Genomic DNA, 72,089 nt, shown 5'->3' on the forward strand with positions numbered 1-72,089 from the left:
TTCTTTAGTATTGCAATAGAACATCATTTTTTTTTTCTCAAACACCTCTTGCATTGAAGGTGTGTCTTAAAACTTTAGATTTGCTTTTCTGTGTCCCACTTTATCTTGCCATCTATCATTAATTATGTGCAAACATTTAACACTGTAAAGGAACTTCTATTTTGGCATTAAATATTGAGTTCCATCATAATGTTCATCTTTAATAAAGAAAGTGAGGGAAGAGAGACCAGAACAGGGCACTGGCTATGTAAGCTGAGGGAGGGAAGGGGCTGGTGTTTGAGGGTTTACATTTGATGTTTACAAGGAGCCATTGCTAGGGGTTATGTTAATGCTGTGTGTGTATATCTATTTCATGCTATATGTTCATCTCTGCTTTAAACATATAATTATAACTTCTTCCCCCACACTCTCTCTTGTTTACTCCCTTGGGGATGATGTGGGAGGATGTACTGCCTTCACTGAGAATTCATGTTCTGTGTGAGCCTACTGTGACCTAAGAGGAATTGTGTGTATCATAATGAATTGGCAGGAGTGCCAACTGATGTAGTCTTTGAATGGAAAACATCAGAGCCAAAGTCCTTTGTTTTGGAGGAGGAAACTCCAGTGGTCTTTCAGCTGGAACTACCTGGTGCTATAGTGGCAGTGTGAGGGGGGGACTGAGTTCATTTCCTGTCCACAGAAAATGGGCTTTTCATTACCCATGAGATTCACTCATTCATTCCATTAATGCTTATTCACTAGCTTCCATGCTGGGGGTTAAGGTAGCTAGTGTGTATCACCTGGCTGTGGAAAAGTGGACACTTTCTGTAAAGTGAGAAGCAATATGTTGAGTACTGGTATTACTGATATAGTTTTTAAAACTAGTCTTTTGCTGGTGTCTTTTCATATGATCTGTGTCAATTATGACAGATCTTTTCAGTGACCTTATATCTCTAACTCTTTAAGGAACCCTCTATTGGGAAAATGTTTAACTTGGAATATGCTTTAGGTTTGGTGTATGTTCTGGGTTAACCTGTGACACCCCACCCCCCTTCAAGGGATATGTTAGAGTCCTAACCCCCAGTACCTCAGAAGGGAACATTATTTCAGTATAGAATCTTTATAGTTAAAATGAGAGTGTGCCTGCTTCACCATCACATGTGCTAAAATTAGAACAATACAGTTAAAATGAGGGCATTAGCATGAGTCCTAATTCAATATGAGTGATCTCCTTATTACAAAGGGAAATTTGGACACTCTGTTAGTCTGCTTGGGCTACCATAATAAAATACAAGAAACTGAGTAGCTTAAAAAACTGAAATTTATCTTCCCACAATTCTATAGTCTAGAAGTTCAAGATCAAGGTGCCATCAGGGTTGGTATCTGATGAGACCTCATCTACTGGCTTGTACATGGCCATCCTCTTACTGTGTCCTCAATACAACTTTTCTTCAATACACTTGCCGAGAAAAATAGAGAGCTCTCTTACTCTTCTTATAAGGACACCATCCTCTCGGATTAAGACTCCACTCTTAAAACCCCATTTAACCTTAATTATCTACTTATAGGCTTTTTCTCCAAATACAGTTACACTGTCAAAGCTTTAACCTACAGATTTGTAGGAGGCACAATTCAGTCCACAATAGACACACACAAAAGAAGATAATGTAAAGAGATGGAGAGTGAATATAGGGAAGAACCAACCCACTTGACACCTCAGTTTCAGATTTCTAGCCTCCAGGACTGTGAGACAATACATTTTTATTGTTTAAGGCAGCCCTAACAGACTAATCCTGCATGCCCTTCATGATCTCATCTCATAAAGTAGAAGTGATCTATGTTAGCCTCATGGTCATTACACTAAGATACTTGAGGCCTACTCAAAGGAGTAGAAGAAAAGTAAATTAAGCCTAAGTCTTCTGAAACAAATTTTGAAGGCTTTTATCAGACTGATATCTGATACATCATTCTCTTTTAGGCAAATACATTCAGGCTTTGCTCTTCCTCTGAATAGCTATCCACCTCTCAGGCATTTTGGAGAAATCACCCTGAGGGTAAAAGGAAACTGTGGAAGCCTAGATTGAGAAGCCAGGTAAGCATCAACAAAGCCAAGATGAATACTTTTGAGGGTACAAGACAGTGACATAGGAAGGAAGGCTCTAAATTCATGCCCTCCATAGACATATCAAATATATACCTGTTTAGAGAGCAATCCCTCTTGAAGAAGAACTAAGGTATGACTGAAAAGCTTCTGCACAACAAATATAGACCACATAGAGAATGGTAGGAGCAACATGGTAATCTCTGACACAGAACTGCAGTGGGCATGGATGGCACAGAGACCATGAACATATTTGTCTGCCCTGGGACACACACAGAAAAAAACAAACAAACAACAACCATGGTTTAAAAGGGCAGCTAGAATACAACTCCACCATACGGCAGATGACATCTGGGAACTCTTTCCAGGTTGGAGGGGTTGGTAAATCCCACAGTTTACATTTCACCACCACCTTGATAGCGTAGAAGAGGTAGGCCTACTGCTTCAGTGAGCCCTGGATTCCTAGCCCACACCAGACCTAGCCACTCCACTGTGGTGCACACAGGGACACCCCTGGTCAGCACTCATTATCGCTCCAACTGTCTCCCAAAGGTGACACAGGTGTAAAGCACTCTGGGACACTCTAGGCCCATCCCACTTTGGCTCCTGGTGACTTGCAAGGGCATACCAGTACAGAATAATCTGGAACNAAGTTACCAAGCACACATACAAGTCTACAGCTATACACAGGACCATTCCTTCAAGTTTTGGAGAAGTAGCTGCTCTGCCTAATTCATAGAGACAAACACAGAAGTCAAAATGAGGGGAGACAGAGAAATATGCTCCAAATAAAAGAAGATAAAACCTCAGGGGGGGAATGAAATGGAGATAAGCAATTTACTAGAAAAATTTTCAAAGTAATAGTCATAAAGATAGTCACCAGACTATAGAAAAGAGTGGATGAGCTCTGCAATGGAAAGAGAGAGCACAAAGAGGGAAAATATGAAAAAGAACCAGAGTTGGATACAATAACTGAAATGAAAAGAACCTGAGATGGTATCAGCAGATTAGAAGATGCAAAAGAATGGATCAGCAATCTGAAAGACAGGGCAACCATGCTGAACAGCAAAAAGAAAAAAAAGAATTTTAAAAACTGAAGGCAGATTAGGAGATCTATTTTCTGGTTTTATTTACTTTTGAGGCAGAGAGGGAGGGAGACACAGAATCTGAAACAGGCTCCAGGCTCTAAGCTGTCAGCACAGAGCCCGACGTGGGGCTTGAACTCCCCAACTGTGAGATCATGACCTGAGCCAAAGTTGGATGCTTAACCAACTGAGCTACCCAGGCTCCCCAGGTTAAGAGATCTATTGAACATCAAGCAAGCAAACATTTGCATTATAGGAGTCCCATAAAGAGAAAACAGTGGTAAATGGGCAGAAGGAATAATAAGTGAAACTGCATAAGAAAGTAGACATTCAAGTTAAGGAAGCAAAGAGAAAGAACCCAAAGGAGAGTTACACTATGGCACATAATGATTAAAGTTTCAGATATTAAAGATTTAGAAAGAATTTTAAAAGCAACAAGAGAAAAAACAACTAGTTACATACAAGGGGAAACCCCATAAGGCTTTCAGCTGATTTTCCAGTGGAAACTAGCAGGCTGAAAGGGAGTGGCATGATAAATTCAAAGTGCTGAAAGGAAAAAGTTTGCAACCAAGAATACTCTACCCATAGAGGTTATTATTCAGAATTAAGAGAAAGATAAAAAGTTTTGCAGACAAACAAAAGTTAAAGGAGTTCATCACCTCTAATCCAGCATTATCAGAAATGTTAAAGGGACTTCAGGTGGAAAAGAAAAGGCCTTAAGTCAAAGAAAATTATGAAAGAAAAAATTTCCTGAGTAAAAGCAAATGTACAGTAAAGGTAGTAATCACCTACAAAGCTAGTATGAAGATTAAATGACAAAAGCAGTAAAATCAATTATTTGTAAGTCAGGGTATTCCAATAAAAAAAGAGGTAAAACATGAAAACATATATATAGAACATAAAGAGAAGGAGTGGGGCGCCTGGGTGGCTCAGTTGGTGAAGCGTCCCGACTTCGAGAGGTCATGTTCTCATGGTGGTGGGTTCGAGCCCCGAGTCAGGCTCTGTGCTGACAGCTAGCTCAGAGCCTGGAGCCTGTTTCAGATTCTGTATCTCCTTCTCTCTCTGACACTCCCCTGCTCACACTCTCTCTCTCAGAAATAAATAAAAAACATTAAAAAAGGGAAGGAGTAAAAATGAAGTTCTTTTAGAAAGTGACCAAGAACTTCATATAGACCACTAAATACTTAGAAGTTATATGTGAACCTTATGCTAACCAAGAACCAATGTACAAAAAATAGCCAATCATAACACTAAAGAAAGTCATCAATCATAATGAAAGGGAGCAGGATAATGAGGAGCAAAGAACTACAAAAACAATCAGAAAACAATGAACAAAATGGCAAAAACATTTATCAGTAACTACTTTAAATATAAATGGTCTAAGTGCTCCGATCAAAAAACATAGGGTGACGGACTGGATAAAAACACAAGACCCATTTATATGCTGCCTACAAGAGACTTACTTCAGACCTAAAGACACATAGAGACAGAAAGTGAAGGAATGGAATAAGATAATCCATGTAAATGGAAATAAAAAAAATAGAGTAGCAATACTACATCAGACACAATAGTCTTTAAAACAGTGACTATAACAAGAGACAAAGAAAGGACTTCTGTAATGATAGAGGAATCAATTTAGCAAGAGGATGTATAATTTTAAATATCTATACACCCAACATTGGAACACCTAAATGCGTAACAGAAATATTAACAAACTTAAGGGGAGGAATTGACAGTATTACAATAATAGTAGGTGACTTTAGCCAGACACAAAATCACTGAGGAAGTAGTGTCTTTGAATGATGCATTAGACCAGATGGACTTAACAAATCTATATAGAATATTCCATTCTAAAAGAGAATACACTTTTTTAAAAGTACACATGGAACACTCCAGGATAGCTCACATTAGGCCACAAAATAAATTTAAGAAAACAGCATGAAACTAAAAACCAGCTACAAGAAAGAAAAAAACTGGAAAGAACACAAACACATGGAGGCTAAACAATGAATGGATCCATGAAAAAATCAAAGAGGAAATTTAAAAATACATGGAGACAAATGAAAATTTGTCAGTTTCAAATCAAAATCTTTGTGATGCAGCAAAAGCAGTTCTAAAAGGGAACTTTATAGCAATAAATACCTACCTCTAAAAGCAAAAATATCAATCTCAACTTGCACCTAAACTAAGTAGGAAAAAAAAAAAGAATAAAAAAAGCCTAAAGTTAGTAGAAGGAAAGGCATACTAAAGGTTGGAATGGAAATAAACAAAACTGATAAATCTCTAGCCAGACTCATCAAGAAAAAAAAGAACCCAAATAAAAAAATGAAAGAGGATAGTAACAGTGGACATCACAGAAATACAAAGAATTATAATGGACTAGTATGAAAAAAATATATGCCAACAAATTGGTCAACCTAGAAGAAATGGATAAATTCTTAGAAACATATAATCTTCCAAAACTGAATCAGAAGAAATAAATATTACTATGAACAAAATCGAAGCAGTAATCAACTTTCAACAAACAAAAGTCCGAGAGCTGATGTTTTCCCCTGTGAACACTACAAAACAGTTAACAAAATAATTAATAGGTATTCTCCTTAAACTATTCCAGAAAATAGAAGAGGAAAGGAAGCTTCCAAATACATTCTGAGACCAGCAGTACCCTGGAATCAAAACCAAAGCCACTGTATAAAAACCTACAAGCCAATATCCTCGATGAACATACACATAAAAGCCCTTAAAAATATATTGGCAAAGCACATTCAGCAATCTGTTAAAAGGATCGTTCACTATAATCAAGTGGGATTTATTCTGGAGCTGAAAGAACCGTGTTAATCAAAAGAAAATGAAATCATTATTTTGAAAAAATACATGTGTCCCTGTCTTTTTTGCAGCATTATTTTTCAATAGCCAACTTCTAGAAGCAACCTAAGTGTCCAGTGATTGATGAATGGAGAAAGAAGATGAGGCATACATGTACAACAGAATATTAATCTGCCATAATAAAGAATGAGATCTTGTCATTTGTGACAACAAGGAAGTTAGGAAAGATAAATATTGTATGATTTCACTTACATATGGAATCTAAGCAAACAAACAATATCAGAAACAGACCCAAAAATACATCGAACAAACTGGTGGTTGCCAGAGTGGCGGAAACGGAGATAGAGGCTGGCAGCCGTGGGATTAAAACATCATGGGAATGAAAGTTCCAACATGGGGAGTATAGCCAATGGTATAGGAGCAGTGTGTGGTGACAGATGGAAGGTACATTTGTAATGAGCATAACATAATATATGCCATTGTTGAATCAGAGTGTTGTACACTTGAAAATAATTTAACACTGTGTGTCAACTATACTTTAATAAAAACAAAACAAAACAAGGTGGAGAAGAAAGGATGGTCCAAATAATGAGGCCGCATGAGCAGAGTAGGATTTCAAGATAAGGTTGACTTAGAATGTTAGTGAAGATAAACAACCTTTGGATGGAGAAATGAATGAATCCTGAAAAGTAGTGAATTACCTAAATGAGTAGGGAGAGGAAAATATTTTATCTGTAGAAAGTTTTCAGAGAGCATAGCGATCTGATGGTGAGGAATGGGAAAATCAGAGATCAGCAAGTGAAACACCTACTGAATATCCCCAATAAATATTATTTACCTCTTTCAAGAGCCAAAATTCCTAGCTGCCCATGAAGCTAAATTACACAAAGTATCTGCTTTTGCACACTTTTTGGTTAAGAGACAACTTCTTAAATACTAAATCATGGAGCCAGAATTCAGTGGTGTGACAGCATAGGAATAACAGAAACTGACATAACATCACATGGGTTCAAAGATGTTAAGAAAAAAGAAAATAACTTTTAGTCATCTTACTACAACTCATTTTTTTGAAAATAGTAATCCTTAGAGGTCTTTTAGAGGTCTCCCAATTCCATTTTTTCTATGTCTAGTAGAAAATATGTCATTTTTTTTTTTTTAACATTTTGCCAAAGATCCAGATGTCTACATCTGACTGTGTTGTTGGACAGCAGATTTTTAGCCTTCTATTTCAACATGTTATATTTTCAAAATTCTAAGTAGCCTTTTTTTTTTTTTTTTTAGCGGTGGTTGTTGCATTAGGACATAATGGAAGTTGTTTGCTTTTGTTAAAGTAAGAGAGAGAAAAAATGGAGTGAAATGAACCGTGTTGTTTTTAATGCTAGTTTTTCTTATGAAGATTGTTACTGATGATATGGCAGAAAACATATTGTGGTATTAACAAGGTCACTCAGTCACAAAATTCTATTAATGTGGAAAATGACAGAACCAAGCTGTGTGGTGACAAATAAGGCAAATTCTCACCTTGTATTTTTAAGATTCCTTGATCAAATTCACATAGGTAGCAGGGAAGCTGAGAACAAATTCAGGAAATGTGCATGACTCTAAAGAAAAAAACAACATAATTCATATATCTTCAGTACTATTTCCTAATTTTACTTGCTTTTTACTTTTTCCAAAAATAATCATAGCAAACTAAATCAAGAAATATTTTCTAATTTATATTTATATAAAAGATTCATCTATAGAAATAAAAAGGAACATGCTGAGTAGAAAATCTCAAAATAAACATATACATTCATAATATCCCTGACATGTTTACTTTTTTTAGAACTAAAAGCACCAAATAGTCATTTGCATTTTGAAAGATAGCAAACACATTTCAGATTTAGTTGTCAATTTAATGAAGCCTCAAATATTGATTTTAGCAAAACAGTAAAATAGGAAATAAAAACAAAAAGGATCATTATAATGGTACCCCAGAGGGAATAACTATGGTCACTTCAGTCAATGATAAACTGATTTTAGTGGTATGGACTAGACAAATAAAAATAACGATTGCCTTGACTTAGCTTAAGCTGAAAAAGAAATTTTTCAGGTTTATGACTTCATAAATTGTTCTGAATGTTTAACATCCCATGAAAAAGAAGCAAATAATGAAGATACTTCATTCAAGAATACAAAACCAGTATACTCAGGCAAAGGCTTGTAATTCAGATTTAGCATCTTATCTGTGTTTGCATTGCGGACGAGCCTCCTTTGACTATGCTCAGAGCACCTCCATGCACACATTACCAACAATTTTACTTTAGGTTTTAAACACCTAGCAGTCTGTCTGACTTAATGATGTTGTAGCTAACTGAAACGTGTGTATACTAGATTATTTATTTTAATGCTTCATGATCGTTTGCTGATTACAGATACATTCCACACATTTTGAGAATAAATTAGTTTTGCACAAAGTGGTAGCTTAACTGCTTGGATCCATCAAATATTTTACCTTTTCATTGGAAAACATAAAAAGTCCACTTTAGATGGTTATTAACTATGAGCTGACATAAAACAGGATCATGAAAAACTTGAGTTTTACATCATTTCCCAGTCAGTTATAAGCATGCTATGGTAGCATTGTCTTGAAATCTCAGAAGGCTTCAATCCTGTCTTTAAATTGAACTGGGAATTTCTCAATAAATACAGCATCATGACAGACTCTATGGAGGTAAATCTGTATCAACCATGTTCTCTTTCTATATTCAAATAGTATTTATGGAATGGGAAAGAGATGGTGTTAGAGCTTTTGTTATTTTACTTATGTCACAGCCTCAGTTACTTAATTACCCACTCTGATTTTTCATGTAAAATGTGTGGTATATCTTAATAGAACTCCTGTTATTGATCCTATCTGGAATATTCTTATCATGATAATAAACTTACTTGAGGTCTAACCTTCCCTATAGATAGAGGGGGAAGTGAACTTAACTGATGTATGGTATTTCCAACTTCCAGGGCCAGTAATGACTTACTCTATTTCCCTAGACCATTTATATTTACCCTTATTATAGACACCCCTCTCTTATTTTTTCCCCACTAAGGTACATACCCTTTAGTTCCAGCCTACTGTGTAAGACCTTCAACATCAAGAATTTCAAATGCACAGTTCTTTTCCACAAAGCAGCATATACTACATACTCTTTTAATAAAATATTTCAGTTATTCTTAAATTTTAGCTTTAGTTATTGAGAGGTCCCAAACTAAATTTATCTCTCATATTTATAAATATATGAATTCATTTCCCTTTAAAATTCTAATCAGTTTTTTCCCTTGGATTTGTATGATTTTTTTCTTGAAGTGACATTTTAACCTATTAAAAACATATGGTATCTCTTTTTGAATCAAAAGCTAGATGCCTAAAGTAGAAGATTAATACAGGCTTGTCAATGGGTCATTTAAAAAGTTGTTACAGAAGTTGGTTCCTGTTTGCAATAAGTTCAATCTACCAGAAGAAGCTAGATATATATAAAAAGTTCAGATTAAGAAATAAAAGCAAATGATTGTACTAAATGGATTCAGCCTAAGAAGAGAAGAGTGGTTTCACTGGGACGTGTAAAATGGGTCACGAAGGAATATGGAATTTGCCTAGGTGAATTTTGGGGAAAATAGTTTATGAGAGAGAGTTAATATAAATCAAGGGAAAGAGAAAAGATTTTACTTAAAGTTTAATGAGTTAGAACCATCCCCAAAGAACTGAGGATATTGGGATTGGTTGAAATAGATATTATTTAAATTAAAAAATATTGTCAAGTGATTTATGAATTACTAGATAGAAAAAAATGTAAAATCTATGAATAAACTTAAGGACTTTTTTTTTTTGAGAGGAACAATACTATAGATAAACCCCTTAGAAAGAACGGAGGGGGGAAATTTTTTAAAAATTCTAGAGTAAGGAAGTGGATACAAAAGAATTTATTTCAATGAAATACCATCTGCTCAACAAAAAATAAAATTATAAAGTTGCAGTAATTAAATGGATATAAATTAGCACAGGAATAAACATATGACTAATGAAACTGGGGAAAATAGCCATTAGGAAGTCTGTATATCATATAAATTTAATACATGATAAAGATAGCAAATCAAATTAATTGAAACAATTATTCAATAAAACTGGTCAAGCAATTGGTGGATCAATGAAAAAATATAGTTAGATATTTTTTCTCATACCATATATGATGTAGGAAAATGAGTGCAGTTAAAAAAATAAAAACTTATATTAGATTTAGAGGGAACATACTTCAACATAATAAAGGACAAATATGAAGAAATCATACATGACATTCTCAGGGGTAAAAACCTGAAAACTTTTCCTCAAAGATCAGAAACAAGACAAAATGTCCACTCTCACCACTTTTATTCAACACAGTACTAGAAGTTCTAACCATACAAATCATACAATAAACAAGACATCCACATGGTTAAAAAAGAAAACTGTTACTATTTACAGATGACATATAGAGAGAACTCTAAAAATTCTACCAAAAAACTTAGAAGAAAAGAATTTTGGAAAATTGCAGGATATAAAATGAAAATATAGAAATTTGTTGCATTTCTATACAGTAATAACAAAGTAGAGGAAAGAGAAATGGAGAAAACAGTCCCATATACAACTGCACCAAAAAGAATATAATACCTAAGAATAATTTTCACCAGGAAGATGAAAGACCCACACACTGAAAACTGTAACTCACTGATGAAAGAAACTGAAGGTGGCACAAATGGAAACATATACCCTGCTCATGAAGTGGAAGAGTAAATATTGTTAAAAATGTCCCTATTTCCTGAAGCAATCTACAGATTCAATGCAGTCCCTATTAAAATACAATCATGTTTTACAGAACTAGAAAAAAAGAATCCTAAAATTTATATGAAACCACCAAAGACTGGAATAACCAAAGCAATCTTGAGAAAGAACAAAGCTGGATGTATCAAGATCTTATATTTCAAGATATACTACAAAGCTACATTAATCAAAACAGTTATCTGACAGAAAAGTAGACACATCGATCAATGGAACAGGATAGGAAGCCCAGAAGTAAACTGATGCTTATAGGGTCAGTTAATCTATGACAAAGGACACAAGAATATACAATGAGGAAAAGACAGTCTCTTCAGCAAGTGGTGCTGGGAAAGTGGACACCTACATGCAAAAGACTGAAACTGGAACACTTTCTTACACCTTACACAAAAGTAAACTCAAAATGGATTAAATATCTAAATGTAAGGCCTGAAACCATAAAAATCCTTGAAGAGAGCACAGGCTTTAATGTCTCTGATATCAGCCATATCAACATTTTTCTAGTTATGTCTCCTGAGGCAAGGTAAATAAAATGAAACAGTTGGGACTACATCAAAATAAAGAGCTTCTACACAGTGAAGAAACAATCAACAAAACTAAAAAACAGCCTACTGAATGGGAGAAGATATTTGCAGATGACACATCAAATAATGGGTTAATATCCAAAATACATAAAGAACTGATACAACTCAACACCCCCAAAACAATCCAATTAAAAATATGAATAGACATTTCTCTAAAGAAGGCATCCAGATGGCCAACAAACACAGGAAAAGCTCAAGGTCATTCATCAACAAGAAAATATAAACCAAAACTAAGATAACACCTCACACCACTGAGAATGGCTAAAGTCAACAACACAATAAACAAGTGTTGGAAGGGGTGCCTGAGTGGCTCAGTCGATTAAGCCTCCAACTTCAGCTCTGGTCATGATCTCACTGTTTGTGGGTTCAAGCTCCGCCTCAGGCTCTGTGCTGACAGCTAGCTCAGAGCCTGGACCCTGTTTTCGGATTCTGTGTCTTCCTCTCTGTCTCTCTCTCTCTCTCTGTCTCTCTCTCTCAAAAATAAATGTTAAAAAAATTAAATAAAAAAGAAACAAGTGTTGGTAAGGTTGTGAAGAAAAAGGAACCATCTTGTGCTGTTAGTAGGAATGCAAACTGGTGCAGCCACTGTGGAAAAGAGAATGGAGTTGCCTCAAAAAGTTAAAAATAGAACTACCCTATGGTCTAGTAATTGCATAATTGGGTATTTACCCAAAGAATACAAAAATATTAATTCAAAGGATACATGCACCCCAATGTTTATTGAAGCATTACTTATAATTGCCAAATTATGGAAGCAGCCCAAGTGTCCATTAATAGATGAATGGATAAATAAGCTGTGGTATGTATATACAATGGAATATTTTTATTCAGCCATAAAAAAGAATGAAATATTGCCATTTGCAACAATATGGATGGCGCTAAAGAGTTTCATACTAAGTGAAGTAAGTCAAAGACAGACAAATAGCATATGATTTCACTCATATGTAGAATTTAAGAAATGAAACAAATGAACAATATACAAAAAGAGAGAGAGACAGAGAGACCAACCAAGAAACAGACTCTTAACTATAGAGAACTGATGATTACCAGAGGGGATATACGGGTGATGGGTAAAATAGGTGAATGGAATCAGAGTACACTTCTCATGATAAGCACTGAGTAATGTATAGACTTGTTGACTCGCTATATTGTACGCCTCAAACTAATATAACATGGCATGTTAACTATGCTGGAATTAAAATAAAAAACTTATGAAAAAAATAACTATATGGCCATCAACATGGAATACACACATACATACATACATTTGTTTTTGGATGAATAAGTGTATATATGAGTTGAGGGATATAACTGTGTACATGTGTACAAATATATCCCTAAGAGCTTTTATTTAAAACCAAATGAAAATGATTTTAATATAAATACAAGAAGAAGTTTGAAAGGATACTGGATGGGTCATCAATTGTCTAGAAAGCTTGGGCAATAAAAGATCAGGAATCAACACTTAGAAGGACAAATTGTGATGCTACAGAAGCCTTCTTCACTGAGACTCTTGCCTCTGGAAATGCTCTCACTGCTGGAAAGTATTCACCTCTGTCTTCGCTTCTTTGTATCATGGCTGATTGGCCAAGTCTGTATACAAAGGGAGTTACCAAGAGAGTAAGTGATAACAGCTATTTGATTGTGACTTCTGTAGTAGGAGGCAACACTGACTCTCACAATGACTTATCTCTCAAAAACAGACATACCATGGATTTGCAGATTTGCATGTGAGTGTCCTACAGGGATGTGTAGTCTAGGAGATAAAGCTAGCCTACATGAAATATCTGAAGAGTAAGACAGTATGTACTAAATTTTATAATTACTGCTAGACTTGCTTTTTTTGCTGGAAACCCTTGGAAAAGAGAGATTTAAATGATTAGAATGGCTGAGATGACTTCATAGAAAAGATTGATAAATATTATTACACATTGCATGTATCACTGTATAAACACATGTGGGCAAGACTATTTATATTAATAATTACGAATATATCTTCATTCTACAGAGGGCACACTTAGTGAGTTGCTTAGTACACCGAATGTAGCTCATGTCATGGAAGGACTCAATGTTTTGAGAACACTGTTCTCAAAAAATCCACTGGTTTTATGATAAGATCCTGAGCTCATTTAACTCCAGTTGTCTCATAAGTAAAACTTTTCATGAAGTATATGTACCGAAATAGGGTGTAAAATATAAGTGTATACGTCTTGATAAAATTTCACAAATTGAACAGATCAGGAAACCTAACATTTCCATATCCTAGAAGCCCCAGTTGTGCTGCTCCTGATCACAGCGTTTGCACAGTTAACCGATATCTTGACATCTCTCACTACAGTGATTTGTTTTTGAACTTCACATAAATGGAACCATACAGAATATTTAATTCTGTTCTAGCTTCTTACAGTCAGAATTGTATTCATGATATTTATCTAGGCTACATGAAACAGTGCTTATTTTCCCTCAGCACTATGTAGCATTCCATTTTAGGAATATATCACCATTTATTTATCCATTCTATTCAGTTCATTTTCCAGGTTTCCAAATTTTGGCTCTTTCAGTATTGCTGCTGTGGACATTCTTTGTGTGAAAATATGCATGTTTATCTTTAAAGTAAACATTTAGAGGTGAAATTCCCAGGTCATAGTGTGCATTTAACAGATACTAACAAATGATTTTCAAAAATGTTTGCTCAAATTTACACTTCCTTCGGCTGTGCATGAGGTTTCTGTTTTTCCAAGTCTTCTCCAGGGCTTGATATTAAGCAGTTTAGTTTCTCACTATGGTATTAACTGGGATTTACTAGGATCATTAATGAGTTAAACCACCTTTTCAGATGTTGATAACACATTTTATATTCTTTACTTTTTGTGTGTATGAAATTGGCTGTTCAACTCTTTTGGCCATTTTATTATTTGATTGTCAGTTGTATTGCTTTATATTGCTCTCTATATTCTGGATGGATATTTTTTCTGTTATTCGGACTAGGAATATTTTCTACTTTCTAGTCACCTTCTCCCTCCCTTAACTGTTTTTTGATTAATAAAGTTTTCAGTTTTGTTAAGGCCAGTTTATCAATCTTTCCCTTTATGGTTGATGCTTTTTGTATGTGTGTTCTACTTTAAAACATGGATATCCACGTGACCAAGCATCAACTATTGATAAAATCCTACAGCTATTGACAAAATCATAATCTCACCTATGTACTACAGTTCAGTACAGGATTTGTTTCACAAACCTAGGTATTGTATTCTTTATGGGTCTCTTTTTAACCTCTCTGTTCTGTTCTGTCGTCAGTTTGTGTAAGCTTGCCAATATAGGAAACTACTAGCCTCTGCAGATGGCAATGAACGATAAAGACTGAACTTTCAGGCAAAGATAAAATCTGGTGTGCTTCCAGAGAATATGGTCTAAAGATAATGCCAAAGGGTTGGTTGTGAAGTCACTATCTCACCTTTCCCTCTAATCAAGTGCTAAAGATCTCAGATTTATACACTCTATTCATTCTCATTGAGTCTCACAGTTCAAGCCCAGGTGAACTCTTGCTTAGGTTATTTCACTGCTTTGCACTTTTCCTCCCTGCCTTCCCTCCTTAACCAGGATAATCATTCCTGTCTTAGTCCTTCCAAATGCTTCCTTTCCTAAAAAGTGTGGCCCAGCTTCTGAAGATGAGAAGCAGGGCCACTGCCCCCATCGTTATTTTACCACATTTCCCTCTTGGATTTACGTTACAGCAGAGTCAATAGCAATTGGCTCAACCTTCAGGTTTAGTAACATGAACTCGTGCCTTTACCCTTGCATTTCTTCTGTGAAGAATTTTCCACTCATCCCCTGACAAGCTTTTACTCATTCCTAAAGCCCCAGCTCAAATTATAAATTCTATATGAAGCTATTTCTCATTCCTCCTGACAGAAATTAATCATTTACTTCTATTTACTTGGTACAAACTGATATTATTTTTCTGGTATCATATCCATCTTCATATCCCAAATACCTGGGAATGATTAGATACTTAATAAATATTGGTTGAATTGAATCAAGTTGATGAATTTCAATCTTCCCCTAACATTACTCACCCCCTTCCACACATACATACAAAACCAAACGGATTGGAGCTAAAAATTAAACATTAAAGCTTAGACATAGTACAAGATAAAATAGTATATTAAACTTCAGAATTTAGAAAGTCTACTTTTAGAATACTTACTATGAAAGTTTTTTAGCAAAGCTTTTTAAAGGGAGCACACTGAACCTTCACATACCCATCACCCAGATACAATTATCAAGATCTTGTAACATTGTTTTCATCTTTTTTATTTTTTAGAAAAAAAAAATTTTAACTTCTATTTATTTTTTGAGAGACAGAGATAGAAGGTGAGTGGGGGAGGGGCAGAGAGAGAGAAACACACACACACACACACACACACAGAATCTGAAAATCTGAAGCAGGCTCCAGGCTCTGAGCTGTCAGCACAGAGTCCTATGCGGGGTTCGAAGTCACTAACTGCAAGATCATGACCTGAGCCACCCAGGTGCCTCTCATCTATCTCTTTTTCACATTTTTTTTCCTTTGCTGAAGAGTCTTAAAGCAAATTCAGTGATGGCGGGTTATTTCACTGATAAGTATACAACTATGTATTTTTTAAAATAGACTCATGTTCTTAGAAAACTATATTGTCATTATCATAGGTGCCAAAATAATTTTTTTAATGTCACCTAATATCCAGTCTGTAACCAAATTTCCATGATTATTATCTCAAAAATGCCTTATTATAGTTGGTTTGTTTAGTCAAGAAATAAGTTCTCTTCAGATTCATTCACTTGTGGCCCACTTTTCTTCCTCCCCCCCCCCCCATGCTAATGCAAGTTTTGCAAAAACAGCATTAGTAGTCCTAAAGGATATGCCACATTCTGGATTTGCTTATTCACTTCTTTTCAGTGTCATTTAATTAATTTCTATTTATTTCATATAAATGAAGTCAGCCTTGGATCTTAATTAGAGTTAGGGTTAAGATTTTTATTTTGTTTCTTTGTTGTGAAAAAGCACTTTATAGGTAATGTTGTGTGTTATGTTGAATAACATTTCAGGACCATAATGATTGCTTGCTTTGTCATTAGCGACACTAAGACTAATCAGTGTGTGCAGGTTCTGGCAATTTGATCTTCACTCTGAAATATCTCATAACCTTTCATCTACTGTTTTCATTAATTTATGATCATTAACTAAGTCCATTATTTATTTCATTTGGACTTACAAAACAAAGATTTCCTATTTTGTCATTCCTTCTACATCTCTAGCTGGAATCCTGCAGCTCAGGACAACTTTCCCCTTTCAATTAGAGAGATTTGGTTATCTTGAAATATGCTGAACACAGGAAAGCCGAGATAATTAGTGTCCTTCTTTTATAATGGCCAGTTTTCAGAGTTGTTGCCTTACTTACTTACTTACGTATGTACTTACTTACAATGAAGTTCAGTTAGACACAGTTTCCCTTTTCTCTTTTGAACTCTAGATTTTTATATAATCAATGTTTTAATCAGTTTTAGTCTTCAGATTATTGGTGTTCAAATTGCTTTTTCTCTACTAGCCAAAGGGAGGCTTTGAGTTTATCTCCTGTTTTTTGTTTGTTTGCATTTGCACATTCTTCTTGAAACTTTCTTGCCTTCTGGCTCAACATATATCAGCATAATCCTGTATGTATTTCCAGCTCTAGACCTGGGAACAGCTATTCCTCCAGGGAGCCCTTGGCATACAGTTATTCACTGCTAATGGGTTGTCACTGATTCCAGTGGACCAAGTGGACTTTTTCAGTGGACCAAGCTTGAAAATACAGTTTTCAAACAAGACACAATAACTGAGATTCCATACTGATATTTCTAATTCATATGTAACATTACAGTATTTTTACTAGATTTCTTTGATTTTTATCCTTATATCTATTTTTTTTTTATACTTAAGCTTTCGGCTCCTCACAGCAGACTATGATTTCTAACTTGGAGTTTTCTACACTCTACATAAAATAGATTTTAAGATTACAATATCAGGGGCACCTCGGTGGCATAGTAGTTTAAGCATACAACTTTGGTCATGATAGTCATGATCTTGCAGTTCGTGGGTTCAATCCCCATACTGGGCTCTCTGCTGATAGCTCAGAGCCTGGAGCCTGCTTCAGATTCTGTGTCTCCCTCTCTCTCTGCCCCTCCCCTGCTCATACTCTTTCTCTCAAAAATGAATAAACATGAAAAAATTTTAAAAAATTGCAATATCATTATAACAATTATACTGCATAATTAAATTTAATATATAAATACTACTAATAATGTAAAAATGAAATAAGAATATATAGTATAAATACTGTGTTCTAATGTCAATTGAAATAATTTTCATCTCTGTGTCTGTATACTGCAATTTACAGAACTCCAAACTCTCAATCAGGAATGAAGAAAAAATTGAGGCATTCTTGACAGAGACTCAGGAAATTAACTTCCTATTCAGTCTATATTAAGGAAATTCTTGAATATTACCCCTTGTAACATAAATTAAGTTAAAATAAACCAAAAGAAACCAAAAAAAAGGTATAGGAACCAGGAAATTGTGCATTAACTTTAAGAGCACAAAGTGGAGGCTTCGCCAAATGGCAAGCAGCTGGAATCCTAGCAACCATGGCAGAGAAAGGATCACCAAGGTCTTAGGGAGATGGCTGAAACAAAAATATATGTTCCATGAACAGTTCCAAGAAAATGCTTGAGATATTGAAATAATTTGAAGATATAAAGGACTATATGGAAGAAATTGAGAAAGGCACTTAGGAAAACTAAGAGCTCTGCGAGAAAGAAAATATGATTATAAAACTTACATTGGTTCTGCAGTAAGCCTCCCATACTCATACTGATTTGATGTTGTTTAATGATTTTTAAGTTCTAGCATCTATGCATGGATGAAGCAAGGAGATTTAATTATGGTTATGAAGATGAGTATAAATATTAGCAGCATTGACTATAGAAAAGTATATATAGCAGAATTTAGAAGGTGAATACGGGGAGACTGGCAAAGGAAAACAGGTATATTAATATCCTTATTCTACAAATATTGAAATCAAGACATACTGCCTATGAATTAAATATTTTAGTGTATTTAAACACACAAAGAACAAAGTCATAAAAAACTGAAGCAAAATTAATTTTAATTTTTATAATTTAATTTTATTATTAAATTTATATGCTCATTGTTNATGGCAGAATTATCACTTTGATTAATGCATCTCACTATATGACAATGGAGATTATCTCCCAGGATGCAAATTTAAGTTTAAATTATCAAAAGTAGTGAAACAGGGGCAGCTGGGTGTCTCAGTCAGTTCATCGTCTGACCTTGGCTCTGAGCATGATCTCGGAGTTGACTGGCTCTGTGCTGACCTGCTTCAGATTTTGTGTCTTCCCCTTTCTCTGCCCCTCCCCTACTTGTACTCCTCCTACTCTCTCTAAAAAATAAACAAACATTTAAAAATTTTTTAAAATGTAGTGAAACAGTAATGGTCAATATGGAGGCTGGAAAACTGAAACATCACCTATCAGTAATTAGTGTGACTATAGAAAGAAATAATATAAATGAAATAGAATCTGTATTAAAAAAAATGAAAAAGGTCCATGCCTGATAGAACTGTGAGTCCAAAGAAAATGGCTTACTCATAATGAGAAACAAATTTTACAGAAACCAATACTTAGATTGAGATAAAACAACACAGAACAGAGATGTGAAATTAAAAAAAAAAAAAGATTACAACAAACACACCCAATCAAGCTTTTTAGGTTGACTAACAGAGATAAAGAAATTGGGCTGTCCTAGGACTTCCCTTTCCTAACATTTGGTGAATATATATGAATATCTGCATAGGGTTGAACAAACAAAAATAGTGATTCAAGAATTTGAGATGGAAACCAGTTGTTTTTCTCCTATGAAGAAAACAAAAAATATTCTCAGGTGTTCAAGGATTCAGAAAGTACCAAGCAATCAAATCTACATTTTCAAACAAACCCTTAGAGGAAAGATAGAGAGCATGATGTGAACATTAAAAGCAAGGATTTGGAACCATTATCTCCTGGTTCAAATGTTGATTCATTTCAGTTCCTGGTTACACGAGGCTGATCTTATTTCTAGAACTCTTAGCTGTCTGCCAGAAGCAAATAGAATTCCTCTCTACAAAATAATCACAGAATACTAAGCCATAATTTGTCTCTATTTTATACGAAACATTAAACACAAACTGAGGAAGAGCCAGGATGAAACATGAAAACACATTTACACACACAAATTAAAATTTCTGAGAAGACTGTAATAGAGGTCTTAGTGAAGAAGTCTAACACATATGTAGCTAGAATCCCAGAAAGAGGGCACAGGAAGAATGGGAAGACCAATAGTTGAATAAATACCAGCTGTTTATTTTGCTTAAATTACAAAAGACATCAAGTCACAGAGTCAAGAAGCCTTACAAATACCAAGCAAGATAAACAGCAGGAAAAGAACTCAGACTGAGCAGAGTAAAATTGCCAAAAGCCAAAGTGGAAGGGAACAGCATAAGGAGGTAAGAAAAAAACCAAGATACATAAAAAGAAGAAATAATAAGCCTATCAGGTAAGGTCTCAAAGGAATGGTGGAAGGCAGATTGTATCCTCAAAGTGGTTGATAGAAAATAGCTCCCAACCTAGAAGTCTGTGCCCAACAAATATACTCTATAAAATGATGGTGAAGAGACCTATTTTCAGACACTAAAAATTTGAAATGAACCACCAGCACATCTATAACGAAGAAAAGTACTTCAGACAGAAGATAAATAATCTCTGGTGGAAATTTAAAGGTGCAAGAATGAATGCAAAGCATTAGAAGGTAAATTTAGATTACTATAAAAGAACAGTAATTATGTAAAATAACAATAATCCTGTTTTTGAAAATTTAAAATGTAGAGAGAATTAAAAATCTATAAGCCATTACTGTTATTGAAATAAAGCTTGTCCTTAGTTCCTGAGTCGGTCTTATTTTTTCTTTACATTTATACCCAATGTACAACTTGTTGGTACCTCCCCTTCCTGGTGAGAACTGCACTCTAATTTTTCCCTCCCAGGAATCTTAATTCTGTTGAAATTCTCTTTGGCTCAGCCTCTCAGCCACATCTTCTAGATCAGTAGGTTCCCAGAAGATAAAAGTGGTTTCAAATGCTGCAAGCGTTCACTCCCTTGGTTACTTATCCCAATTCTTCATTTTACTTTCTAAAATCCGGTCCAGCTTTTCTAGGTGTTTCTATAGGTAATTTGGTCTAAATTATGTAGTCTGCTATTCCCAGAAGTGCTATATACATTTGAAAATAATTATCCTCTTTATTATTAAAATTTGTCTTTTCCAAATCACTAGCATATGAAGTAAATATCAAATACAATCACCAAGAGATACCAAACTAGAGGAATAGGGCAACATAAGAATACAACATAAAGCAAAACAGTTGAGGTAGCAAAATAAAAAGGCTATCTGATAGAACGACCAATATAAACTGCAAAGTTTTGAAGAATAAAGGTGAGCAGATGAAAAAAATAAATCCATCTAAATACTATTTATAGGAAATATACATGAAGTATAATTCAAGAAGTTTATAAGAAAAAAATGATGAAATATAAAGCACACTCATGTACTTAGAAGACAGAAGAATTTGAGGGGTGCCAGGTGGCTCAGTAGGTTAAGCATCTGACTTCAGCATAGGTCATGATCTCACCGTTCCTGAATTCAAAACCCACATCAGGCTCTATGCTGACAATGCAGGGTCTGGAGCCTGTTTTGGATTCTGTGTTGTCCTCTTTCTCTCTCTGCCCCTCCCTGGCTTGTACTCTGTCTCTCAAAAATAAACAGCTGTTAAAAATAAATAAATACATAAATACATAAATAAAAGATAGGAGAATTTGAAATATTTTTCCTTTTTAAAAAATATTTTTGGGGCAGCTATGTGGCTCAGTTAAATATCCAACTACAGCTCAGGTCATGATTTCATGGCCAGTGAGTTTGAGCCCCGCGAGAGCATCTGTGCTGTCAGTGCAGGGTCTGGAGCCTGCTTTGGATTCTGAGTCTCCCTCTCTCTCTCTACCCCTCCCCTGCTGGCATTCTCTCCCTTTAACAAACATTAAAAAATTTTTTAAACTATTTTTTCTTAAAATATATGATTAAAGCATTAAGTCAATTAAAAATCTGCATGAATGGTTAAACTGTCAAATCACAGAACTATGCTGAAATATTTAGGAAAAACATAAAGTAAGTAGTAGATTTTAACATGCTTTCCTGTTTTTAACAAAAAGAAAAGAGTAGACCAACAGAACACATTCTTTTGAATGTGAATCAGGGGGTGTAGAACCTCAGAGTGTATCAGCATCACTTGCGGACCTCTGAATGTATAGATGCTGGCCGCACCCCTGTAGATTTTGTTGTGATTGGTTTTAGGTAGGGCCCAGTCACTGTTGGTTCATATAAAACCTCCCAGGAGATTGCAATGAGAAGTCAGGATTAAGAGCTGATAATGTAGAGAATCTGAGTATTATTTTAATAAGGTTAATATCAAAATATGAAATTCTATATCCTGTAGAGGACACCTCTGTAAAGAATACCCACAAAGTATTTATAAAAATTTCTCATAAAGTCACAAAGAATCTTCAGTAAAATCCATAATGTAAAAATCATGTAGTGTATACTGTTAAATAATTTTAACATAAATAATATGTTAAACATTGAAAATACAATAAAAAATATGCTTTTGCTTTAACAACTTTTCACTCAAAGCAAAAATTGAAACTTTTATTTGACACAATGTTTAGAAAACAGATTGAATTATAATCATTAATCATAATATTGATTAATGCTTATAATTATGAGCATATATAAATTATATGGCTAACATTGATCTCTCATAGAGAAAAATAAATACTGAGTTATTTTATTATTAAATAAGAGAGAGAATGGAGAGGAAAGAAAGCATCTGGATTTTGATTTATTCACTCTGTTTAGTGGAGAGATGCACCCAGAGGGGGAAAAAAGGCAAGTGGTTTGGTTAATCTCTTAAACTAGACCTTTGGGTAAACAGACTAATATTTGCTAGGAGAAAGAACCTTATCTATAGAATTCCCCTTAGGAGAATGCCACCAGCTAAAGTATTACTCAGAGTAAATAAAGACAAAATCTGTGGAGATATTATGCATGGCTCACTGGAAAAAATGGCTTATAAGCTAATACAATTCTCTGAGATTCTCAGAGATTTTGCCTAATTTAAATGCTCCTCCTGAGACATCATCTATTTTTAGGACTAGAAAGTGTATGTTTGATATGACAAGAAAGTGTCTAAGAAATTGCCCTTAATATCTTAGACCTTTGTCTACTTTGTCTGAATCTTTTGGAGTCCTATATCCTTAAAATTGCTAGTAAAGCTTGATCCTGAGCAATATCTTTGATCTGGCACATCAGATATGTCAATTCAATTATTTGTATTAGCTCATAAAATAAATGAAGAGAAAATAAATGAACTAATACTATCTCCCAAATAATAGAAATGTAGTAAGTTTAAGGAAAGTAATGTTGAAAATTTTTAAAATTTGTGAATAAGAAAACAAAAATTAGGGGTGCCTGGGTGGTTTAGCTGGTTAAATGTCTGGCTCTTGATTTGGCTTGGGTCATGATTCCAAGATCATGGTATTGAGTTCTGCCTCAGGCTCCATTCTGAGCATGGAGCTTGCTTAGGATTCTCCATCTCTCTCTCTCTCCCCACCATCCCTCTTCCTCTCTCCCTTGCTTGCATTATCTCTCTCTCTCTAAAAACATTCATTCATTATATATTTAAATAAGAAAAAGAAAACAAAAATTAGTTGCACTGATAAATCCAAGAGTTATTCTCTGAAGAAAATAATTAATGAATGATCTACTTTTTAACTCAAAGGGATCACTGTGGAATTCTTTTTCTGTGTAGTTCCTTTATCTCTGCCCTTCAGATTTCAGCTGCCTCGGTTTGCCCAAGCTATGATCTCTCTCTGTTCAACTTAGCTAGTCATGCTCTGCTTGGCGTCTCCATCTCTGTGCTAGGATCTAGAAAGTCCCCCCATGCAGTAAGCTGGGCTGCCTTGGGGCTGGTCTCCTGTGCTTCCTTTTTCTCACAGCACTAAGTACTTCTGTCCAATATCTGAAAACAGAGGTTTCATTTGCTTTACCAGTTTTAAAGTTTTTTTATGATGGGAAGACAGGTCTAGTACCATTTACTTATTCATGACCTGAGAAGTATATTAAAAGCAAGAATAACATAAAGAAGGGAGCAGGAGAAAAATATCTTTTGTAAAAGGAGGGAAAAAAAGCAAAAACAAAAAACAAAAGGCCCTCAAATCCAGTAATGAGTAAAAGGATAAAATCATATTCTAATGCAAATAAAGAAGTAATAAATGCCCTCACAAACAAAAATAGGATTTAGAAATTCAACTCAAGGGATACATGCACTCCTATGTTTATAGCAGCATAATTGACAATAGCCAAACTATGGAAGCAGCTAAAGTGGCTATCAATAGATGAATGGACAAAGAAGATGTGGCAAACATATACAATGATATTACTCAGCCATAAAAAAAAAAATGAAATCCTGCCATTTGCATCAACATGGATAGAGCTAGAGAGTCTAATACTAAGTGATGTAAGTCAGTCAGAGAAAGACAAATAGCACATAATTTCACTCATGGAAATTAAGAAACAAAGGAAAAAAGAGACAAACCAAGAAAGAGTCTTAACTATAGAAAATAAACTGCTGGTTACCAGAAGGGAGGTGGGTGGAGGGATGGGTGGAACAGGAGGTAGAGATTAAAGAGTACACTTATCATGATCAAAATAAAATAAAATGAAAAAAATCAACTGAAAATACATTGCAAAAATTAATAAAATAGATAATCTACCCCCTAGTCTCATATCAAAACAGAAAAGAAAATTTGAAAAAATGAAAAGAAGAGAGGATATAATAACTGATACATGAAAATTCTGTTAATTATGATATTTTTACAAATCTGTTTATTTAAAATGTGGATAAAATTAATTTCTACAAAAATACAAATTACCAAAAGTAACCCAAGAAAGGGTAGAAATACAAAGAAAAAAAACAACCTTGGAAGATATTGCAAACATTATAAAAATAAGAAAACAAACAGAAAAGCCTATGTTCTTATCCCTTCCATTTCCTTAACATCATGATCTCAGATTATTTTACAGAGAACTTCATTCAAACCTACAAAGGAACTCCAAATTTTAGTCAATAGTTAAAATGAATAGGGGAAAAAAAAGAAAACTCAAGAACTTACTTTTTCAAAGCTAGTACTTATCGGCTGTCCAATATCCAGTCATGGTTGATCAATAAAGTAAAATGACCAAGCTATCTAAAATTCATGAGACAGAATAAATGTAAAAGGTTTATTTGGGAAATTTTACAAAACAACAACAGAGTACAGACTAAACCTCATAAGGTATATTTTAATTCTATAATAATGCATATAAATGATATTAGACTATACAAACTCCTAATGCATCAAACTTGTGGATCTTGAAAGAGACCTAAAAATACTTGTAGAGATAAATTATAAGAGTGACATTTTTAAAACATAAAAGGACGAATTATTCAATACTGGGTTGAGACTAGGTAGCACAAAATATGTATAAAAATCTCATCTCACCTCATACTTTACAACAAATTCTTTAAAAACATTTTTTTTTTACTATTTTTTAAATATATTTTTGAGAGACAGAGAGAGACAGTGTGAGCAAGGAAGGGTCAGAGAGAGAGGGAGATACGGAATCAGAAGACAGGCTCCAGGCTCTGAGCTAGCTGTAAGCACAGAGCCCCAGGGAGATCATGACCTGAGCTGAAGTCAGACGCTTAGCCAACTGAGCTACCCAGGTGCCCCTACAACAAATTCCTAATGGCTTAAAGATTCTATTAAAAATGGAGTTTTTGGAGCCCTAGGAGAAACAGCAGAGAATATTTATGTAATTTTTTTAGGCATCTAATACATTCTCACAAATTGGAGACATACCTTGGCTGTCTTGTTTGTAAAACTCAGTTTAGGGATGGCTATCTTGGAAACTGACAGACAAATATTTACAGAAGCTGAGTTCTGAAAAGATGTCCTCTTGTGAGTAAAGCACAGGATGTATTTAGGACTTAGACTTTTCTCAAACCTCATTGTAAAGAGCAGGTTTTCAACCAGAGGGGTACTGATTATTCAAGAAGTTGTGAAAACTACTGAGTAGCTTAGTTCTGTGTCAGGTCTCTTTGTATTGCAAGGGTCTCAACCTAATACGCTAACAATGGATATTTCTTTACCTGTCAACTGTGCTGGTGCCAAGGTCAACTGACTAATAGCACTGGGGGGAATGGGGAGCACCCAGCACCTTAGGAAGTTGCTTTTGGTGAAGTCAGTTTTGATATATGTGCAATTTTTCAATGATCAAAAAGAGAAATGGCAGATGTTCCATAACTGCTTGTAGCTTTTAGTGTTTATGGAGGCATGTTTAATGGTTTCATCAATTTAAGTAGTGAAATAAAATACATTAATAAATTTTCAAAAATATTAATATGTACAAGGAATACATAAACAAATGTTATAGGCAAAATTTAAAATAACTGGGCTCAAAAAAGGTACATTCCTATAAATTACCAATGCATTGTTAGAGTAATTTCTTCTAATATTTAAGTAGTCTTCATGCTATATAAAATTGCCTTTTCACACATGATATCCTATTATTAAATAATTTTCCATTTGACATTAATCAGTGACAGCTATTTTTCTTGATAGATACTGTCAAGAATTATACCTCAATTAATGAAATATATACTCTGCCCTCGGTGGCTCTTCAAAGGGGAACATGGTCAATTCATTTAAAAGAAATATTATACAAAATAAAACCACATGTGGATGAGAATTAAATGAGGTTCAGTCTTCTCAAATACTGTGTTTATTTAATTAGTGAAGAGAGATATGTATTATTTTTCATGCTTTAATTATCAGTCTCTTCTTTCTAGGATTAATCCTTAATGAAAAACTCATGAAAGATAATTTTGAAATACATGGTGCGCTCATTTATTTTGTCTTTGAATACAGATGAGGTCAAAACTCATCCTGTATTCTGGAAGTTTTGTTTATCAACATCTTCCTGTGTGTTCCTTGCTGTTCAGGTCTATTGCCTATCACTAATAAAGTTGTTGTGCACAAAACAGACTCAAGGCTTTTTGTTATCTCTGAAAATAAACGGTGATTTTCTTTTTTCTCCTCAAGAAACATGCTTTCCACAGGATAACAGTTTTATGACTAGAGAAGTAAAATCATTAATTACTTCCTACCTACCTTCTTTGTAACAGGTACAAGCAAAAGAGATATTTGAAAACAAAGCAAAAATAAAGTCCTCTGATGCAGAGTAAGATCAAGTTCAACTGACTAGGGTGTCTTCCTCTTGTTTTCTATAAAAGTATTTTCCCTTGCAAGCTTATCAAGAAATGCGTCCCCCTAAAAGTCTATCTCCTACTTATGTCAGACTCAATGTATTTTTTTGCAGGGAGAGATGTTGGAAAAACCGAAAGTCAGAATTAAAAGGAAGGTAGGAGGGAAATTAATATTTTTCCTTTAGGATCATTCATAAAGTCTTTGCTTCTTAGCAGAGTTATGTAAAAACAGTTTTATTTCACAGAATAGGAATTCAATATCAACTTATGTTTAGTGCCTTAGACACAACAAGGAGGGCAAAACCATCTATCACATGTAACCCATAATGAAATCTTTTAAAGTAAGAAGAAGAGCTTTTGCTCAGCTGGTCATCTGAATGGGAGCTGAAAAAATAGAGAAATTTGAATCGACCACTAAATAAATAAGACTAACATGTGGACATCAACTTTTTAAAAACCAAGTCTCTGTAAAATTGCTTCAGAATTAAAGTCTGTGAATCCAAAAAAGCAAGAAACCCCAGACCATCTGATAATGTACAATTTTAATACTACTACACTATAATAAAAAGTTCCACAAAAGAAAGTTAAGTAAGTTCCTTCGCGATACTTAAGTCATTGATTATCACGTAGTGTGCATTATACTGTCAAAACAGTGTTCTTGAGAGTACAGAACCTCAGCTTCTACTGAGAGGAGTATGGTGATAATTAAAACAATCATTTCTGCCCTTAAATTTTGATTCGGCAATCACACATCTAAGTATTTATAGCAAGATATGCTGGGAAATCTATGAAAAGACTCATGCTCAAGTCTTTATTTTACTATTATTCACAAGAGTGCAAGACTGGAAACAACTCAAATGTGCATAAAATGGACAATGAACAAATGAATGTACATTAACACAGTAAAACACTATGCAACAAGAATGAAACATACAGAAGTGAAGATCTCTACGTACAAACTGACCTCCATTACATACTGATAATTGAAAAGAGCAAAGTATAGAATAGCACAGGAAATATGCTACCTTTGGTGAAAGAAATAAGTTTTATATAAATACATATAAGCATAGTATAAAAATGAGCACTAATATAAACCAAAAATTAGTATGGATGTTAACCTATAGAGAATAGGAGAAAACATGGTAGAAGGAATATGTAAAAAAGTAAGGTTTTTAAAAAATTAAAACTTGTTTTATAGTTTTGCGTTCCTAAGTGTTTTTAAAAACCTAAAGTACTAAAAATTAGGAATTTAAGATCTAAAAATTAAAAACCAAACCAAAGATCTTAATTGTAAGAAACCATACAGGGATAAAATTAAAAATAATTTTAGAATACATTATTTTGACTGTACAGACTTAGTGGAAAATATTTATAAAATGTTTGAACGTTTATTTATTTTTGAGACAGAGAGAGACAGAGCACGAGCTGGAGAGGGGCAGAGAGAGGGGGAGACACAGAATCTGAAATAGGCTCCAGGCTCTGAGCTGTCAGCACAGAGCCCCAAGCGTCGCTCAAACCCACAGACCATGAGATCATGACCTGAGGCCTAAGTCAGATGCTTAACCTACTGAGCCATCCAGGTGCCACAGTGGAAAATATTTAAAGGAAAAATAGAACTACAAAGAATTCTTGGACTTTAGTCAGTAGTCTGATGGAGAGTGGTAAAATTGATATTATAATTCTGAAACTTCTTTAGGTAATTATATGTTAATACAAGTAATTTTGTTGTTGAGAAACAAAATCAGCTTAGAAGAAAAGTGATACAATTGTAAAATCCAAATGCTGAACAAAATACTGCAATATCAAATTGAAATTGGAAATGTTAAGTATGAACGCTTGATATTTTTTATTTCTCAAAAATACTTAGGGCAGCTAGCTATTGCAGCAGCAATGAGCACATCTAGTGTCCAGATTGTGGTCTTTAGTTACCATTAGAAGCCAGAGCTCCTTGGAATAATTCTTGGAACATTTCCACATCTGGGGTGAAAAATGTAGAAGGTGAGCTTGAAAAATCTAATTGTAACACAAAACAAGAAAACTATCAAAGAAAATGGATTCTATCAAAAGGATGCAGGAACAAACATAGAGGGAATCTCTGGGCCGAATTTGAGATAATTTGCACATAAAAAGAATGATGAATACAATTAATTGTAACAGATTGAATATATAAAAATTCATATGTTCACAATGCTACTTAAGGGGGCAGGGAAGACAAAATAGAAAACAAAACCATCAAGGACACAACTGGAAGCAATTAGGGGATCATCCCCTTAATTAGAAAATTGATTAATGTAAAGGTTTACATATTTATGCTGTCTTTTCATTATCAAGTATATTTCTTAGTAACCAAAAAGCCCAAGCCAAAGAGGGACTCTGTGTGTATGTTTGTGGGGGTAGGAGTGAGGGAGGGAGTTAGGGTAATGCAGAAAGAATTAAAAGGAAAACTAGAAAATATTAATTTTCAACTATTCATAAAATAACTGATTCATAGGATCATTATCAAAAGATGAAAAAATATGAAAAATTGATAGCAAACCTTGTAATACTGGGATCAGTCTATTACCACCTGAATCTACCCATCAACCTTAACATTACGCAAAGTGCACAACAGGTATTGCTTTTCTCTTTGTTGGAGACATGAATTCATAACATCTTTTTTGAAACATTCTTGACAAAAAAAAGAAAAGAAAATGAATCTAATCAAGATTCTAGGGGCACCTGGGTGGCTCAATCAGTTCAGGGTCTGATTTTGGCTCAGGTCTTGACTTTGCTCACAGGTTCGAATCCCGCATCGGACTCTGTGCTGACAGCTCAGAGCCTGGAGCCTGTTTCAGATTATGTGTCTCCCTCTCTCTCTGCCCCTTCCCTGCTCACGCTCTGTGTCTTGCTCTCAAAATAAATAAACGTTAGAAAAAAAAGATTTTAGCATTAACTTCTATTTGTAGGAAATTTAAAGAACAGAGAAACAAACCACACAGAAAGGAAGTTAATGGACAAATCTAATAGCAGACACTCAAATAGGAGAACTGATTCAGCTTCTGTGAAAAGACAATAACATGGGGCGGGGAGGGGAAGAAGCAGGAACCAGCTTTTGATTTAATAGTCTTAAGAAACATGACATTATGAAATGTGAACACAGTTTTCATTTTGATTGGAACCAACAAAATTTCCTATTTTTTAAACAATTTATGCTCACAATTATGAGCATGAATTACATATTAAGATATTAAGACTTTTTTTATGTTTGACAATGGCATTGTGATTATGTAAGAAAATGTCCTCATAGATGCATATTGAAGAATTTATGGAGTCTGTACTTTACTTTAAAACATTCTAGCAAAGAATGAAAGAAAAAGGACAAATGAAGCAAATATGGATAAATCTTGATAATTATTGAATCTGAGTGATGGATACATAGGGATTAGTTCTATTAATCTATTTTTGTATATGTTTTTAAGATTTCACAGCAATTTAAGTTGCAAAAACATTAAGAATTAATGCAACTAATTCATTTTTTAAATGTTGCCATTGGTTGGGTATGGTTAGATAAATTAATGAAAGATTTGGAAAATAGCGATGCTCATGTTTTAGGCTCAGTTACTGTACCATTCTTAGTTCTAGGTGAAGTGAAAACAAAAATGTAGATCTTACTTAGTGAGCATATAAATGGAAGTCTGTTCTAAATTTCTCACAAGACAGAGACCTCAGAATTTCAAGCAAATTGGTTCATCTTATACATTAAAAACTAATATGAAGAAATAAACATGCAAAAAGCCAAACTACTCAAAGAATCACATGTTAGATGAAAAATTTTTTGAAATCTTTGTTTTTGCAGAACTGTGTTTGTGATTAGTAGTTAAGGTACTAACATAGAAAAACTGAATGTTATCCCACTATTACCTTCAAGAAAATAATCACGAATTTAAAGCTGTAACAACTTAATAAAAACACTATTGGGGGTCTGAACTCTCTCAGGTATCAGCCTGGGAAATACATAGATAACTACTTTGTGGTGTCCATACCAGAGAAGCTAGTAATTTAATGGGAAGCACAAAGATCTGAGCATTTAAGATGTACAAGCTGAGTCTGAACTAATGAAGAATAGATGGCCAACTTAAAGACATTTGGTGAGTGTATTTCCAGGAGGAAAAAATGGTTGAATAAAGAAATGCATAATGTGGGGCACCTGGGTGGCTCAGTCGGTTAAGCATCCCACTTCCGCTCAGGTCATGATCTCACAGTTTGTGGGTTCCTAGCCCTGCATCAGGTTCTGTGCTGACAGGTCAGCGCCTGGAGCCTGCTTCGGATTCTGTATCTCCCTGTCTTTCTGACCCTTCCCTGCTCATGCTCTCTCTCTCAAAAATAAATAAGAAACATTAAAAAATTTTAAAAAGAAATGTATAACATGAAGGTTCAAGTAGGTATTTATGAAGTTATATGAATAGGTCAGTGTTGCCACAGGCAAATATCAAATGGATTTTACTTTGAAACAAAAGGTAGCACCAAATGTCACAGAAAAGAATTGTGAATTGTGACAGAAAGTATATGAAATTGTATTATCACAGATGACGACACCAAACAACTAAATTCATTGACCAAAAAGAACAAAAAGGTGAAACACACATACAAACTAGGTACATGGTAATACATTATTGAAGAAAATAAACCCATGTTAAAGTCAAATGGCTTTTTACAATTTTTTTCTATTCAATTCCAAACATTACATATGTGTATTGATTTGTGTATTCAGAATACATATTCTGTCTGATAAAATAGGGAACAAAGATACTCAGAAAAGTGTGCCACTGCCTAATCAATCACATGATGGCTGGGGAGGAGGGGAAGGTGTTTTGTACTTCAGTACTTCCTGATCACCCATCTAGTTAGTAATTAAGCTCCCTCATTTGAAAATATTTATAGATATGTTTAGAAATGTGAGTGAGAAGCTATTGTACTTTCTTTCTTTACTGTTTGAAAATTTCGGATGTTGTATAACCTTCAAGCACATTTAAGAAACCATCATATTTTAGCAAAATTCTAGGGTGTATAAATTTTACAAGGTTAAAAATCCTATCATACTATAAATGCTTAACCTTTTTCACAAATTTTAGATAAGCTTATCTTTGCATAAAATAGACTTTCTTAAGTTGTCCCTACCTCCACTAATAATTAGTTGGACATTTGCTCAATTTTGCAACTGTGAGCAGCTTAAGACAAGACTGTACATTTCTATACTCACATAAAAAGCTTGGGACATAAGAGTTGTCACAGCACTGAAAAAAGTTATTAAATCTCAGAAGGCAATGCTCCAGAAGTTGGTTTTTTAACCAGTTAGAACTGACATACAAAAATATTAACTGATATGATAACACTATCAATTTCTTCAAGATACCAGTATGGGATTTTTAACCTGGAATCATAGTTAGGAAAAAGGTAGAAAATCAGGGAGCAAGAAATTAAGTGTTCTGTACATTATGAAGAACATTTTTAGGGAAGGATCTCACAAGATATGTTTTTGTTATATTTTTAATCTTTTAGCCATTTCATATAATAAAAAATTTCTAATGTTTATTATTTATTTTTTGAGAGAGACACAGAGTGCGAGTAGGGAAGGGACAGAGAAGGGGGAGACACAGAATCTGAAGCAGGCTCTAGGCTCTGAGCTGTCAGCACAGAGCCAGATGTGGGGCTTGAGCTCACGAACTATGAGATCACGACGTGAGCCAAAGTTAGACACTTAACCAACTGAGCCACTCAGGCACCCTTCATATTATTGTTTGTAATATTTTAAAGATGAAAAGTTCACACTGAGTATAAATTTCTCAAATTCTAGTCCTATTCACAGAAGGAATTCAAGCAATGGCTTTCCTGGCCTAAGTCTCAATAAGTTAACTATAACTTAACTATAACTCAGTAACTGTAACTAATGTTTTCTACCTAACTCAAATAGTCTTAACATTCAGTCCACAAAGAGAGTATAGTAGTTAAACATGCACTCCTTTGAATTAAAGAATTTAGCAGGCATATTAAGCAGCCTTAATATAGAGAGCAGAATAACTATAAATTAAAAAAAAAACTCATTGGGTTGTTTGGCATCAACAACTGAGAAGAACGTTAACATACAGTAAAAGATGAAGTTGATGACTTAGAGGAATTAAGTTGAAGGAGAGATGGAGAAGCAAGTTAACATGTAATAAAGTTAAGACAATGAGGATCAAATAAATTTTGTGGTTTTTATTTTATCTTTGGTATGACTATATAGGCTTGCTTTCAACATTTTACACAGCGTTTTCAGTCAAAGTTTAGGTGCTTTAATAGAAAAGACCTGTGGTCTAAGATAAACCATATATTGGTGATAAAATAGTGAGTAAATTTCCAAATGAACCTAATGTTAAGTATGAGATAATATGTTTTACTGCATGCAAAGGCAATTACAAGTTTAATACATTTGTTGTTGGACATCAATCTTGCTAAATCGATCATTGCAAATTATCTCACAAATGTACCTGCAATTCAATGGCAAGCCTCAAATGCAAAACTATCAAGTTTTATTCAACAAAAGTAACAAGTAAATTTATCTTATCATTGCTCAGAAAGGGTTCTCAAAGAATATTTAAGGATGTCCAGATATGATAATCAGTACTAAATACACTGAGCTTCCAGTGCCTCTATACAGTGCCAAATGGACTTAATAAAGACTAGTTATTTTCTTAATATTTTATTTTGAGAGAAACACAGAAAGTGAGTTGGGGGAAGAGGCAAAGAGAGAGAGAGGGAAAAAGAGAATCCCACACAGGCTCCACACTGTCAGTGCAGAGCCTGATGTGGGGTTCAGTCCCACAAAACTGTGAGATCATGATCTCTGCCAAAATTAAGAGTCAGATGCTTAACTGACTGAGCCATACAGATGCCCCAATGAAGACTAGTTATTAAACAGATTTTTAAAAACTTGCTAGGTGCTGTGGTCTTGCTTACTATAAAATGGTTTCTTCAGTCTAATAATTCACAGTTCCCTTCAAGATAAATTTCTGGAACATCACTACATCCTGACAGAGAGGAACAATTTTTATACTCACATGAAAATAAGAAAAGGAATTCTATTTCTAGTTTTCATCTATAGACTTCCTTTAGTAACAAATCTTTTAATGGTGAATAAAGAGTGCAAGGATATTCGTGGTACCTTGAAATGATACATATACAGTTCTTTGATTTCTGAGGAACTCAACCTATAAATTTTCTCAGAAAAGAGGAAAGCAGCCTCCCCTGAGAATGGGAAGACTCCCCTCCTGTCCCTCTACTCCAGGCTTCAATGCCTATTCCTTGTGCCTACTTCTCAAACATCTCAAAGGCATCATCAATATTCTTCAACAACATTCCTGAAGGAAGTCACTTCTATTGTACATATTGTTATGAAAATAGAAATTCCTTGATGAGAGAAATCCTTTCACAGTGTATACAAATATCAAGTATCTTGATATATACTTTAAATATCTTACAATGCTTTTAATTGTAATGAATAATTATAATTGTAATAAATATAATTGTAATAAAAGTCTCAATAAATCCAGACTTATGTGAAAGATGATGGAGTAGGAGGACCCTGTCTCTTCCCACAGATACAACTGGATAACACCCACATCAGTGTAAATAACCCAGAAAACTATCCAAATACTGGTAGAACAGACTCTCCACAGCTAAATGTAAAGAGGCCACATCAAAGAGAATAGGAAGGGCAGAGACATGGGCAAGAGCCAGGTGGACTGGCAGGACTCTCTGTAGGAGGTAGGGGCTTCATGGCGGAGAAAGAGGAAAGAAACAGACTTGCACACTAGGCACACCAGGCAGGGAGGACCCGCACAGGAAGACAAATGTCCATAACATTTGGCTTTAAGAAACAAAAGAACCCAACAACCAGTGTGGCTTAATACCTATAACTTTATTTTTTTTAATGTTTTATTTATTTCTGAGAGAGAGACAGACAGCATGAACAGAGAAGGGTCAGAGAGAGACGGAGATACAGAATCTGAAACAGGCTCCAGGCTCTGAGCTGTCAGCACAGAGCCCGACGCGGGGCTTGAACCCACAAACCGTGAGATCATGACCTGAGCCGAAGTCCGACACTTAACCGACTGAGCCACTCAGGCGACCCCCTATAACTTTAAAAGTTAGGCTTAGCTCTAGGAGAGCCAGAAAAAGTCAGGTTAATGGGTCTCTCCCCTTAAAGAGACAGTACAACAGACTCACTGACATATACCATAAAAGTAGCAGTTTGAAAAATACCTAGGCTATACAGGAAGGAGGTTTATTTACTAATATAGATCTTGTGTTGTAGGGGAACGTATCCTTGGGAGACTTCTCCAAGAATGAAAGAGCCATTTCTCTTCTCTGCCCCTTAGCCTAGACGCATGGACACCTGTGGGAGCCAGCACAAGTCCAACATTTGCTACCTAAATTGCTAACAGCGTACCCTGCCCCTATGTTTTCCTGTGGACATGCCCCCTCCAGCCAGCCTTTGGCTCTAGGTCCCTTCCCACAACAAACCTGCACAAATTTTGCCAACACTCCCAGCCTCTCCCCAGGTTCTCCTGGGGACCTAACCCTTTCAATATACTTATGTCTAGAGCCCATCCAAAGTGGTACCATAGCCAGGCAGGGTGCAAGCAGCTGCAATAGGAACCAGCACCACCCCCACATGACTCTTGTCCCAGGGAGAGGGTTAGATAACCACACGGACCATCCCTACTGCAGCCCCAGCAGTGTGGTGGTGGCAGACATTGAGTCTGACTGCAGGGCTCAACCACCAACCAAAGCTTCTAGGGACAACACAGGGAAAGTGTTCAGTGGTTTGTGATACCACATCTCTGACAAATGCCTGATCTGATTCAGCTCAAGCCCAAGATGGCCCCAGACTGGCCCACTAACAACACAGAGACCAAACCCTGGCCACAAAAGGAAAAGGGAACCATTGCAGACAACTGGAATGAAGGCAAACCTGGCTCAGCAATAACAAGAGAGCATGTGCAGCTTACATAGAATATACATAGAATATTCTGCTGAATATGGGACATTTCATTTCAGGGCACCACAGGACCTCTTCTTCAAAAGGCCACTATTTTAAAGAGCACGAGCCCTAGCTGACTTTTCTAACACAAAGAAACATACCCAGAGGGCGAGACAAATTAAGGAGACAGAGGAGTATATCCCAAATTAAAGAACAGGACAAAATCACAGCAAGAGACCTAAGCAAAAACAGAGATAAATAATATATCTGATAGAGAATTTAAAGTATTGATTATGAAGATATACCCAAACCCAAGAAAAGAGTGATGGACATTAGTGAGACCCTTAACAAAGAGGCAGAAAATATTAAAAAGAATCAGAGATGAAGAACACAATAACTGAAATTAAAAATACACCAAATGGAAAAAAAATAGTAGACTAGAGGAAGCAGAAGAATGTATCACTGGTCTGGAGGACAAAGTAATGGAAAGCAGTCAGGTTGAACAAGAGAAAAAAAAGTAATAGTAAATGAAAATAGACTTAGGGAACTCATCAACAGCACCAAGTGTAAAAACATTGGTATTATATGATTCCAGAAGGAGAAGAAAGGGAAAAGGGGAGAGAAAATTTATCTGAAGAAACAATAGCTAGAAACTTCCCAGAAATAGAAATCTAGATCCAGGAGGCACAGAGAGCCCCCAACAAAATCAAGCCAAGGAGACCCACACCAAGACACATAGTAATTAAAATGACATAAAGTAATGATAAAGAAAAAAAATTAAAGCAGAAGATAAGACTCAAACAAAATCGATAATAAAAGAGAAAAAATAACAAGTGACACTGGAGAAATATACAAGATTATAAGAAGAAATAAAGAAATGGATAAATTCCTAGAAGCACATAACTTCCCAAAACCAAATCAGGAAGAAATATAAAATCCTTGCTGAATCCTGGCAAGGAAATTGAATCAACAAACAAAAAAATTCCCAACTGAAAGTCTAGGACCAACAGCTTCAGAGGTGAACTCTACCAAACATTTAAAGAAGAATTAATGTCTATTCTCAAACTATTCCAATAAATAGAAGAGGAAGGAATGCTTCCAAATTCATTCTATGAGGCCATCATCACCCTGATGCCAAAACCAGATAAAGATACTACAGACAAAGTGAACTACATACAGGTCACTACCTCTGATGAACACAGATGGAAAAATCCTTAACAAAATATTCAAAAACTGAATCCAATGATACATTAAAAATCATTCACCATGACCAAATGGAATTTATTGCTGGAATGCAAGGGTGGCTCAATATCTGCAAATCAATCAATGGGATTACATCAATGAGAGAAAGGATGAAAACCACACAAACATTTCAACAGATGCAGAAAAAGCATTTTACACAGTACAGTTTCCATTTATGGTAAAAACCCTCAACAAACAAAAAAGGTTTAGAGGGGACATACCTCAACATAATGAAGACCAAAGATGAAAAACCCACATCGTACTTAACGGGAAACAACTGAGTTTTCTCCCTAAGGTCAAGAACAAGAAAAGACTCTCACCGCTTTTATTCAACATAGTACTGAAAGTCTGAACCACATCAGTCAGACAAGAAAAAAGAATAAAAGTCATGTAAATTGGTAAGGAAGAAGTAAAACTTACACTATTTGCAAATGACATGAGACTCTATCTAGAAAGCCCTCAAGAATCCAAGAAAATACTAGAACTAATAAATGAATTCAGTAACACAGGATAAAAAAATCAACATACAGAAATCATTGCATTTCTGTACATTAATAATGAAGTAATGGAAAGAGATATTAAGAAAAGAATCCCATTTACAATTGCACCAAAAATAATAAAACACCTAGGAATAAATTTAACCAAAGAGGTGGAAGGTCTATACTCCAAAAACTATGAAACACTGATGAAATAAACTGAAGATGACAAATAGAAAGACATATCATAATCATGGATTGGAAGAACACATATTGTTACAATGTTCATCCCACCCAAAACAATCTACATATTTAATGCAATGTGTATCAAATACCAATTGCATTTTTTATAAAACTAGAATAATCCTAAACTTTGTACAGAACCACAAAAGACCCCAAATAACCAAAGAAGAATGAATCAAGAAATATCACAATCCCAGAATTCAAGATATGCTACAAAGTTTTGGTAATCAAAACAGTATGGCACTGGCATAAAAACACTTAAATTAATGGAACAGATTAGAGAGCCCAGAAATAAACCCATAATTATATGATCAGTTAAGCTTTGAGAAATGAGGCAAGAGTATGCAATTTTTAAAATTGTTTTTAATGTTTTATTTATTTCTGAGAGAGAACGAGAGAGAGAAACAGCATGCACAGGGGAGGGTCAGAGAGAGAGGAAGACACAGAATCTGAAACAGGCTCCAGGCTTTGAACTGGCTGTCAGCACAGAGCCTGATGCGGGGCTCGAACCCACGAACTGTGAGATCATGACCTGAGCCAAAGTTGGATGCTTAACCGACTGAGCCGCCTAGGTGCCCCAAGAATATGCAATGTTAAAAAGGCAATCTTTTCAACAAATGGTGTTGTGAAAACTGGACAGCTACATGCATTAAAAAAAAAAAAAAGAAAACTGGACCACATTCTTACACCATACACAAAAGTAAACTCAAAATGAATTAAGGACTTAAATGTGAGACCTGAAATAATAAAAATCCTTGTAGAAGGCATAGGTAATTTCTTTGATATGGGCTATAGCAGTATTTTTCTAGATATGTTTCCCAAAGAAAGAGAAGCAAAAGCAAAAATAAACTATTGGGACTATATCAAAATAAAAAGCTTTTGCATAGCAAAGAAAACAATCCACCAAACTAAAAGACAGCCTACTGAATGAGAGAAGATATTTGCAAATAACATATTCGATAAAGACTTATTATCCAAAATATTTCAAGAATTTATACAACTCACCACCCAAAAAATGAAACAATCCAATTAAAAAATGGGGAGAAGACATAAAGAGACGTTTCTCCCAAGAAGACCTCCAGATAGCCAACAGACACATGAAAAGATGCTCAACATCACTCATCATGATGGAAATGCAAACCAAGACTAAAATGTAGCACCTCACACTATCAGAATGACTAAAATGAAAAACACAAGACAAGTGTTGGTGAGGATGTGGACAAAAAGCAACCTTAGTGTACTGCTGTAAACTGGTATAGCCACTGTGGAAAACAGTGTGGATGTTCTTCAAAAAATTAAAAGTAGAATTACCATGTGATCCAGTAATTCCATTATTATGTACGTACCTAAAGAATATACAAACACTAATTAATAAAGATATATGTATTGTATATTTATTGAAGCATTATTTACAACAGCAACATTATGGAAGCAGCCCAGATGAGGATCAATAGATGAACTGATAAAGAAGAAGTGGTAAAGATATGCATGGAATATTACTCAGCCATAAAAAAAATTGAAATCTTGCCATTTCCAACAACATGGAAGGAGCCACAGAGAATAATAATAAGCAAAATAAGTCAGTCAGAGAAGGACAGATACCATGAGATTTCACTTGTTTGTGTACCGTAAGAAACAAAAGAAATGAACAAGGGGAAAAAAAAGACAAACCAAAAAGCAGACTCTTAACTATAGGGAACAAACTGATGGTTACCAGAGGTGACGTGGATGGGGGATGGGTGAAATAGGTGAAGGAGATTAAGAGTACATTTATGATGAGGAGCACTGAATAATATATGTAAATGTTGAATCAGTATATCGTGCCCTTGAGAATAATGTAACATTATATGTTAACTATACTGGAACTTTAAAAAATACCTTTATCAACTTAAAATAATTAAAATGATATTTTAAAAATATATATATAAACATAAGGTTTTCTTTTTCCCACAAAATATATAATATACATACATATACATATATATACACACACACATACATATACATAAATACATGTAGAGACAGAAAGAGATTTCTGTGTATATCCGTTTAGTGTAGCAGATTTCACCTTTCAATGCACTGTCTTTTGTACTTTCCTTTAAATTTTAAGCTGATTTCAACAGAAGATATATTTCACATATTGGAAGGAGTAGGATTTGAACCCTACTACTACTCCTGTGAGTTCTTTCAACTGCTTTCCACTTGAAAAGCAGCCTTGGCAAAAGCATGCATATTCACACACTGACTTAGTCTAGATGTGTGTGTGTGTGTGTGTGTGTGTACACTTAAACTTTCTATTTCCCTAATGTGTAAATCTCAAAAACATAAAGGAAATAATAAATATGAGTCTCCCTTGGTATGTTTGGTAATGTAAATATTAAAAAAATAATTATAGTAACACAGTAATGAAAGACAACTTTATTGATCAGCATGGTGACATACTCTGTCTAGGTGTTAGACACTGTTCATTTCCCCATGTGGCTTCCATTGGGAACTGGTACTTCTGGAAGTCAGTTAAGAGTCTTCTCTGGTGGAGATCATGTTCATCTGACATTTCAAATGGTCATCTAAAATGGTTGTGTGTTGGGCTGGCCAAATGACTTTTGGGACGCAACCTCTTTTAGCCTATTACAAGCTAATTTTAGCTAATGGGCTTTCATATCAATCCACTCTTCTAAGCTGCCCTCTCTCCCCACCCTCCTGCACACCTCCCACCCTGAATTCAAGTCATCAAACCCGAATATTTAAAAGCATTATGATACTACTTGAAACTACCTACATTTTAATTTTGTATGAAACTTCTATGGTCAACCTAACAGCCCAGCTTGGCTCCAGACAATATTATAATGATGTATAACATAGCTAAAAAGGACTTAGAATTTTTTCTAATTGGCCTTCATAGGAAAATAAGGAAAGGCTTTCAACCCACTAAATTATTCAGTGATAGTATGCTTTCTCTAAATTTATTACTCTTAGCTGATCTATAGTTTTAAACATAAAATAAATGTTAGAATCTGAATTCAAAAAGCAATAAATAAAACTGTCTTTATCAACTCTGGCTATAAAGAAAATCCTATTTTCATAATTCACTGACATTGACTATATATCATCAAATTTATTTTGATAAAAAGTTGAACAAATAAAGTGACAGTAACATGTCTTACTAAAATAGCATTCATTTCACTAACTTCAGGACCATGTGAGGGCAAGTAATCACATATTTTTGGTTAATTACTTCACACATATACCTGTTTTTAACACTTCTGCAATTAGACAATACTACTAAATGTGTTATACAAGTTATGTCAAAGATCACATATTATTCCATTTAGTTTTTGCACTACTTAAGTGTTTTTTTAAGATAAGCAAATGTAATAAGATCAGATGCAAAAAAAAGCAAATTTTTAAATTTAACCAGTGCCTTCACCCTTTTTTGAAATTATTATTTCAACAATGAGAGATACTTCCTATCATATAGCCCAACAGCGTCTCCAACTTCACATACTTTAAATTACTGCACCCTCTTATAAAAACTTTTTCCCCTCTTGAGGCTTTTAGTAGGCTCACTTAATAATAGTGATGATGATGCAACAATATAATAACAAAAACTATAAAGAATATTTATTGAACACTATCTATGTATCAGGCATTGTGCTAGGAGCATTACACAAATTACCTTTTGTAAAATGTTTACATCCCTATAGAATTATGATAATTAACTCCATTTTACACATGAAGAAACAGATCCGGCAATTAAGTAACCTGACAAATGTAGGCTTATGATTTCACACGGGGCACCTGCCTTTAGTGCCTCACACCTAGCATTTTAAAATAAGTCAGGTGTTATTATTCCTGCTCAGAACCTTTTATCAGTTTCTCATCATACTTCAAAAATCCAGGGGCAACTGGGTGGCTCAGTCGGTTGAGTGTCCGACTTTGGCTTAGGTCATGATCTTGCATGTGAGTTCGAGCCCCCCATTGGGCTCTGTGCTGACAGCTCTGAGCCCGGAGCCTGCTTCTGATTCTGTGTCTCCCTCTCTCTCTGCCCCTCCCCTGCTCACACTTTGTCTCTCTCTCTCAAAATAAACATTAAACAAAATTGAAAAAACAAAAAAAAAAGGAAAATCCAGGCCCTTGCCATGTCCTACAGGCTTTATGATCTCAGCACAATAAGTTTTATGTGTTATGAGCTTACACCTTGTTTCTGACTGTACCTCTTCCAATCTCACACTCAATCAACATGTAAGCAACAATGGCTTCCTTGATACTCTGACCTCAGGGCCTTTGTACTGCTGTTACTTTTGTCTGAACCAACTTGCCCTCATGAAATTACTTGGCTCACTTCCTTACCTCACTGAAGTTTCTACTCAAATGACATACAGAGAGGAATTCCTTCAGTATCCCCACTAAAATGCCACTTCATTCCTACCCTTTACATTTATTTTTCTTTTTCAGACTTAACTGTCATTATGCTACATGAGAGTACGTATATGTTTTTTTTCTTTCTCACAACAGTGGACACTTCAAGAAGGCAGAGACTTTGTTCTATTCACTGCTATATCTATGACACCTGATGTAGTACATGGCACATGGCAAGTTGTCAACTAACTGGAAGGAAGGAAGGGAGCAAGCAAGCAGGAAGAGAGGAAATAGGTTACAGGTCACAAGCAGGATAGAGCTTTTAGAACCTGATCCTTTGCACCCAACTCAAAGCAGTGACTCAAATTCCTAACTAAATAAAACACTCACACACACACACACACACACACACACACACACACACACCCCAAGAAACTGAAAACAGCAAAAAAAACCATGACTGTAATCTTAAGAAGAAAACAAAAACAATGATTCAAGGAAGAAACTTTCTCAAAGCACATAATAATTGCATATTATTATATATACATTGATAACACCACATGTGGGTTAAAGTAAAAAGTATGAAATTTATAGTTATTTAACTTCAGAAACCTAAGAAATTGTCTGGGAAATGTTCATTTAATTGTCTTTTGAAATTGATTGTAATTCTACTCTAAGGTTGCATATATATGATGCTAGATGTTTACTTGGAAACTACAATATTTCATCACTATCCAGATGTTTTCAAAGAAATGTCCCAGGTGGTAGACAGTGTGTCTGAAAGATCCAGTTTGGGAAATTTTCACAATTTTTCGTAAGCTAAAACTTCTACCGAATACATAAAACCAAGTAAGAATGAATAGTATTTTGTTCTCATTTTTCCACCTGATCTTGCTCCTTTTCTAATTGGCACCACCCTAAATGAACCTTCTCATGTTCCATTTGTTATACAGTCATAAATATTCTCTCAACTGTTCACACTATCATCTCTAATCAACTCTTCAAACTAACTCCAAAGGGAAGATACACTGTCTTTCTAAATCCTCAGACTTTCCTTTGTTTACAGCGTAAATTACAAATTATTTAAAATTATTTAAACCAGTTTTAAAGGCTCTCAATATCAGATATTATTATGCCTATAAAATATAATCTCTCAGAATTTCCCAAAAGAAGCAACTATATTCATTGTTCTATATGATCTGAGCTTAACTCTTAGTTTAGGTTAAAGTATGCTGTCCTCTAAATCTTAATACCTTGGGGCACCTGGGTGGCTTAGTCGGTTAGCGTCTGACTTTCGCTTAGGTCATGATCTCGCGGTTCGTGGGTTCGAGCCCCGCGTCGGGCTCTGTGCTGACTGCCAGCCCAGAGCCCGGAGCCTGTTTCAGAGTCTGTGACTCTCTCTCTCTCTGACCCTCCCCTGCTCACACTGTCTCTCTCTCTCTCTCCTAGAAAAAAAAAATTAAATCTTACTACCTTATCATGGGTCAGCTGTGGCTATATTCCACCATATCTTTACTCTGAACTAAGGCTTCTGGAACTGTCCTAAACATTTCAGGGTGGTCTTAAGAGGTCACAGGGTCAAGCCTGTTGACAATGAGAAGTGGAAGCATTCCAGTGAGAGGCGGTAAATAATTTGAACAATAATACAGTCTAGCACAAAGAGAAAGTCATTATTACTTTTCTAAAGAAATAAAACACATTACTCAAAATGTACATAAAATTCTCAGATGTATTGCTCCTGAGGTCAAGCCCTTTTAAGACAAAAAACAAATTCTCATCTTCTTGGTGTTTTTTATAGTTCCCTGACTTTTCTTCCTACTTACCCTGTAACAACTAACACTGTGTTTTCCACATAGCACATATTCAAAACATGTATCTAAATTGGATTGTCTTTACCTATTAGCTTGTGGTAAGATACTATATTTGAAAAGTATATTCCTGGTGAGTTAATTTTTTCCTTCATTAGTTCGTTCTTACATTCGTTCGCTCCTTCCTTCCTTCTTCCCTTCCTTCCTTCCTTTTTCTTTCCTTTTCTCCCTACCCTATCATTTTTCCCCAAAATGAAAGTCACTTTTAGAAATAAATAAGAGAAAAAGACACAAATCATAAATGAAAACAAATGGCCACTGAATTCCCTGAAAATAAATACAGAAGGCTAATAAACTTATAAAAATACACTCAGCTACTATTTTAAGTAAATTCAAAACAAATTTGGAAAGTTTCTACATTAAAAGTTGTCAAAAATCTCAAAATTTTATAAGGCCAGAGTTAGGCAGGACATAGGTATGTGTGCACTATTGAAGGCAATATCAATTGCTGTAACCATTTTAGAAGCCATCTTGGCAAAATCTATAAAACATTTTAATACATATACATTTAACCCCAGGCTCCATAGCTAGTAAGGTGACTGTGTAATATGGTTGACATATGATCCCAAAACAAATAAACAAGGATATTCATGTTAGCACAGTTTGTGGATCTAAAAAACCAGGATTACCTATATGTTCATAATGGGTAAAAACTTAGAAACAACCTAAATGACCATCAATAGGGATATACCATACAATGACAAAGTGTTCATTTAAAAAATACAAATTACATCCCTAAACACATGTATGTAAAGATTCCTAAGATACAATGAAGTGAAAAAACAGTCCACACACAAATATACACATATATAATGGAATATACATAAAATTATTTTCTGCCTTTATATATATGAGAAGTAGTGACACCAGGGGTTATCTTTGGAGATAGGTGAAGGCAGAACATTTTTATGTGTTATTTGTATATTTCTGTTGTTTAAACTTTTTTTATTAAAAGTTTTTAACATTTATTTAGTATTGAGAGACAGGGCATGAGCATAGAAGGGCCGACTGAGAATCTGAAGCAGGCTCCAGGCTCAGAGCTGTCACAGTACAGAGCCCGACATGGGGTTAGAACTCACAAATCATGAGATCAAGACCTGAGCCAAAGTCAGACACTTAACCGAGTGAATCACCCAGGTAGCCCTGTTGTTTAAACTTTTAAAGAACTATTTCGATTTAAAAATATATCATCAGGCAGAGGGGAGGTGGATGAGGGGATGGAGATTAAGGACTGTACTAGCTGTGATGAGGACTGGGTGTTGTATGTAAGTGATGCATCACAAAATTCTACACCTGAAACTAATATTACCCTGTATGTTAACTAACTGGATTTAAATAAAAGCTTGGAAGAAGTAAATAAATATCATCAGAGATTATTTGTGTGTAGGATTTATGGGCCATTATTGTATCTTTTTTACTTTTGTCAGTCTTTAAAAAGTCAGTGTTATAAATATAGAAATAGATTTATTGTTTTGTTTGAAAAGTGTATTCTTGTAAAAATAAACCAGGCAACAGAGGGGGAAAAAACTATGGAAAAGAAAATAAAACTAGCATAGAATTCCACTACCAGGATTATAGTCTTTTGAAAGTATAGAACAGGTAGAAGAAGAGTATTAATTACAGGTCAATCATGCAAGGTAGTAGTGACAGGAACTGATGACCAGTGTATCCCTGACTATAGAATACAGGCCATGCACCTGTACTTCTGGTTTACCTGATTTATATATATATTATATATATATATATACATATATATATATATTTATGGAATATGAGGTGGGGGAAGAAAATTTGCTCAATGTTATCAGATGACTTTGCTTAAAATACCTAAATTTGAGGTACAGATTTTATATACTCTTGCCAGTGGTTTATGGGAAAGTCATGAAAAAGATTATACTTATGGATAGTACTCAAATATGACAGTAAGTGTGGGCAGCCACCTCTTGAACTAACTGAAAATATTCTAGGAAAGTCTGTTCTGCTCCAGCATTTCACCTAAGAACATTCAATCCAACAATTCTTCATATTTACCCAGAATACCACCAGTTTAGCTTCATTCCCCTTGATTAAAAATAATTATTTTTGCTAAAGCTCAAATTGCAATTTATCAAGCTGTTATCTGTCATTGGGACTATGAAATAGATTTTTTAATAAATTCTTTTCCATGAGAACTCTAGATGCTGGCGAGGATGTGGAGAAACGGGCACCCTCCCACACTGTTGGTGGGAATGNAAGACTGGCTTGAAAATAAATAAATAAATAAATCCTTTTCCAAAGAATCACTGAAGATAGATCGAAAGAAATGGTAAGCTGACGGGAGGTTAATACAGACATGGAAGATTTTTTGGTGCATTTTTGGTGATGGTATTTCTATTTCCATCCATTATTACAGAAGCATTGGATTTCTTTCTGACAAATGAACTTTATTGTAATTATGACTAATCCTTACTGAATATACCTTTTTTATTTTCTCACTTTTGTTAACGTTCCTTTGTCTGCAGTAAGTAGAACAATGCAAATTTTAGTTTGAGCCCTGCACTGTGCTGACAGTGAAGCAATTGAGCCTATTGCTTTCCCAAATTAAAATGATGGTGAAGAGAAATACACTTCATTAGGATTGGTGGGAGTGCAGCCAGGCCCACCCACTGGGTAAATGTGACCACCACCTGAAATCCAGAGAATTCTGATGAATAAAGATAATTATGAATAATTTTGCACACCTTGCCGGGTTTGGAGCATATGGCAGTGGCTGTGCCCTGCCAAGAAAATAATGTTTCTGCTGCATAAATTCTGATGTTTCACTCAGAAGCTTTACCTACATGTGACACAGGAACATAAGAAGGAGTTAGATGCACCATGCTGACAGAATCCCTTCACAAGTTGTTATTCTAAAGAAACTCATCAGGAGTTGCATGGAATTAAAATGTATTCTGATGCCAGAACTGCAAAAGTAGTGCAAATATGTACAGTATTTCTGAAGATTAAGGTTTTTTGTACTCACGAATATGAAATGCTGATGACCATCAAGAGTCAATTGGATGACTTTCTTCCATGAAATTATTTTATGGATTTTTTTTAAAGTTTATATTTTCCTGACTTANCCCTGCTGTTAGGAAATACTCATTTTGGAAAGATAAATTAACTCTTTCATTTTACCTATTCAGAACAATGAAGTGAAACATACATTCACTCCCTCCCCTTATATTCTTCTGCTCAAACGCTCTCTCAGTGTGACTCCTCCATATGTACACCTAATGCCCTCAAACTACTCCATACACTACCAGCTTCAACTAGCAATATTTCGTTCTGGCAGTGCCTCACCAACCAACTTTTCCATTCATTTCTGCCTTAGCAAAACAATACTATTTTCTATCTCAATTCCTCAAGACTCCCCCTCATTAAAGAGACAAAGGGCTCATTTTATCCAGTAATGATAAAATGGTGAATGATTTAACCTATTATTCCACTCTGTTAGGCTGCTACTATTCTAGTAATGCTATATAACAAACTACTTCCAGAACCCATTGGCTTATAAGAGTGAGCATTCATTTTTCTTATAAATCTGAGGATCAGCTGAGGTGTTCTGCTTCAGGGTAGTCTGGACTTGGCTCTGGGTTATGGGAGGGTTTAGATCTGCTTCACCTAACTTTCTCTGAGGCTCAGGCTAAAGGGATGGTAGCTTTCAGGGATACACATGACAATCAGAGGACCACAAGATATGAAGCCAAAATTGTGCAAATACTTTTAAGGCCTCTGCACACGGAATGTCCATAAGTATGTCTTTGGCAAAAGCAAGTCATATGGCCAGTATGGATGGGGTACTGAAATATGCTCCATGCATTACAGTGCACTGCTAGGTCCCAGGGAAAAGAGTGAATTGACAATCTGCATAGCTTCTAAGGAAACATATTTTCTCTTTAGTGGTAATTTACCTGATATAATACTGTACCTTAAGTGAAAGTAGAGCTTGTATTGGTACAAAATGATATTACTGTAATTTAAGAGACAGTTTAAGAAACATAATCTCCTATGGATCGCATCCAGTAGATGGTCTTCTGTTCTATCGATTACATAATAGAAAAAAAATCTAACACTGTGCTAGGCACTGTTTTAAGGGCTTTCTCTCATTTAATTATTAAAATAACTTCATATACTACTAACTTTTCTAATTCCATTTGGCAAGTTAGAGGACTGAGACACAGAGATTTACCAGTTTGCCTAAGGTCACATATTAGTAAGGTATGTACTCTAGGTCTGGACACTATGATTCCAACTGAGAGACTCTATCTGCAAATAGACAATGAGACTGTATGTAAAAATAGAACTCTGACCCACAACTTGTAGCAAGCTGTCCAGGAAGCCAGCCTGTTATCTATAATAACCAGACTAGGAAGCTAGCTTGCTATAAATGAGATCTATAGGAAGTCAAAGTACTATCTTGAGTAGCAATCCAGGAAGCCAAATAATAACCCCTGCAACAATCAGTCCTAAATGGTTATGACTTGACAACTTTCCAAATATTTGTTCCAACTTCAAATTGAGAACCATCTAGAGAAAGCCAAGTATATACACTGACCAATCACATAGGATGCCCTGCTTCTAATTAGTACACTTACAGCTTCCCCATCGCAACAACCTCCAATCAGGGCATATGTGAAGCATTCCTATTTTATCACTATGAAACTTCCCCATCCCTCTGCCTGCCTTTGAGTCTCTGCCAAAACATAAGTGATGGTGGGTGACTCCTTTGCTATAGCAAACTCTGAATTAACAACTTTGGCTTTTCCCATTTGTTTAGTCTTTATTTATTTCCACATAACCAGAACAATACTCATAGCTAATGTAATTGGATTTGTGCATATCTAACATAGATTCCAAAACTGTAGTTAAAACTGCTGAAAGACCAATAATCAACTCATTTCATCACTTCACTTTCGTAATATGTCCACACTAGTATTTGGTATTTAGAGGAATCATAGAGAGATACACCGAAAGTCCAAATTAATGATAATCGTAATAATAGTAAGAACAAAGTACAAGTCAATGGTAAGAACAATAATAATAATAAAAATAACTATTTTTTTAAGTAATTATAAACACCACACACATTAAAAACAGTTTAGATTAGTTTGCTGCATGCTCAAATTAATCCTAAGAGCTGATTACTGGGATAGTTCCATTTTACAAAGAAACAGAGACTTACAGAAAAGTTAAGAAACTTGCCAATATGCACACTGTTTACATATTATACAAGCACAATTTAATTTTGCCAGCTTACCTCCAAAATTTAACTCCATTTATGTTTAGCACAATACCTGCCACAGAGTGGGATTCAACTTAGTAGAGAAAAGAATAGATTAAATAATAACCAAGATGCTGTAAAACCTACATTAACCCTAAAAACCTATTCAACAAGCTTCTTGGAACTTCCTTAATTTTTCTCAGCAGCTTTTTTTTTTTCTACATGAAAGAATATGTATGTATAAAATAACCGCATTTCCCATTTAGTTAAGAATATCTTAAGAGTAGGGGCGCCTGAGTGGCTTAGTAGGTTGAGCGTCCGACTTTCGCTTAGGTCATGATCTCACGGTTCGTGGGTTCGGGCCCCGCGTCGGGCTCTGTGCTGACTCTCAGCTCAGAGCCTGGAGCCTGTTTCAGTCTGTGACTCCCTCTCTCTCTGACCCTCCCATGCTCACACTGTCTCACTCTCTCTCCTAGAAATAAATAAAACATTAAAAAAAAAAATAAAAAAAAAAGAATATCTTAAGAGTAGACTATCATTTTTGCTTTTTCTCAAAGTTTTAACTGTGTCCACGCTGTGAACACTCAGTCAATACTGGGGAGAAGCAGACTGAGGATTCTGTGCTAACCACTTACCTATCTGCCTGGTGAGTCTACAATCAACGGTTGGTGGCAGTAACTCTGGCCCCTGACCTCGCCATACCCAAAGGTCTACGATTTCCCTATTAAGCAGCCATCAAATATTGGCTGAGTACTATGTATGTGAAAAACTATGGTTAGGCAGTGACTTACTGACAATCAGGTCTCATGAGAACACTCTTAGCAAAGAAAATGGAAATAACCTGTTTTTCAATCATTTAGCAGGACAATTCAGGGGGTTGTAACCTTAATGTGTATATGAGTTAGAAGGCATAATGCATTTCCTTCAAAACACTTTGAGATCCTTATAAAATGACAATGAAATTACAATACAATGACATATAATACAATGAATTACAACTTAAATAAATTTCACTGATAAATACCAAAGCATGACATAAAGAATGGATTCAAGTAAAAACTGTTTAAAGATAAATATATATATGTATATATATCTGCAAAAATTAAGATCTTTGCAATTATGAAAAATGGCTATAGGTTTAACTAAAAGCAAGGAAGAAGAGAACATTCCAGTTGTGGGGATTAGTGTGGCCAAAGACAGACTAGTAGGAAAAAGAGACACATGTAGAGATGCATGAGTCTAGATGAGTAGCTCAGTCTAGTAGAAAAAAAATTGTTTATGTAAGGAAATAGTGGCCCTCATTTCTGTTATGCCTTTAATGTACATGAAGAATGCCTGACCTTTAGTGGAACAGGAAATAACACAAGTACTTATTCTGCAACCAGAACTTCCCAATGGCAATTCTACAATTTACGTTTTTAGAGAATGAGTTATCATGACTATATGCCATTTTTCTTCATATGTGATGTCTGTTCATGTGACAACATGACATTTTATAAATAACACACTGTGCCATCCTGCATTCTTCCAAAGGAAATATGTCTGCTGTCCACTCAACTTCTTCACTGTTTTACCCCTCAATAAATTATGTACTGTTCCAAGGAATTATGCTCACAGTTTTTGTCTTTTCCCTAAAAAGGCCATGAAAAAACGAAATCTGTCTAGTAGACCATAGAATTCCCAGACTGTTTTTCTGAAGACTCTTGGCTGAGCTCACAGTCTATATTACCATAGAACCTGGGAGGATTTTGTTTTTTACCTTTCTGCTATTTGTTAACACACTGAAATTATTTATCCCTTTATTAGCCTCTCCCTACTCCCCACCTTTTTTTCTACTGGGGTTATGATATTTTTCACATCAAGCATCACCCTATTATCATCTCGTTTTGTTGTCTGGATTTATTTTCAGTCCTTGACAGGGTATGTGAATATCCATGAGATATTTCCATAGACCTGGCAGTGGACTATCTTCCCTCTGGGAACAAACACAGGAGAACCAGAGCGAGGAGCGGCCTCCTCCATTCATGCAGCTTGTATGGCAGAATGGCCTGAGAGATAATTTGGGGGCCAGTTTATCATGGCCTGTAAAGGGTTCTACCCAAGTTGTTACTATCTGCCTTTTTTCACCAGACCTTGTGTTAGGTACTAGACAAAGATACTGTTTTTGCCATCAAAACCTTATAGTCTAACATAAAATCAGATCCTAATTGTATCAGGGAGTGATAAGTTTTCTAAGAAAAGTAGAAGGAAGGGGGCAATGAGAGTTCAAAGAGGATTACTTCTTACTGGCGAAGGGTTAGTCATGCTTTCTGGAAAAAGATGTGCAATAATTTATTCCTGTCCTAACAGGCAGGCAGTGTGTGACAATAAACCTACACATCTAGGCACTTAGAGATGTAGAGACATTGGTCTGTATTATCATTCAAACCTTATTTTCTCCTTCCTAGGAGTGGTTCTGTTTAAGTTCACTGAACCTGATCCCAAGGAGCTCAAGCAATATAAATTAGCCTGCTTGATTAAGTTAATTTCAAGGTTTCATTTCTGATATGTTGCCTACAACCATTTTATTCATTGTGATAACTGCATAAAAATAACCTAAAAAATGGTTGAGTAAGTAGTAGTTCCAAAAGTGCCTTTCCAATACAACATTCTAGTTCTCTCATTTCATCATAAATCTTAAATTTGCCTTAAGACTCTAACAGCACTTTAGTGAGCAGGAAATGTTATTATAATTGTGAAAGTAACTGGAAAAGAAAACGTTGGCTTGCTAGATATGTTATTCTAAAAAAGAAATGCATAGAGATGGGGGAATCTCCAACATGGAAACGCAAAGATTCTGAGGATATGAAATTCATTATCTAGGTGCTGACACTTCTTTTTTTTCTCTTGTTACTTCTTTGTTGCATTAAACTGTATGCCTCTATTATGAAATAGGCTGTACTCTTCCATTTCAAATTTTTAATACATGGAAAGTAATTAACCTTATAATAGCTCTAATATTAGATGTCCAAACTGCCCTTTTTCTTATTAGTCATTTTAATTTGTTCAACATGTATTGGGATACTGACAATAAGCAAGCCCAAATTATTATTTAAATAGACTATCATCTGCTTGGAAGAGAGAACTGTCTTGATCTGCAATAAAACACTGTAACTTTTTAAATGTATGTGTACTGCTGAATGATAGAATACCACTGCTGTTAGTGCAGAGCCCCACACAAGGCTCAAACCCACAAATGGTGAGATCATGACCTGAGCCAAAATCAAGAGTCAGATGTTTAACCAATTGAGCTGCAGAGGCGCCTCATCATGATCATTTTAAAAGAAAGTGTACTATTGTCATTTTATACGTTATAAAAAATATCACCCAATACACAAAATTTATTTTTTTCTTTTCTTCTAGCATTATTGAGATATAGTTGGCATATATAACATTGTGTAAGTTAAGGTTTACAATGAGTTGATTTGATATATATTGCAAAATGATTACCACCATGGCATTAGCTAACGCTAGCATCATGTGATATAATTACCATTTCTTTTTTTGCAGTGAGAACATTTAAAATCTACTTTCTTAGCAACTCTCAAGTATACAATACAGTATTATTAACTATAATCAACATGCTATACATTAGATCCCCAGAACTTATTTATCTTATAACTGGAAATACATACTCTTTGACCAATGTGTCCTTTCTGCCCCCCACCTCCACCCCATCTGACAGCTGCTGGTAACTACTAGTCTCTGCTCCTCTGAGTTTTACCTTTTTAGATTCCATGTGTAAGTGACATTATGCATATTTGTCTTTCTCTTTGTGACTTATTTCATTTAGTATGAGAACCCCAGGATCCATCCATGCTGTCACAGCAGGGTGTCCTTCTCATAGCTCAATAATATTCCATTTACATATGGGAGTTCAGTTATCTCTTTAAGGATCTGTTTTCATTTCCTTGGAATATATACCCAGAAGTGAGATTGATGGATCATATAGTAATTCTATTTTTGATATTTTGAGGACCCACCACCGTACCATTTTCCATAGTGGCTATATCAACGTACACTCCCACCAACAGTACTGTATAAATATGCTCTTTCCTCATCAAACCTCTAGTTATTAATTTTAGCATCCATTGATGATTCTTGCCTGAACCATCAGTTTTTACTATTTGAATCATCAGTATTTACTGTGACGGTGGCCAAGTGGTTCATTTCTTCTCCATTTATCAATTGGCATTTTACATAAAAAGTTTTTCTTCACTTATCTATTTATAATTTTTTTAAAGAATCAGTTCTTCTTTTAACATTTATTCATTCATTTTGAGAGAGAGAGCACAAGCAGGGAAGGGGCAGAGAGGCAGAGAGACAGTGAATCCCAATCAGGCTCTGGGCTCTCAGCACAGATTCTGATGTGGAACTCAAACACACGAACTGTGATATCACAACCATAGCCAAAATCAAGAGTTGGACATGTAACTGACTGAACCACCCAGGTGACCCTATGAAATTATATCAGTATGTATTCATGGACTCATTTTAGTTCAGTGAGTTCTATTTTGTGTGATCATGGAAATGTGCCATTCAGATCTTTAACAAGAATCGGTTCTGAGGATGTAGATGTCTGACAGCTTCCAGCTGCTGTACCTGAAGATCCCCTTTATGTTCTGCCCAAGCTGTGTTTCCAGAGGGCTGCTCCTGGTCAAAGCTGGGCATGACAGTGTTACTATAGTTGGGGCATTTGTGCCCAATACTAAATTCTCATAAGTATGCGGTCTTCTCTTGGGCTAGACATCAGCCCGAACAAGACCTTCTCGGACCTGCACTGCAGTCTGAGACCTTCCATTCTCCTCCCTTCCATCTCCCCTTCACAGGAGGTAGCTTTCCATCACAGATGGGGTTCTCCCTGCCTTTTTCTCCATCTCTCCTTTATCCTCCATAGGTACTTCCCCTAATAAACTACTGTAGGTAGATTTGGCCAGTAGGAGGTATTTCAAGCTGGCTTCTATGTTCTCTTTCCTTTATCTTTGTATTTACAAAGAATTTCAGATTCATATAGAAGTTCCAAAAATAATGTAGAGAGCTCCTGTTCTAGAGCTTTCACTCAGCTTCCTTCAATGATAACATATTCCATAACCATAATGCAATTATCAAAATCAGAATACTGGCAATGCCATACTAAATATACTACACCCCTTCTTCAGGTTCTGCTTGGTTTTTTTCCCATGCATTTATGTGTATGTGTGTGAGGGTGAAGGGTCTATGAAATATAGATTTGTTTAATCACTACTGCAATACAGGTATAGAACTGTCTGATCAGCTCAAAGACACTCCCCTTGGGCTAGCCCTATATAGCTCTAGTATCCCTCCAACAACCCTGACCCCTAGAAACCATTGATATTTTCCCCATCACTATAATGTTGCTATTCTGAGAATGTTACATTATTTGAATCACATAATAGGTAGCCTTTTGAGATTTATCTTTCATTCATCTAATGCCAATGAGATCCATCTAAGTAGTTGCATATATCAACAGTTCTTTCCCCTTAATTGTTGAGTAGTATTCCATTGGCTGGATATGCCACATTTTGTTTATCCATTCACCTGTTGGGGGGCATTCGTGTTGTTTCTGCTTTGGGACAATTTCAAATAAAGCTGCTAAGAACACTGACAGGTTTTTGGAATGTGATCTTAGATTTTCATTTTTACTGAGCAAATACCAAGGAATCATATGGTAATACAATAAGCGTATGTTTAACTTTATAAGGAAATGTAAATATATTTCCCCCATCTTTCAATTGTTTTTATTTTTAATGCTTTTCTCATTGATTTGGAGGAGTACTTCATATATTCTATATTCTAGTCATTTGACAATTAAGTTTTGCAAGTAGCTTCTTCTAACTGGTTACTTTTTTTTTTTTTAACTTGTTACATGGTGTATTTGGATGGACTAAAATAGTGTACTTACACTCACCACTTTTTGTGTTTTATGTTTTCTGTGTCTTGATTAAGAAATTCTTCTCACAAAGATATTTCCTTAAGTTACATTCTAAGATTCACATTTAGCTTATACAAGCACTTTAAGCTGATTCTGGTTATTATATGAACAAATTCTATTTTACCTCTATGTATTATATTATTCTACAACAATTTTCAAAATCCTTTCTCCAATTAACTGCAATACCACTTATTCCATAGATGAATTTTCCACATATGTGAGATTTACATGTTTAGAGTTTCTATTCTATTTGTTTATTAATCTACTCTTCTATCAACACTCCCTCTCTTCATTAAAATAGGTTTATAATAAGATTTATTATAAAACATGTCTTCCTACTCTGTTCTTCTTAAGGAATGTCTTGTTATTCTTGACTTTTTTTCCATGTTAATTTTAGAATCAGCATGTCCAATTTAATTAAAATCCCTGTCAGGATTTCTCCGGATTTTTATTGAACATATAGATTACTTTAATGAGAATTGCTACTTCTATGATATTGAAACTATTAATGAACATGATATTTCTTTTTTATGTAGGTCATCTTTAATGTCTTTCAATAAAGTTTTATGATTTTTCTCCATAAAAATCATAAGCATCTTTATTTATACTTATTCTTATAATTCTTTTATATTTGATGCCTCTAACAATGATAGATATGCTTCTAATGTTTAGATTATTATGATTTTGCTGTAGGGTTTGTAAATATACTTTACTAGGAAAAGAAAATTTCTCTTGGTAATGTTTTTAATTTTTTCTGTTTTTACTCATGAATTGGTGTTAAATTCTATTGAATGCTTTGTTGAAGCAAATATTGAGATGATCATGTGGATTTTCTCTTTTAATATGTGGCAAATTACATTAAAAGATACTTAAATCTATTTTTAATATATATATATATATTCAACGTTTTATTTATTTTGAGAGAGAGACAGCATGAACAGGGGAGGGTCAGAGAGTGAGAGAGAGACAGAATCCAAAACAGCCTCCAGGCTCTGAGCTAGCTGTCAGCACAGAGCCTGACGCCGGGCTTGAACCCACGAACTGCAAGAACATAACCTAAGCCGAAGTCGGATGCTTAACCAATGGAGCCATCCAGGTGCCCCAAAAGAAACTTAAATCTAAATTCAACTCCTCATTCTCAGCATGAAATCAATAAAGTTTAAAAAATGTATTCCTAGATACAGTAGCTAATATTTTGTTTAGGAGTTTTGCTTCAATATCCGTGAGTGATATTGGCCTCACTTTTCCTTTTTTAGTAAGTTCTTTTCTGTCTTGGTTTCAATGTCATATTGGCCTCAGATAAAATTAAGTTCTCACTCTTTCTATTTTCAGTGCCTGAGTCAGCCTCAGTCTGACTACACCTTAGACAGGTTTATTCTTCAGTATTGGCCCCTCTCTTCCTTTTCCTAAAGCAGTTGCTTTGGAAAGGTACAACTGTAAATTCTCTCCCTGCCTTTTTGAGCTGTAAATTCTCTGCAACCCAAAACTGTCTTTTTCAAGAACCAGAGAGCTATCTCTTAGAAATAAAATAAATAGTAAGCTTATAGTGATATTTCTTTAGTCATCCATTTTCAACATTTATGGATAATCTGTGCAAACTACCCAGTACCATATACTCACATAACCTTTCTGGTCTTCTCAAAAAGTTCATCAATTTTGGAGAGGTAAAATTTATGAAACGCTTGTTAATATGGCCAAACATCAAGTTATCTCTAAATTCTGCTACTTCTCTCTCTCTCTCTCCCTCCCTCCCTCCTTCCCTCCCTCTCTCTCTTTCAGATCATTTGTCCTAGAATCTTGCAACCTCCTGTTCCATCTTGTCTGGTGCATAAGTGGTATCCTAGGTGGATAGTCTCTTTACCTTCATCCTGAAAATTACTCTCCCAATCCTCTGCATTAGGGTCCTGGGTTCTTGGGACCTGTACATTTCTCTTCCTGAACTTGCAATAGCTCTGTCAAAGGTATAGCCAGAACAACTTCAATGGGGAAAATTTTATTTTATCTTCCTTAATTTTTTAAGGAAAGGTTTCTTGAAACAAAGAAGAAACTAATTCCAATATTCCCTATGACGTATGAAATAAGCTTAGGGGGAATTTCATTTGCACATCTTACTGAGGGGCTGCCATTATGTATCAGCTCATTAGCCATTCATTGCTTCCATCTACCCTGGACATGAGTATTTCAGACTGGGTTTAAATTGACCATTTCCTCTTTCAACTCACCCCAAGTCTAACATTAATCACAACTAGAACCATGATATTGTGAAATTATGAAAAATAAAGGTGAAGGGAGTCAATATTTATTGAATATCTACTATGAGCCAGACACTCTACTAGGCACTTTACATCTACTGTGAATGATTATATTATCAAACAATCCTACTAAGTAGGTATTATTTTAGGGGCTTCTGGGTGGCTCAGTCAGTTGACCACCTGACTCTTGATTTTGGCTTAGGTGATGATCCCAGGGTCATGGAATCAAATCCCTCTTTGGACTCCATACTGAGCTGGAGCCTGTTTAAGATTCTCTCTCTCCCCCTTCTTCTACCTCCCCCATATATTCACTCTCTAAGAGTAGGTATTACTCTAATTCTTTAAGTTTTCTAACTAGAAACTATAGGCATAAGGAAAAGGGCCTTACAGATAGTAAGTTGTGGTCCAAATATTGCAATATGTTTCCATTACTTTAAAGCCCATGTTATCTTATTCATAGCTTTGCATCAAGGTCAACATGAAGTGAAAGACTTCAATTTCCTGAGTAACCTCTTGAGGTCTGACTAATTTTTACAATTTGCTCATGACTTCTTATAGGAGAGCTCTGTACCCTATGAATGAAATGAACCTTAATTTCCTTGCCTGAGCAAATGTAAAAGTTATAATTTAGTTTGTAAAGACTATCAGAGAACTCAAGAAAAATCTCTGACAAATACACACACACACACACACACACACACACAATCCCACAAAGTAATTTATTATAATGGATTTGAATGGGGTCTTCTTTCTGTTCTAAAGGCAAAAGTAAAGACACATGGTCGATTCTGGCTGTGACTAATGAAATCAATCTTATTATCATTAGTTTTTGATTAAGAGTAGGTGTACAAAACAAAACAAAAAAAGAGGCGTGCAAATTAGACTTATGTTGTCTTCTTGCCTTATGTTTACATCATGAAAAACCTTAATAATCAATCTGCAAATTATTACAAAAATTTCAGTGAGTTAGGTAGGAGCCAAAAAAGGAAAATCCTAAAAGTATTAGTGCTGTCTATAATTATTGTTAGATTAACATATACTAATGCTTATTTTCCCAAGGCTTTCACTGATAAATACATTAAAATGTACATAAACGTTTATTAGCAAAAATGATTATTTCGATAGCCTAACTGATTTTATTAGTGAACTTACTCCAAGTTCACTAATGTGCCAAGAAACACATTAATAAATAAGCATTCTCTTTTCATGCAAATCTCTCCCCTAATGCCCTGTACTTCTTTGACAATGAAATTGCCAGTACTTTTGGAACCTTCAACAAGTTCAATAAGACAATTTACTAGGCCCACTTCTTCTACTGAATTATAATTTTATCAATTTTTTAAATGTTTATTTATTTTTGACAAGGAGACAGAGTGTGAGCAGGGGAGGGACATACCCAGTAAGGGAGACACAAAATCCCAAGTAGGCTACAGGCTCCAAGCTGTTAGCCCAGAGCCCAGCACAGGGCTTGAACCCAGGAACCATGAGATCATGATCTGAGCCAAAGTTGGAGGTTTAACCAACTGAGCCACAGAGGCATCCTTAAATAATAATTTTCTCAGAGATGAGTGAATTAAGAATTACAAACTAAGTTGATTATCCACATTTGGTTTTAGTTTTTGGTGGAGAAATAAGAAATACCTAAATGGCCTTTAACCTACCTCCCCTTCATTTAGATAACAAATTCAAATTGTCTATATAATGATGTGTCACATAAAAAAATGCACATTGAGTTCACTTTGTTTAACTATGAAGGAAAAGAAAACACAGACACACGCACAAATGTGAAACACAAACACACCCAGAATTTAATTCAACTGAAACTTGTAAGTGTAAAGTCAAAAATATATTTTAATGGAATTTTTCATAAGATGGAGATTATAGCACAAGAAGTGCAGATGCTTACTCAGTTTGGTAAGAACAATCATTATATAGTAGTTTTTCTATTACTCTCTTAAAATTTCATAATTTTGAAACATTCTATTAGTGTCCCTGTATTTGACAATCTAATCTCAAGTTTTCTAAGAATAAAATATTCTTTTACTCAAAGTGAAATTAACTTTGGAAGTAAATAGAGATATGTACACCTCACATTCAATTTATCTTTATAAAAAGATATTAATTCTAAGATATGACTATGACTTTGGCCACTAAGAAATGTTACATTTATGTCCTGCTTTAAATCTTCAATCGTCTCTCCCATCTGTCAAATTTTTATAGCTACTAAAAGATAAAGACTCTGTTGCTATGGTAATTATTCCATTACCTAGGTGACAGTGTTCAAATGATGTCATTGTTAGTGATCTAACTCATAAAACATTTTTTAGTTTTAGTATAGTTAGATGGGGGGAAACATTATTTGTGATTCAAAATTAAGAAGGTCAGACAAATGCTGCTCTTCTTAATAAACAGGGTACTCACAAATGAAAATTAGAAGGTGAATGCTCAAATGAATTTCTCCAATTATCTCTACTTTTAGTTGGGTCAATACCCTCCATCAGCAATTTACAAAGCTGAATGAAAAAGAAGAGTTTGTGTGTAGAAAGATAAAAAGAAAGGAAGAATGTTCTAGAGGAAGAATGGCAGAAACGGCATCCCATTGAAAAAATGTATTTCTTTAGCTCTCTTCAGTTGAACCTCAGGCTTGATCATTGCCAAGGGGAAAGAACGCTGTGTGCTTTCATTTTAGTACCATAATCTACTCCTTAACCAGAGAGCTGTGTACAAAGAAATGCAGAGAAGGATGTAAAGGAGGAAGGGGAAACAGGAAATTAGATGGAGAAGACAGCAAAAAAGATCAGAAACTGGGTTGCAGGTCACTGTTCAGATTATGATAAAAGATGAATTAGGAAAAAAAAGGTAGCAAGCAGGGAGGATAAGACTTTGAAAAGTTTGTCCAACTTCAGTTGGACTTGTTAAGAGGTGATTTCTGTGTGCTGATGTTACCTCCTTCTTATTTAAAAGACTTTCAGATGTTGGCAAAGACATAAGGCATGCCACTCTCCAAAATTACCTGACAGATGACAGGCAAAGTATCCTTTGAGCTCAGAGAATTCTATAGGCATCCATGCTCTAATGACTCCAGGTGAATTATTACCCATCAAAGAAAAATGAAACACATCTCCTTTATAAAGGTAGTAAGACCAATTCTTGAAAGATCTTTTTTCTCTTTTCCTCTTCTCATGTCTTCTCCTACATATTAATTAGTCTACCCTATTCTCTTATACCATAAGAGTTGAATTAAGAAGCTTGAAGAGAAAGAAGAAATCTCAATAGTCTATTTTATAGGTAAGGCAGAGGTTCAGAGAATTTCAGTGACTGATGCAATAATGGAAACTCAGGGTTGGAAGAAAAATGTATACCATTTAGTGGTCTCATACTGATTCAATTCCTGAATGCTTGCCAACATCCTCTAGACTCTTGCTTTGACACCTCAATGTGGAAGAATTCACGAGAGCTGGAAGCAGTCCATTCCATTTTGGCCAAGTTGACATAATTCATTGAGGGCAAAAACATTACATACCTGTGAAAACTTCATCTGTTAGTCTCCCATACTACTAGAATTTTTTTTAGCAGGAGCATAAAGAGAGCAAAATTGTTTCCAAAGTTCACATGGCAGAACCCCAGACAACATGGTATCTGGGCTGGTGTTGTGAGGATGGGTTTGGGGGAGAGCCAACACTCTTGCAGACTCCACAAATCACACAATTATGGGCCACTGCTCTTCTTATTTATGTGTAAGGCCATTTTAGGGTTTTCGTTTCCCTTGGGATGTACACTTTGTGTACCTATGCATTTTCTGGCAACAGTATGAATCAGGCAGAATAAACTAATGATGAGCCACAAGCTCAGCCAGGGAAGCAACGGCTGCTGAGGCATCACCTCACTTTGTGAAAATTGGTAATGGACCCATTAATTGTGGTACTTTACACAACTCCCAGGGCAAACATAAAAGCCATTCCATGATTAATAATTTGTCTTTATTCAATTAACAGTTTCATGTGTCTTGTTCTTTCTACGTATTACACAACTTGACATTGCACCTAGGAGAGAGTTTTTACAAGAAAATGTGGTATGTGAATAATACTACCCTGTTGGTTTTAGATTCTAACAGGTTTCTTTTTTCCCCCCAAGGGATGGGGGAGGAAATACCAAAGGCTGGAATGTAAATGTCTAAAATCCAAAATAACTTGTCAGATTAAACCACCAACATCATAAATCAAGCTCATTAACAGCAAATGATAAAGCTTATCCGCCTTACATCACCAGGGAGTCACTTGCTAGCAGGGCCTTTGCAGATAGAATTTTCAGTAGATATCATCATTAGAACTCAGTGAAATAGCCATCCACAGGAACAGCTTGCAGCACTAGCTTCCATATCATAATTACAGAAATGATTACAGTAGCAAATATTAAAAACTGTGCAGTTATGCATAATTTCTACAACACGCAATCTAATTTACCAGCAGTAAAAACAGTAATAAAAGCATTGCCCAGCGATGGGACAAAGCAATTTTCAGTCAAGATGCCTAAAAATAACATAAGTTTTCTTACAGCTGGATTCATTGTTAACATGGTTTGCTTAGCGTCCTGCTTGAGGGAGTTTAATCAAGACCGGGGCAATAACCATGTTAACTAATGCATGATAGTAATAGACTTTTCACACAAAATAATAAGACTTCTGGCCTCTCTGGATAGCTACAGTTTTGGTAAAGGCCATCCATGGAGGATAATAATGTCTCAGAAGGAAGGGGGCACTTCCTTTTCCTAAAGAAAAAAAAATATCCACTTACATCAACATTCCTTATTCCTTTGAACTCCCATTTCCCTCCCTGGGGCTTCATGCTTCTTTTAGCATCTACCTGTCTCCCTTTTTATCCTAATTGTTTGTATCCATACCAATGCCCCCTATTAATTTAAGCTCTTGGGTGGAAGAGACTATAACTGACTTATATTCTTAATCTTTACCTCCCCTGGGAATTCATCCCTGTGCTAAGCACAAAGTAAAAGATATACAAGTTTGTCAAATTAAATTGATGGGCCTGAGATGTCAAGTTATACAATATAAATCCAACATCACTCAGAAATGTCGCAATAAAGAAAACAGAATCTGCTATATCTGAGCCCTGGCAGGATTAAGTTTGTTCATTTAAAGCAGTAATTTTCTTTTTTTTTTTTTTTTTTTTAATTTTTTTTTTTTTTTAATGTTTTATTTATTTCTAGGAGAGAGAGAGAGAGACAGCGTGAGCAGGGGAGGGTCAGACAGAGAGGGAGTCACAGACTGAAACAGGCTCCAGGCTCCGAGCTGGCAGTCAGCACAGAGCCCGACGCGGGGCTCGAACCCACGAACCGTGAGATCATGACCCAAGCGAAAGTCGGACGCTTAACCGACTAAGCCACCCAGGCGCCCCTAAAGCAGTAATTTTCAACCCTGGATGTTCATTATATCATCTGTAAGGCTTTAAGAAAAACCTAGTTGCTAGGTACTACTCCGGAACATTTTAAATCAGAATTTCCAACAGTGGGATCTGGGCATAGGGATTTTAAATATTCCCAAGAAGGAGCCAGGGTTGAGTCTCACTGTTTTCAAAGGTATGAGTAGGGGTGCCTGGGTGGCTCAGTTGGTTCAGTGTCTGATTTCAGCTCAGGTCAGATCCCGCAGTCCGTGGGTTTGAGCCCCGCATCCGGCTCTGTGCTGACAGCTCAGAGCTTGGAGCCTGTTTCAGATTCTGTGTCTCCCTCTCTCTCTGCCCCTCCCCAGCTCATGTTCTGCCTCTCTCTGTCTCAAAAATAAACTATAAAATTTTTAAAAAAAATAAAAGGTATGAGTAAACACACACCGAATGTAAGCATGGAAAATATCTGATTCACTAAAAGTAAAGAACTAGCTTCCTTTGCTGTGTGTCTTTGGGCATGTGCTCCATACTCAGGGCTACACTTGGTTCCTCTATAAAATGAAGGGAGTTAATATACATACAGTAATCCCTGAATTACTTTTCATGACCAAATTGCATAAGTGCATAACAATGCCAACACCAGCACCACCGGGCCAGTGAGTCAGTTATAAGTCCATTCCCAGTAGTGGAGAATGGAAGTTCACATTCTTTAAAAACTCTCTACGTCATAACTTCTCTTTGGACAAGGATGATGGGAGGATGACCCTTTTGGTTTGTTCTCAGAATACAAGATAAGCAATGGAAAAACTGTTTTCAAAAACCAGGGCAGTCCAGATCTTGATTGTTCAATATCATTCTCTAACACCAGGAATCAGACCCCGGTGGAGCCATGCCTAATTCTAGGTCAGGGAAAGAGATTATACAAGCTGAGCTTGGAACACCCTGTAGGGTTAGAAAGTAATGAAATGTTAAGAAAGCAAAATGATGTGGGCATGCTAAAGGGAACAGAAGCCAACTGAAAGAATTCCCAATGGCCAAGGTGAAATATTTGATGAACAAAAAAAGATGGTATTAGATTATAACCCAAAGTATAAAATAGCTATCCATGAGTCCATATGAATATAAATGTTTGAATAAATAAATAAATGGGGGAAGAGAGACAAATGTCCCTTAGAGAAGAATTCCAAATTATGTATGCAGAAATCTCCTAGTCCAGGAGGTGGGGCATAATGCCCCTTATGTTGGATGTGTTCTTCCAAAGGACAGAGTGTAGAAAGGAAGAATAATCACTTTACAGTGGGAAATCATTGCAGAAACTACCTTAAAAGTGATATGTTCACCATCATCAGTGATAGGTCATATTGCTATCACAAATCACAAATACCACAATCCCACTTCACATCTGTGGTCTTTCTTTCTCCCAAACCTATAACCCTAAAGTGATCACAAGAGAAACATTAGACCCAAGCTGAAGGACATTCTAGACAATACTTGAACAATACTTCTCAAAATGCTCAAGATCATGCAAACTAGAAATGACTGAGCAACAGTCACAGAGTAGGGGAGACATGATGAATAAATACAGTGGTATCTGGAATTGTACCCAAGAACAGAAAGTGAACATTTGTGGAGAAACCAGTGAAACAGGAATAAAGTCTGCAATCAAGTTAATAGCAATATGCCAATGTTAGTTTCTTACTTTTTACAAGTAAAAAATATGAACAGTAGAGAAACTGGGTGATGGGCACATGGGAAATTTCTGTACTATATTTGTACACTTAAAAATATTCTTAAGTTTCTTCAAAATTGTACACAGAAAGCATATATAGCCATGAAAAGAAAACATAATTATAAAAATTTCTTAACTTTTGATTAAATATATTTAAAATGTTTTCACATAAAAAGACTTTGCAACTGTTTCCCTGTTTGTTTGATCAATAATGAAAACTATACTTAATATATTATGTATTCAACTTTAGTAACTTGCATTTCTCATTATATCAGTCTGGACTTACAATCTCCAGACACAATTAACAAAAGGTACACTGTACTTGACACGGTACCAGAATGCCTTCCTGCACTACTTCCCAGGAACCCTTTAATGGGAGGCACATTTCCTCATTAAAAAAAATAAACCATGTCTGGCGCATCTAATCAAGCGTTCAGAAGAGTATCAACCCTTCTTTTTTCTTTAATTTTTTAAATGTTTGTTTATTTTTGAGACAGAGTGCAAGTGGGGGAGGGACAGAGAGAGAGACACACACACACAGAATCTGAAGCAGGCTTCAGGCTGCTCTGAGCTGTCAGCACAGAGCCTGATGCAGGACTCAAACTAACAAACTGCAAGATTATGACCTGAGCTGAAGTTGATTACTTAAGTGAGTAAGCCACCAGCTCCCAAGGAGCATCAGTTCTGAATGAATTCACTGTATGGCTACAATGTGATATGAACACTTCATAATGATTCACACGGTGTATTTTTCTTGGGGCCTAAATTTTAGTCAAGAGCAGAATAGCGCACATGCTTACTAGTGAATGTTTAGCATCCTTTTGCTGTTTAATTTTAAAATTTCTCCAAGCAAGAAGGAAATCTGTTAGCCAAAGATGTGATGTTTAAATAAATACAAATTAGAAATTCCAGTTGCTGATTTTTGCTGATTTTACTTCCTAAGTGTTTTGAGGATGTGGTCTTTCCACTCATCTTCTTTGTATTCAATCTCAGGTCTTTTAAAGGGTTTCTCTTTCCCTGTAGTATTCTGCTTCTTCCCCATCTCTGGTACATCTATTTCACTCTACTCAGAGTGGTCCACTCTAAGTTGTAAATAGGACTTTGCCACTTCCCTCAATAAAATCCTCCCATGGTTACCTGATTATTATATGTTAAGTTCAAACTTCTCATCATGGCATACCAATTGTCCAGCACATGGCCCCAGCTAACCTTCTCTGCAGCCTTTCCCATTATAAAAAGTTATGCTCTAATATTACTGAAGTAGTTATTTTCTATGCACATCCTACAGCTATATGCTTTAGTGGCTTCCCTCTTGTGGTTCTTTTTTTTTTTTTCCCCTAAGTGGCAAATCTCTCATTATATTTCAATTGTCATTAGAGGTGTCCTCTCCTCTATAAGGTTTTCCTTAATGATACTTTTCCAATCATCTTCCTTCCCCTGAAAACAGCATTGCCTCCTTGTTCTGTTTCTATGTCACTCTTGACATACCACTATCCTAATAGCCATCCAACCCCCTTTGCCCTGCAGTATACAAGCGTCTTCTTTTCTGCTAGCTGGTAAGCATCTGTCTTACTCATCTTTGTGTCCTGGGGAAGAGCACAGGGCCTGTATACAGAAGACACTAAAACTGTTATTGAGCAGCTATAAACAGAATTTCCTGCTCATTTAAATTCAAATAAATATTTTATCCCTCAAGGGACTAATTATGGAGAGTCACAATGTACCTGCAGAGTTAGATTTCTGCATCACCTCTCTTTACACACCCCCTCTGTAATCAACAATGGTTCCAACTTGTACTAACTGCCAACTTTTTCCGCTTAGTGTCAATCTCACATTTGTATTTCTACCTGATTGTCTGAGAGGCATCTTTAAGAAGAATCATTTTTACAATTCTTTTTCTGCTTCTTTCACCATGCTCTTGTAAATGAAATCTTCATTTGTTCTATAGTCTAAGTTCTATCCTAGCTGAGCATACAAAATCAAGTAAGATCAATTCCTGACCTCAGGGAGCTTACAGTTTGATAACGAATTACATGGAGGGAGCTAAGCACCAAATGTCATGGGAGGAGAGGGGCAGACCTCCTAAATCAAGGAAGGTTTCACCAAGAAGATGCTGCTTGAGGCAGGATTTAAAGGATAACTGGGCCTTACTAGCTGAAGAAGGTGAATGGCATCACAGGGGAAAAGAGGAACAGCTGGGAAGGGGCACCAAGTGAAAGGGGTGGTGACCAGAGGTAGCTCATTATGTTTGCAGATCTTTTTTTTAAATTTTTAATGTTTTTTATTTATTTCTGAGAGAGAGACAGCATGAGCAGGGGAGGGTCAGAGAGAGAGAGGGAGACACAGAATCCAAAGCAGGCTCAAGGCTCTGAGCTAGTTGTCAGCACAGAGCCCGACGCGGGGCTGGAACCCACAAACTGTGAGACCATGACCTGAGCCGAAGTTGGACGCCCAACCAACTGAGCCACCCAGGCGCCCCTGTTTGCAGATCTTAAAGCAGCTGATATACATGGGCTGAGGATACACATGAGATGGTGCAAGGAGATTAGTGAAAGGCCCTGTGACTAAACTTAAGTATTTGAATTTGAAGCTTACAGCAATCAGAGGATATTAAGGAATTGTAATCACATTTATGTATTAGAAAGGTCTCTGCAGATCCTGAGTTGGAGTGATGTAGAGAGGAGAGGAGTAGGCCCAGAGAAAACAAATTATATGACAACTACAATTATCCAGGCAAGACACTAAAAGCATGAATAAAAAGAAGTGGTAATGGGTGTAGAATATAGGGAAAACAAGCAAAGGTAGAATTTAGAGCATGTGGTCACTAGGGGATGAGCAAACGGGAGATGTCCAAATGACTCTCGGATTTCAGATGGACAGTGGAGTCAACTAGTGTTGCTATTTCCAAAAACAGAGAACAAAGGAGGAAGAGCAGGTCTGAGGAACAAGATAATTTCAGGCTTTAAACATGTTTGGATTAAGTGTACACTTATCTTGATGAGCATTAACTAATATAGAGGACTGCTGAGTCACTATATTATACACCTGAAACAAATTTAACACTGTATGTTAACTACACTGGAAGTCTAAAAAAATATATTTGGATTAAGATCCATCTGGGCATTCAAGCAGCAAAAGCAGTTGGATACTTTCTAGGTTTAGTCAAGTGGTCTAATTAAAAATAACTCATTGAGAAGCTATGCATTTAGGTAAGACCACCCCCCACCCAACAGTGGAGAGAAAAAAAAAGGAAGGAGAGCTAAGGATGTAGACCTGATGAACGCCAAGATTTAAGGAAAAAGAAAAGAGTATGGTGNAAAAAAAAAAAAAAAAAAAAAAAAAAAGTATGAGAAAATCAGGACATAGTAAAATAGGATCCAAAACGTAAATATAAATAACAATTTTGAAAGTAAAAGAGGTATAGTCAACCATACCACAGATCACAGAAAAGTTAAGGCTAAAACTACTCTCCAGTGACAAATATTTTTAACCATTTATTGGTTTGTATAAAAAATACTTGTAAGCATTATTCACATTTTGAGATTGGCTTTTATCTGATATGTATATGGTATTTATGACTAAAAAGGGATTAATGTCATTACTTTTCTCAACTCACTATAATCTAGAAGACCTGGCCATAGAGTTCTCTAGGCCATATCCTAGAGTTCCCAGTGTTGGTATGTAAGAAATCACTTAATTCCAAATCCCAATTCCTATATATTATGTATTAAAAAGGCCTCTAGAGAGGCTGACAGAGGGGCTTATTATAGTTCAAATCATTCTAACCCTAGGATATCCCCCTCTTTTTTTATAATCACATTTCAGTCAGAAAATCTGTATTCTAGATCTAAAGATGTTACTAACTAGTTGTGTACACTAGGGAAATCACTTATGCTCTTTGGACATTTTTATTCATAGGTAAATTTACAGGATTGGGATCTTTGGTTTGGGATAGACTGAGATAAATCATGGTCTGGGAGAGCTAACACATGCTATTTTATTGATCTTCTATACTGAACTTTCACAGGGTACATATATCCTTTCTTGGAGTTGCCTTTACACTTTTGGTATGAGTGGCCTTTTGCCAGCACAATTTACAAAGTCTGACTCCTGAATGCTGGTTTCATCTTTGTTTCACTCCTTCTACTCTATGTTAGCCAGAGTTCCTTCTTCCTCTGTACTTCCAAAATATATTTCACAAACCTCTATTATAGCATTTAACACATTTTACCCTGATTACAAGATGATGTGGTCCTTGGGGCACAGAGTTTAATTATATTTAATGAATACCCCGAACAGATAGCCTGTGCCTGACACTATTATTTAATAAATGTATAGGAATTATTCAAAGGAGCCAGATAGATCATGGTGCCTACAAATGGAAGAGAAGTAGCTAACTCAGTTCACCCTGAACCCTGAATGAAACTGAAAGTCTATAGTGTACAGAACGCCAAGAGCTCATGTGGCTCAGGACTCTACAAATGGCTTCCAGAGAAACTTCATGGGGAAGTTCTATTTAATTACATGCCGAGGCGGGGTCACCAACAATGAGATCCTAGAGGACAACCAGTCTGTCCACTTTGAAGCAATACTTATTGAAGCATAACTCTTCTGGGTAGGATAGAGGGGGAGATGGATGATAACAGAATACTTAAACAACTGCTAGCTGATAGGCTCAAAGGAGCAGGAAGGATGCTTTATTAAGTGCCTGCCACAGCACAATTACAAACAGGGAAGAACCACTGTGCATACAGAGAGCAATGATAGCAAGCTGGTTTACCTAGGGAAGGTCTGAAAGGCAATAAGAAAAAGCCAAAAATGAGACCTACCAGGCTAAACAAAGCCAGCCTTGACATGCACATGCTATTTTGAGATCACTCTTTTCTTGGTCATTGCTATAGGACCTTAGCTGGTAGATGGATACTTCCTTGTTTCAATGTATTGTGCATTGTTGTGTGTATATAAAGCTGCTAATAAATGTTTATGGATGATGATATATTGCTCTGTTTTATAACCCCATATAAATAGATAATAAACTTTATCTACAGTGTTATTTGCATATAAACAACAGCGTACTGAATAGATATGCCATGTGAGATCTAAACTGTGAAAGATTTTTAAAAAATATGTCACTAACTCACAATTCTTGATTTTTTCATCAATTAGAATGTTATTTACCAATAAATTGAAATAATTTGACCTCACTTCTTCTCATATATATTCTCATGTATGTCAGGTATATTTTGGCTTTCATTGGAAATCTGGTTACAAGGATGTAGTTCTTTAGATATTTGTAATTAGATATGGTAGATTTCACTCCCACTATAAAATGACTTCTGTTTAATCAAAAGAGTAGTCAATCTTCCTTTAAAGAAAATTTATAATGATGATAATGGAAGTTTCTATCAACATCTTTAAAATAGTAATTATAATTATAACAATAAAATCAATACAGAAATAAACAAAGTCAAATCATGTAATAGATTGTGAGCGTCTACCATATGCAAAAGACTACATAAATGCAGGGAAAATGTAAAAATATCAATACATGACATCAATATTTAGTAGGGAAGAAAAAGCTGGAGTTACAAATAACAGTAATACAAGGTAGAAGGAAGTAAATGTGAAGAGAGATATGACAATTTGCTAAATTAATAGTGTATCAAGTTACAGTGACTCTGTGAAGTAGTATAATTAGGAATTAGGTAACCATTCCTAGTTAAGTACTTTCTTCCACAGCAATACACAAGATTCTGTGGGATAAGACTTGAAAATAATGAGACTTGTTCTTCTCCTTCAGAGACAAATTTATCTTACAAGGTCCATTTTAATAAATAGAATCCCCAGAAAGTAGTCTTGATGCTCTAAAATTCTGGAAAATAGTAAACAGATGCTCTGTTTAGAATCTAAATGATATTTATTGATTATTACTTAAGCCAGGAATTATACTAATTTCCAGAGTATTAACTCTGAATCTTATCCCATACAAAGTAGTTTAACAGAAAAAATGAATAAAATGCCATTTAACACAGAAAATAACAAATATGTCAAAGTTGGTATTCTGACTAGCAATGAAATGAAAATATTAATAAATACAAAAAGGGACTTGACCTAATATACTAGAGCAGAATACTGTGCTAGCATATGGCAAAAGAATGAGATTTCGCTCAGGGATCACTGCTTATCATTATCTTCCCTTCCTTTGTATCTCACACCACCCTTTGTGAAGGAAAGTACCACCCAGTGCTAATACACCTGGCTCTTTGATTCTAAGGATCCAGGGAAGTTCAGCATTAAAAATCAAATAGGGAGCATTTCCTTTTTGTTATTTTCAAAGAAATGGTGACAATTCTACCTCTTCCTAAGAACTACTCAGCTGCAGATAAAGACCGTTTCAGACCAGGGGATAATAATTACCACTTCTAATCTTTTGACAGCCCAGCCTGCAGCTAAAATGACTGGCAGAACTCATTTTTTGGCTGCAACGCAGGAGGTTCTCAGACCAGTCTATACTCAAGCTGTTCTACATGACAACCCAAGATCTGGAAGCCACCAGGAAACTATATTCAATAAAGCAGATGTTTTTCTATGTGATCTGAAATACTCAGAATCTTCAAAATATTATGAAATTAAGATAGTTTTTCCTGCCTTCCCATCTCACGATCAGTTTGAAGACTTGCTATAAATACTTGTTCCTAGGTTCCATCTGATTTCTACTAAATCAGGCATTCTAAAGGGGGAGACCAGGAAGATGAAATTAATCTGTTTCGTCTGTATAAATTTGGGACTCACACATCTAAGTTGGGAGACGTGCCATGGAAAGACCAAAAACATCCAAAAAATAACTGGAAAGTTCAAATAGTGTTGTCAACTAAGAATGTCAAAAATCACATGCCAATAGCAAGCAGTTAACATTTCTTGAGTATTATTATGTATATTACCCTACAACACTATTCATATAGAAACAACCCTCTAATTGCATTGCAGATAAACTAAATTGGAAAGGGCTTCCTAAGAGATTCATGCTTATGAAATAAAAATAGTGTCACAATGAAGGAACATAATACATGGTTTCCACACTTAAATATGGTTAATAACTGCATCCGAGCCTTGGAGCCTGTGAGGATGAGAAGATCTAGCCATAATCCAGGATTTCACACAAGTTGCCTTCTGACCCAACCAGAGCTCACCTGCCAGGCACCATCTCTATCTCCTCAAGATCTTACTTTTTATATCTATTCTGGAGCCATGAACTTCTACAAGTGGCTTCTGACTATTGCCTGCTGGGATTTTGTGGTTGATTCATAAAGAGTATATGGGTAACTGTATTGTAATACTTACAGGGTTTATAAGCTACTTTTGAAAAATAAGAAATTC

Source organism: Crocuta crocuta, unplaced genomic scaffold (assembly GCF_008692635.1).
Source record: "Crocuta crocuta isolate KB4526 unplaced genomic scaffold, BGI_CrCroc_1.0 scaffold118, whole genome shotgun sequence".
NCBI classification, from domain to species: Eukaryota; Metazoa; Chordata; class Mammalia; order Carnivora; family Hyaenidae; genus Crocuta; species Crocuta crocuta.